At 40.8% G+C, this 72,089-nt stretch overlaps 1 protein-coding gene across 1 annotated transcript; it reads right to left on the minus strand.

Moving 5' to 3' along the window:
• Window positions 1-4,895: 4,895 nt before the first annotated feature.
• RAD23B (RAD23 homolog B, nucleotide excision repair protein) lies at window positions 4,896-48,293 on the minus strand. The gene is made up of 10 exons (XM_032675279.1): window positions 48,153-48,293; window positions 35,670-35,751; window positions 33,016-33,095; window positions 29,436-29,683; window positions 26,444-26,499; window positions 22,632-22,759; window positions 11,510-11,633; window positions 10,292-10,419; window positions 9,705-9,881; window positions 4,896-7,854 (listed from the first exon to the last, which is right to left on the minus strand). The coding sequence occupies exons 1-10, from the start codon at window positions 48,216-48,218 to the stop codon at window positions 7,741-7,743; spliced, it is 1,203 nt and encodes a 400-aa protein (XP_032531170.1). The 5' UTR covers window positions 48,219-48,293; the 3' UTR covers window positions 4,896-7,740.
• Window positions 48,294-72,089: the final 23,796 nt, after the last annotated feature.

A 72,089-nucleotide genomic window follows, 5' to 3' on the forward strand; every position in this document is an offset into this window, starting at 1 on the left:
AACATGGCAAACATTTCACCTTCTCTTGCCACAAACACTGAATGAATCACTTTGTCCCTTTCCCCCCTTTCCCAGTTACCCTATAAGCCAACCATACAAGATACCTAGTCAGCTTTGTGTGATCTCTTATCTACACTTCTGTAGGTGCTAATTTAATTTGACAGCTGAACTGTTTATTCTTCATCTCCCAAGTGTAGTCCAATTCATAATTACAAAATCTGAGTGTTAACACATGAGGACAACCAACACAGTGGCTGGGGTCAGTTTTAATCAGCAGGATTAAAACTAAGCAACCTATACTTCCACCTGATTAAAGCCATTGCATAATTATGACCCTGCTACTGTTTCTACCAAAGAAAAAATTGCAGCCCTTTTCAGAGCACAGGAGTGTCTAGAAACACACAGGGCTGGATAATAGCAGAATCTAGTAAAAGAGAAGCCTATAGAAAACTTAATTTGTCTCAGTATTCTAAATTACATGTTTTTTCTCACTTCCACGGTTTACTCCCAGCCAGCAACTAAGCCCTACGAAGCTGCTCACTCACTCCTTCAGCAGTGGGATGGGGAAGAAAATCAGACTGGCAAATTGTAGAAACTAGAAAATTTGTGGGTTGAGAGAAAGACAGTTTAATAGGAACAGCAAAAGCCCTGCACACAAACAAAACAAAACAAGGAATTCATTCCCACATCCCATGGGCAGGCAGGTGTTTGGCCATCCCCAGGAAAGCTGGGCTCCATCACATGTAGTGGTGGACTTGGGAAGACAAAATTACATTATTGCAAATGTCTCCCCCTCTCCCTTCATCTTCCCCCAACTTTATATGCTGAGCCTGATGCCATATGGTCTGGAACATCCCTTTGGTCAGTTGGGATCAGCTGTCCTGGCTGTGACATTTCCCATCTCCTTTTGCACCCTCAGCCCCCTTGTAGTAAGGAGCAGAAAAGGCCTTTGTGCTGTGCAAGCCCTGCTCAGCAATAACTAAAACTTCACTATGTTATTATCAGCACTGCTTTCAGCACAAATCCAAATTATAGCCCCACACTGTAATTTTCTCACTGTGAGGAAAATTAACTCTATCCCAGCCAAAACCAGCACACTTACCATAAAGCAAAACTCCCGAGCAGAAGAAGAGGGACAAAAATCCAGTCACTTGCAAAATAACACTAATTGTTTCATGCAAGCCATGAAGATGATGTAGAATTTTTGGAACGAGTAATCTGATGACAGGCTTGCAGCTTTTCCACCCACAAACCATAATCATGCAAATGTAGGCACAGGCCTGATCACTGAGCTATAAGGCACACAAAAGGTAGTATTATGGCATGATAGCAACTATTAAGGCATAACACAGCATTCTAAAGACACCACAACCTCCAGCAGTGCAGTCATGAAACAAAACTGCAGCATCTGTGTCCTCAATTTCAAAATCTAAATACAGAGAAGATGCACTAGAAGCAGCCCCATTAGTAAACCTATTTTTCTTGCCACCCTGCCACCCTTGCCACCCTGGCAACAGGGTATTTCTCCCTCTAAAAACACCACTTTGTGTCTGCTGCCTGACAGCATCAACAACAGATACGCTGTATCAAATGCATGACTTCGAATCCAGCCTCACTTTGCATAAGAATGCTTAAGTAATGTGACTGTTCCCAAAACCAGGCCAAGGTCTTACCGCCTCATCAGTGACTTCCTCCTGCTCCTCACTTGCATTCTTAGCTTTCAATGAGCCTTCCCTTTAAGCAGTCACAAGTGACAAAGTTGGCAGTTTAACAACCTTGCAGAGCAACAGATCCTTTCCAACACCTCTGAAGCAAAGGGAATTCTGTATTTGATCACCAGGCTCCCCCTGCCAACAGCAATGTACCAATTTAAATACCTCTCCCACAGATGGTCACAGCAAACAGTTGATTTCAGCAATATCAAGCTCTCCATCCTGCTGTCCTGCATGTGAGTAAAATCAACTCTTGTTCATGGCAAACTGAGGTTCAGTGCTTTAGGAACGGCAATTTGCCACAGATTTCAAAGGCAACATAGGCACTGAATGGACACTTAACCAGATGTAGAAAACGGCCTTTTGTGTAATCTGTTTCCTTTATATTTGTGTACCAGTGAGGCAGTTACTGCAAATTCCATGAAATGTGAAAGACAATATAGCTATGTACTCATTTAGTAACAATTTAATTTCTTACTGCAGCTGAACAAAAAATAGCTGCTGATTTGTTATTTATAGTTATACTATGTTATACATGTTATTTATGCAGATTTGTTATTTACGCTCATATTTAATATATTCTAATAGCTTCTCATCTTAACCCTGCTGCTCTTCTGAGATTGAGTATTCCCAATTTTTGTGGAAGCTTTCCACAGGACACAGTTTACAGTCCAAGATACACACGCATGGATCACAAATTACATTCACGCTCAAAGAGGTATAATCTCATCAGAAACAGTTGTCCAAATGAACTCTGCAGCAGTATTCCAGTAATGTACTGCATAATCCTGCCCTTTGCCAGAGGGAAATTTGATATTTTACATGGAGGCAGAGGAAGCCTCCATGTAAAGTGCTACTATGAAATGCACACTTTAGGAGGATCAGCCATTCCTCTCACTTTAAGCAACAAAGGTTCCTCAAGAGACTCAAAGAGCATATCAGGTCTTAACAATGTAAATGTAACTAGAAATAAAAATCAAATTAATTTTTTTTCTCTACCTTTAAGCAGGAGCACCTCAGTGCAGATGGACTGCCCCAGACTACATACTGTCTGTCAGGTATCTGCAAAGCTACAAAGTAGTTTGTTTCCTTTCACTGCCCTCGTTGTTTTATAATCTCTTTGTCACCTCTCTCAGAGCTGGTTTTAGAAGCAAAGCACTACACAAAAGCTGGCTGAAGAAAACCCTGATAATTTCTCTGAAGTCTCCTTAAATGTTAGTTCTCCCAAATTTTCTATCAACCTAACCCATATTTGTACATACAAAGTCCCACCAACTAATGAACATTAGTGACTGTCCATTTGGTCCTGTCACGCCATCCATTCCTTTAACACACTTCTAACTCTTCCAGGCATGCCCTCTGCCTCTTCCAGGTGTGGACTCCTCAGTTCAGCCTCCCTACAGAAGAGATCTCTATTCCAGGTGTTCAGCACTTCATTGTCCTCTTTCACATCTCACCCCGAAGACAAACCATTTCCTATTCCTTCTTCTATTCTGAAATCTTTTTCTCCCATTCTCTAACAGAGGCTGATATCACTCCCTTTGCAACTTGCATACTTTCTCCAATAATGAAAAGAAAAAACCCAAAGATTTAGGGTAATGACAAAGGTGTGGGAAGAAGAATGCTTAATTCAAAGATATAATTAAAAATGTGTCTGATTGTTCAAGACCTTGACCAATTCTACATATACAGACGCTTGGGAGACGTTGCCTTATTTTCTCATCTTTGGCTGCTGCATATTTGAAGTCAAATGCTTCACATTACAAGGACAGCAACCAACCTTTCCCCTGGGATGGCAAACGGCTGCTTGCTGGAATATCTGATTACTCCTAGACTGTCACATCTAAAATCTCTTATCTCAGGCAACAAGAATTTCAAGGATGTTGCTCCTTGCCCTCAGCACCATGGAGTATTCGCATTAGTGTCCTGAGCCATATAAAAACAGACAATTGTTTTGAAAGAAACTTTGCACTCTAGGTTTCTAGGCACAAACTGCATAGGCACACACAAGACAAAGCACATTAAATCCTATTTTTAGTACTAGAATTTCAGGAAGTGAAAGTATAAGGCAGATACTGCTTTGTAAGAGCTCACAAAGGAAAAGGCCAAAGCAAAGGGATGAAGTGGAGGTAAGTATCTTTAGAGTCTACTATTCCTTTTCTAGACTATTACCATTACTGAAGAACATGTGTGTGTGTCTTCCTTAATTCTATTGTAGTAGGAAACACCACAGATGCCAGTGTCTTCATAAAATGTGCTTTGATTAGAACTGGAGTTAAATTGGGTGTGTTCTTAATATTTATTTCTCTTGCCTAGCCAGTAAGTATTTGTCACTATGAGGATGATGGAAAGAAGTTAAGTGCTGACCAGAACCAAGAAGTTTCACATCCTGTTCTCCCTCTCACAGGTCGCATCTTCTATAAATAAATATATAAATACAGCACTGGCACTCGACCATTAGAAGTCAGCAACATCAGCTACAGCCTGCAGCAATGCTGATCCATCATGTATTTTGTGGTAATTGAGTAATTAAATTATTCCCATACACCATTTAATCACAAATGAAATAAGCCTACTTTTCTGGATAGATCAGTGAAGTCACAAAATTTTGTAACTTGTGGCTTCATAATCACATAGCTGTAGGTTCAAAATTATGTTTTCAGAAGAGAGTGTGTAGAACACTGTTGGCAACCCAAACCAGGCAAGGAAAAACTAAAAATATAACTGACAAAGATGTTCTCTCAACTCACGCCATATTGTTTCCATTGACCCACAGACTATTTTCAAGCGCAGAAATTCTGGGTTAGTTTTGTACAATGAGCTGGACTTAAGAGACATCAGAAAATAAAAATTTAAACATTAATGTGGATGCCTCCAAATATCTGTAAAACCAAATGAAATATCCAGGTGTGAGGTCTGTGTATATTATTTGAGGACTGTGTGTCTCAGTTTCATTCATTCATGCATTCTTGAATGAATGCATGCTCAATCTGATGTTTCAAAATGAGAGTCACAGTTTGCCTTCAAAAAAGTTCTGTTAGTGTGGGGTAAGAACAAAGCATATAATCAATCAAACTGCTTGGGCTGTAGCTGGATTCATCAGATGACCCTCGACAAGGTCAATGAACCACAGCATTAAAATGTGCACAGAGGACTTAAGAATAGACAACTACAGAATTAGTATGACTTCAGAGTAATTTTTTAATCCCAATTAAAAGTGCATCATAAATAGCTTTTGACTAAGCAGATATTCAGAAGTTTTACAACAAAGGTAAGGACTCCAATACCAAAACTTAGGAAGAAATACTTTATTTTCTTAGCTACTGTTCAGAAAGCCCTGAGGAAACTGATCCCCAAATCCCTAAGAGGGTCTGCAGCAAAGAAGCAGGAAAAGCACTCTGTGCAGACAGCTCCCGGTAGTACTTGGTAAGAAAGCGAGGCACAACATACTCAGAAAGCTTGCTCAGGTCACACCTTCTCAACACCACGTGAATTCCATGTATTCTTCCCTTTTGGCAGCAACTAAAAAGAGAGACACACGGTTCTCCCTGGCAAGTATCCTGCTATTGGACAGGTAACAGGTTTTGCTAGCAAGTTAAGGTCAGACACCTGTTGTTCATCAGAAGTCACAAAAACACTGTTTCACTGCTGGAAAAATGGGAACAGCATTACTCATAAGGCTTCAAACAGAGCAGCCATAAACCCTCTCAGTCACTCAGCATACAAAGTTACAAATGAATAAAGCTTTTTTTTTTTTTTTTTAAACAAAGAACAAGCTCAACAGACTTTAATTCAAATACACTTATAATAAGTAAACATTTCAGAAATCAAAATTGGAGGGAGCGGACTGAAACACCCAGACATTCTTGCTTTACTCTCCACCCTCCTAAAGAAGGAATGGTTACTTCTGATAGCAGTTTGATCAATACAGAAGACTCCCACAGACTAAAAGCTTTTGTCTCAGTTAGGTATTAGCTATATAGTAAAGTACATTCAAGAAGTCCTTGTATCAATTTGGCATTTTTTCAAGTACCTGACAGCTAGTCCTTTTACAGATAACAAACAGCCCCTTCTGGCCTGCAGTGTTAAATCAAAATTCATCTCAGTCCATATACAAACTGAGACTCTTATTTAGATGAAGTCTACTGGCTGTCTCAGGCATTGACATTAACTTCTCTAAAATGAACACATTATGAAAGACTTATTCTCTATTTAGCAGTATCACATATCCTACTGATAGATTTGAGTTGTGTTACTGATAATTTAGATGACATACACCTATGAAATTTTAGAAGAATAAAATCTGAATAATTACAATACACACTATCTGGAAAAATATCACAGATGAAAACAGAAATAAGGAATAGGAAAAAAAGCAAAAGACTTAAATGCATTTAATTGTTTTGTGCAGGTAATATTTTTACAGACTACAGCCAATCATCGAAGAAACAAAATAAAAGTGTTTCAGTCTTTTTCACTCCTTTTTTTCCAAGACACTTCATTTGTACTTTGAGTTTAAGTAGTAGTTAGGTAGTTAATCCACTAATAGACAACCTAAGCAGAAAATAAATTTTTAGTTGTACCACTAAATCATTAATATCATTAGTGGTACAGGAATTCAGTGCTGTACCAGTAATAAGATTTTCCTGGTTATTTGTAGAGGTAAATTTGTAATCCAGCTAACTAGACTACAACAGTAGAAAAATCAAACTATCCCCAAGCTGTGTTCAGGAAATGTTGCACGTAACATCTTTAGATTACATTAGCATTTCATTTCATTCCTAGTATTGCAATGATGGGCAAAATTATCTCAAAAAGAAAATGTGCATTAAAAAAGAAGATTGTTAACACTTTATGACTAAACAAAATAAATGACAAGTAGGTGCCTAGAAGTAAGATTCAAAACTCTATAATCAGAGCTTATTTTCAATAGAAAGGTTTCAGTGCCGATTGTTTCGGGTTGGAATAAACTGATAGTTCACTTGGTATCTCAAGTTATGGACTTCTCTTCCTTATAAAGTGAATAAATCCCCAAAAGTCCTTACTTAACAGAAATAGCTGGAACATTACAACCTACTCAAGAGCAACAGAACACTTATAGCTGTACTGTAAAAGCTGGTTCAACAAAGTTGTGACAGTGAAATTTGATTTGATAAAGTCTCATTGCAGCAGACAAAAATGAAGCTTGCAATTGGTTTGCTGGCAGAAAAAGAATATTCAATTCACTAGAGTGCATATAACAAAACCAAACATGCAACCTATTGGTTTTAAAACTTTTACTGCAACATAGAGAGAACAGTAATTAGATATTTATATTTTTTTCCCAAAAAGAAAGTATGTAAACAGGATAATAATTTTATCTGTATGTATACAGCTTCTCAGATAATTTGAGGGGAAAAAAAGGGGGTGGAGTTTCTCAATAATCAAGACACTTTTAACCAAAATGGGTTTTCATTTGGGAAAAAAGCCAACACTGTTTTAACTCAGCATTAGACAAAAATACTGTGCTTCTTGCACTACTTTCAAAGAGATGAAAAGAGAACCCCAAATATCCTTATTTTGGCATTCAGGATTATATATGCTCAGATCTTCTAACATTTCACAAAGCTGCTCCCCAGTGTTGCCACGAAATACAGACTGTAGGATCTATGTAGCACAACCTACTTCCAATACCAGTGCTAAGTGGAAAGGAATATGAAGCAGTGCATTACACTACATGTCTGGAACTAGTACAATAAGAGTGAAAAATCTAGAAAAAGTTAAGCTACAGTTTACAGAAGGAACTAATTATCTGCAGAAGCTGATTTTTGGTTGTTTTTTTTTACACTGTGCGATTTTCTGCATCTGCTAATTTAAAGCAGACATAGTTGTTGCTTCCTTTGCTTTGTTTCCTATGTTCTCCCTTCCACCCACCCCCTATATACCATTACACCAAGCATTTTGAATATAAGCCCAAATATCCCAGACAATCCAGTGAACAAAGTTAGTGTAATGCACTGGTGTGAGGTGTGAAATAGAAAAAGTTCTCTCAATCCTCGTCGAAGTTCTGTTGTAGAAGAAAGTTGGCAGCCAAGTTTTCGTTCTTCTCACAAGCAAAATACGCCTGTATCACAAGTCCTTCAGGGAACCCTAATGCCTTTAACTGAAGAAAAGAAACACATTTAGAAAGTACATTTTTTTATATTAAGCTTCTTTGTATGTTTAGTTGTCTTGAGGTGTCACTTAAGCAATTACTGCCTTCTTGAAAACTACATTGCTGCCTAGGCCAATGCAGCCTCTAGTGAGCAAAAAATAAGGTGTTGCCTCTGCCTTGAATAAACAGAATTCTCACTTGAAAAAATGATGAGTGAGTCTAATGAAGCACCAAAAAACTATGTCACTTCTTTAATGACATAGTAAGTCACTAAAACAGACCTGGGTCACAGTAATGTCAGGAAGTAAAAGCACATGGCACTGATGCAGAAAAAAACCCCTTCAAACAATGCCCATTTCAAACAATTATACAAAGCTCCAAAGAACTTTTAACAAAAGCTATCTGGAACAAGAGCTTCCAGACTGGGATCTCTAGTAGACAGTTCAAGACATCACATTAAGCCATACTTTCAATTGTTTATACTGGATTTTCACATTTTAAAAAAAATATTGACTGCACACTGCAGCCAATAGAAGTAAGTTGAGAGGAATCTGTTTTTCAGAAGCCAAGAAACTAATTAATGTCTGGGACACAGTGACAGCAGGGCATGAGAACACCAGGGTAGAAGTTATTACTGTGCCAAGGGGAATGAGTTTAGCCCGCACTTAAAGGCAGTCAGCAAATGAAACCTTATTTTAGCCAAAGGCAAGTACATACAACTACCTGGAGATTTTTCTCAAAATCCTGCATTTCACATATAGGGCAGACCAAATAACTGTGAGAAACTGTATCCTATTATCCCTCGCCAACCATTCTTAGATTTTATTTTCTGCCACAAACAGCATGACTGCATTAGCTGCAATACTAGGTTCCTAAAATTCTGAGGTGTGTTTCACAGTAAGAGGAAGAAGTGTACAGGTCTCTGCTGGGTTTTAGAACAGACTGTAGAGGTAATAATGCTCTACTGAATAAAATGGCTTTAAAAGGACATGCAGCAGATTAGAGAGCATGATCTGTGAAGTACATGGACAAACAATTTTATCAGACTAATCCTATTAATTGTTAACTTCCTTGAGATCTAGAGAATTGATACCTATATTTAAACAGTTATTTTCTGATGATCCTTACATAACCTTTGGCTTTGCCAGCTGGAAAAAAACCATTGTCTTTGAGACACAAAACCACTACCACAGTATGACAGAAGTCTTGCAATTTTTTCTAAGAAAAAGATCTCAGTGGTATTGCCATCTATATAAAGCCATATTTAGTCAATGTTACACACAGTAGTTATGATGCAATATACCACCCCCAAGAGCATTTTTATAGACATGTTTACCTGTTGTTTTTAGAAAGCTATAATTAAATAATTCCCATGGATAGAAAAATATGTGGGTGAAGTTTTGACTTGAACTAATCTACTTAACTATGAGCCTTCTTACTATCCAAGCACTTTGCAAACAGTGCTCATGCAGACAGATCTTTGCACCTGGACACCTATCACGGAATGATCTAGAACACCACTGGCTGAGGCTTTTGCAAGAGGAATTTCTGCCTGAGTTCCCATTCCTGAGGGAACACAATTCAGTCATTAATTACCACAAACAGTCTCTGATCACTTAAAAGGCTCTGCATCTTCCTAGTAAGGCAGATTTAAGACATTTTAGACTTAATTGCTATAAAGCAAGAAGAGATGTAGTTTGAAACAGAACTACAACAGCTATGAAATACCAAGTTTAAAAATATCAAATATGAAGCAGAACTGCTCAGCATAAGAAAAGTTTAAGTTATGTCTTAAGCATGCACTAGAGTCAACAACCTACACCAACAGCCAAGAAACACTTCAAAGAAGAAAGGCTCACCCTTTCTATAGCTTCTTTTTCCTGTGGTGTTACTTGAATGTAGTTCATATGACCATTTCCAGCATCTGCTACTTCTCCAGTGCTGGCACCATCATCACTCCCACTTAAGCCTTGGCGAGACTCTAGAACTGGCTCGTTCAGCATATGAATGAAGTGTTCCTGGTGCTGGCTTATTTGCTGTGATGCGTGGAACAATAAAAGAAAACACACATATTTCAATAACTCATGTTTAAGCCTGCCAACAGACAAGTAAAAATGTTTTCAGGGAAGCAAGTAGTCAAAGGAATGTGTAAAAAGTGCATCGAGAAAAATCATTACATCTAACCATAAGAAACACAATTTCATGTTTCAGTTCAACTGCAGCAATCATTTCCTCCTCCTGACCCCAGTGCACCCTCTTAGTAAGAGTCTCAGACTCATTTCTAATGTAATAGAAAATATGTTCTGTACAGCAACAACTGCTGAAAAGCCAACAACAGGATATTGTAACTGCCAGTAACACATTATTCCAGGTAACATCAACATATGCCTCTCTTGTAAAGCTAAATCAGAATTAGCAAGCATTATTTTCTTCTTTTTAGCTTCACCTGCAGTAGTTGAGGGTTTTCCCGTCCAATCTGCTGTAGCAATGCCGGTAACAGAGAAGGATTTTGCTGGATAATTTGTCTCATCTGCTGGAACTGAGGCTGATTTCGTAAAAACTCAAGGGGATGTCCTGAAAAATCAAAAGAGGTAACATGGTTTTTAAAGAAGTTACTAAGAATCTTAATAAAATACATACCGACACTGCAATTTTGGACAGAAATAGGACTATACACTCCTCACTGAAGGACAGAAAAGCTTGCTTCCTCACACTGACTTACTCTAGTTTAAGCAACGCTAAACAGTGCATTTTCTTTCCACCCAATTTTAAGATCCAACAGCCTTGTGTCTTTTATTTCCAGCATTTTTCTTTGTCTCATCTCTCAGTAACCTCATTCAGAGACATCTACCCAGTCTACTGCCTTGTCTCTGCATCTACAACAGAGCTCCCTATCTCCTGCAATGGGTCAGTTCTGACTCAAGGGAGTCTTTCCTTCCCATACAATCTATATTATTTACTGCCTTGAACTGTGTCTGAACCACTTTGAAACGCCCCATCCCCCACTACCTCTTTATGGATTATGTCATGTGTGCCTGTAGCTACAATCTGTATGTTTAATGCTCTGGTTTCTTATCAAAGCTTGTATCTTGAACTCCATCTCTGCCACAGCCTAAAACAGACCTTCCCTTCCCCTTCATAATGCTCCTTTCATGTATTTATCTCCCTTTAAGACAGGGTTCTCTTCAGCAGGCACCACCCACTGTCCATGTGCTCTGTGAGGAGTCCCAGGTCATTTACAAGTCTCTTAGGTGCTACACTTCATGACTAATTGCAGGTTTCTCCCTTGATATTCCAGATTCCAAGAGGCAGATACATAAGTACAGCCATGGACAGTGCCCAGTTACCCACAGAGCAGAAAGCCAGAGTTTATGTGAGAGAAAACACAACCCCACCCACATTCGTGGTCTTACACTTAAATTCAGAATACTGAATCAAAGGAGTTGTGTGAGTACACTGCATTTTTTGAAACCTCACTGCAGATGTATCAACATATATCAAGCTGCATGTTCCAAGGAAGTACCACATTTGGAATTTCCATGATGCAGCTCTTACCCAGCTCCATTGATCAGTTCACAAGCACCAGGAACTTAAAATTGACTGAAGAAGAGACTGATTAAGCGCAATGTTTTTATCGCATCCTCTCAAACATAACCTTTCTTACCTCCTAATGAGCTAGTAGTCGTTGGTATAGTTGCTACTGCTGCTGCCACTGCTGAAGACTGAGAGGCACCACTGCTTGGTGTTTGAGGAGGTTCAGCCACAGCCTGATTATCTCCAGGTATACCCTAAAGCCACAGTTCACACAATTACCTACAGAATGCTACAAAATATTTGTTTCAACTGCATGTAATATTTGCTTTCCAGAATGAAGGGGACAAAAAACCCTTTAATGCTTTCACTGCAAATACAAAGCAAGATGCTGTGATAGGTATGCACTTACAATGAACAAAGAACACTGTGAAAAGAACAATTTTATTTTTTGATGAGAAAAATGTGTGGTTTGTACAGCAAGGTAGTAAAGCATTCACTGCATCAGTTTAAAAACATGTTTTACTCCATAAAAAGTACTTGCTTTGAATTCTGCTCCAAGATATTTCATATGAGTGAAAAAGTTAACCCAAATATAGTTACAATATGTTATAGTGTTATGCAAAAGAAGCTACATTACAACAGCAACAGAATTGTAGTACACAATGCTAACTGCGATTATCAATGCCATACAATCTGGGAGGAAACTGTGAAGAGATTTAAGAACAATGCTCCTGGGACCTCCTTCCTCAATGCAAAACTGTCCTTTACTGTATCTTAAGTGTGAAAAAGTCTTTATGTCATCAAGTGTTAGCAGTTAAAAAAAAAAACCAACAAAACTTAACCTGCTTTTTGTTTATATTTCATGTGCAAAAAACTTTATAAAGGAACTGATTGCTCAGGGGGGTGAAATAGACAAAGCTAAAAAGAACAATCATAGTGAATTTAGAATATGGGTTATACAACCAAGACGCACCTTACCCTACTACCTTACTCCTGCATGGGAATCCTTCAGACTTCCTATTCTAACCTTCCCCACTGTCACTGAACTCCTGCACCAAATTTGTCCTTTCAGCCTTTCTCCCTGAATCCTGGAAACTCAGACAGCTTGGCAGGGGAGAGACACCAAGAAAGAATCCTGTATGACAACAAGTCCAGAGAAGTTACCCAAAAGAAGGCCATCCTTCAGTTTGGGAAGCACAAAACATAAGGAATGGGGCGGATGGAAATATTATAAAATTTCAGTTTAGTCAGACAAAAAAGAGGTTTGTCAAGTGATGCCTCAGAGCTTTTTTTTGATTTTTAAACTTTTACAGATTTTAGAAGAAGATGTGTAGTGAATGTAGATTTTAATGTAGCTGTACTATATCTCTTATCCTGTAGCATTATGCTTACACATACCCAACCCTACTACCCCATTTCATATCAATCCCTCTAAAATTCCATTAGTGTGTTTAGTCTTCTTTTCAAAGTAGAATTGTAGAAAAACACCCTAAGGCCTGAACCAGAAGATATCACACAGACACAGTGACCTTCAAGTCCAGAACTTTGGAAGAACTCCAAGGACTGTGTGTGCTGTGAAGAAGACAAGGATGAGGAAGAAGGGGTCCCAAACACCCCCAGACCCAGTTCCCGAAGGGGTGTGTCAGGGCGTAGAACTGGGCAAAACTGAGGCTGGACAGATCTGGGATTGGATGGACCTTATTATAAAATCATAGAACCACTGTCTGGGTGAGCTCACATGGTATGTATTCCCCGGGCTTTAGGCCTGAGATTACAGACCTGCTCTCTTTGTCTTATACACCAAATTGGCCTGGAGTATTTCTTCCCTGCAGTCTTTTAGGTAACAGTTTTGGCACTCTGAAAAGTGGAAAAGTGGGACCTGTAACTCCTCTGGATCAGGAAACATAATCCTGCAGGAAATTATTCTTCTGCCAGCATATTTTGGAGAATTCCCGCACCAATCTTGGGAAGCCCAGCTCCTCAGAACCACACACACAGAGGTGAGATAAAAGAGCAGCTCCTTTGGGTAATTTTACTATAAGTTGCAAAGGGGTTTTTACTGGAAACAGGGGAATATGGTAGGCTAGGAAGTGAGACTTTGGGCCCGTGTTGTTGCACAAATTGCTGTTTTTCCAGTCTGTGGGTGGAAGCCCAGGACAATCAAAGGGAAGCGGGTGGAGGAACCTCCCCTTGCAGCTTCAATAAAGGCAGGGCAGGGACAGTGGAGCCTACCACTGTGGTTACTCAGGGGCTTTGCATTGGCTTGGTACAGCCAGAAGGAAAGGGATGCCTTTCTCTGCATTAAAATACCGTGCCTGCCCTGGCTTGAAGTTGGTGGTGGTGTTCAGAGAGGGAGCTTGCGGGGTAATCCTGAGGTCGCGAGTTCAAATCTGGTGCTGGGAAGCTTTTTCCTGCCTGGTAGTTCTCATCATGGGTTGTGTCGAGTCCCAAGAGGAGGAGATCCCAAAAGGATCTCCTTTAGCCTTGGTTTTGCAGCACTGGAGGCATTTGACTGGCCCTGAAACATCTTTAAAGAGGCAGGAGTTATGCAGGCTCTCTATAAATACGTGGCCTTTGCACAGGCTGCTCAAATGAAAGACTTGGCCGAAGTTTGGCTCTTTTCAAATGAATACAGTGTTACAGCTTACGTCAACCCTTCATAAGGAGGAACGATGGAATGAAGTAGTGTATGCTGAATTGTTTTTGGCCTTTTTAAACCATCCAGAATGGAAGAGAGAGTATAAGTTAGATAGAGCCCTTGCAGAGGCAGAGCTCTCAGAAACGGTTTTAGAGAGAGGAGAGAGGAAAGATCGTGGTAAAGGTGATCCCACCAGTCAAATTTACGTTAAAAGCCCGACAGACGAGGATTTAGATCTTTTAATGGCCCCCAATTTGCAAGGGGGAAACCCAGGAGCCACTCCTGCTGGAGCGGGTGCGGCCGGCTCCGCGGGACCAGCGGCGCCGAGAGCTGCCACAGGCGCAGGGGGCGCAGGTCCCACCGGAGCCCCGGGCGCCTCAGGACAGGCGGGGGTGGTTGCCAGCGCTGGTCAGACGGCCAGAGGAGTTGCAGGCGTGACTGTAGGTGCTGCCGCCGGCGTTGCCGCCAGCGTAGCGAGAGCAGGTCTAGCCACGGGACTGCCAGCGGCTGGGACTGGCGCGGGAGTCACCGCGGCGATTCCGGCAGCAGCGACGGGATCACGGGAGCTATGGGACTGGCGGGGACAGCGCCTGCCACAGCAGCTAGCGGAGCCATCGCCACGGGGGCGGCGGTGGGACCCACCGCTACGGGACAAACGGCCGCTTGCGCGACGGGAGCTGCCACAAGTCTGGCAGACGGGACGGCGGCAGCGGCGACCGCGGTCACGGCCGTGGGAGCTGCCACGGGTCTGACGGACGGAGCGGGGAGCGCGGCAAGCGCAAACACAGACCGCCCCTCGGCTGCGACCGGCCCAGACATGGCTGCCCACGATACCTCAGCAGCTACAGGCAAAATTCCCGCCGGAGCTGTGGGAGGAGGAGGAGTGGAGGCGGTGCCTGCAGCCGGGGTCAATGCCCCAATCGACACCGGAGCCTCTGGCTCCACCATTGTGGGCGGAGCTGGAGCCGTCTCTTGCCGTTTAGCCCTCCCAGTCCCTTATGGTCCTTACCCTCCCACGGGGTACAGGGGGGGGGGGCGCGGTCATTCCCGACTGCCCCCCTTGGTATTCAGGGTTTCCCATTCTAGAAGAGAGAGGGCAGCCCCAGGGGCGTTTCCAGCTTTTACCCCATATCATCAGCGAACGGCTACACCAAAGAACAGATCATTCTTGGCCCCCGACAGGAGGAAAAGGCAAGGTTTTCCCCCTCTTTGACCCCTCGAGCATGAAATTCAAAACTAGAGATAATGATCTCACTGACACAGGTACAGAAGCCTCTGATGACGAATCGGTCAGTACCTCGGAGGAGGAAAAAGCTCCCGTAGTAAAACCAAAAACAAAGGGGAAGGTTTCCTCGGCAACTGCGAAGGGAAGTGGGAGAAGGGTATGTGAGGCTGTGTCGGATCCAAGCCCGACGGCTAGGAGAACAAGAACAAGAAAGGAGAGAACTGTCATAGAGGCTCCCCTGAGACAGGCCATGGGTAACCAAGGACCAGTTTTGATAAAAATTCCTTTTTCTCGGTTGAGTTACAACAATGGAAGGGCTCAGTGGAGGTATATAGAGAAAACCAGAAAAAATGGCTAATTATGTAGAAAGAGCAGTAAGAACACAAAATCCAGACTAGTATGACCTGAAAGTCATGATGGATACATTGCCTGATAGTATGGAGAAGAAAATGGTTAAGCAAGCTGCCTGGTCTGGGATTGAGCTACTACTAGCATTTGGAAAACTCACAGGGGAACTTAAGGATATATTCCCCCCAGGGGACTCAAAATGGGATCCCAATTCACCAGAAAAGAGGGAAGCACTGAAACACTATCAGGATTGGCTGGGGTATGGTTTAAGACATGGTATTGGACAAAAATGTATGAGGTGAAGCAAGACAAGAATGAATCCCCAACAGACTTCTTGAATAGGCTGAAAGATGTCCTACTAAAGTATACAGATGTGGACATCAATTCAAATCTTGGGAAAAAACATTTGATCTATTTGTTCATAGGTCAGTCTGTGGATGATATAAGGAAAAAGTTGCAAAAGGCAGGTAAGAAGAAAGAGATCAGTGAGATATTGGGATATAGGTATCAGAAAGGCAAGGCAAAAGTGCTGGAGGTGGAGGCAGATGACTGCCACACACCCCACTAATGCAGTAACTGCCAGGAACGTCACAAGCACAATACCCACTGCAAGTGTTGTAAATGCAACTGCCAGCATAATAAGGGGAATGATCGGTGTTCTTTCTGCAAAAAGAAAGGGCACTGTAGAAGGGATTGTCCAGATTTGAAGAGAAGTGGAAACCCAGTCCCTCAACTGGCTGTGGACCAGACTAGTTCAGACACAGGGTGTCTGAACGGGACTGGAGGATTCTTCCTCAGCAGAACCTCCTGTTGTAGCTAAGCTGGGAGGGGAAGAAGTGGAATTCTTGGTTGATACAGGCGCAGCATATTCTGTGTAAACACTCTGGAAGGGAAACTGAGTCATCATACTGTGATGGTGGTTGGTGCTACAGGGGTAAGCGAAACAAGGCCTTTCTTTAAACCTTTGAGATTTAAATTGGGAAAGCGCTGGGTAACTCATCAATTCCTCTATATGCCAAACTCTCCCAAGCCTTTACTGGGTAGCGATCTTTTGGAGAAATTTGAAGCCAAAATTAAATTCTGTAAGGGGCAGGGAATAAAAGTCATAATTTCTGACACTAAATATATCAAGGCAGCTCCCTTTTGCATACAGGAGAATCACAGAGAGATCCCCACAGAGGTTGAGAATGCTGTCATCCCTATAGCGTGGGCTAGCAATTGTCCTGGGAGGTCCAAGCAAGCAGAACCTGTAAGCATCACATTCAAACCAGGAGCAACACTGGTAAGACAAAACCAATACCCTTTGAAGCTAGAAAGTTGTAAAGGATTAAATCTGGGTTATTGGTAGAATATGAATCCAAATACAATACCCCCAGTCCTACCAGTAAAAAAGGTTGATGGTAAGAGCTATTGATTGGTGCAGGATCTAAGGGCAATCAACAAAATAACAGAGGATATACATCCAGTAGTGGCCAACCCCTATACCTTATTGACCACATTAACATCAAAAGGGGAAAACAACTCCTGAACTGGGAAATCATTTTGCCAACCAGGCAGCAAAAGGGGCTGCAGAAAAAGGTATCCTAACAGTAATACCACAGAAGGAAATCGATCTGACAGGGTTCACCCCAAAATATGATGAGAAAGACCACCAGTTATTTAAGTCCCTTAACACTGAAAGCAAAAAGTGGATGGGCTGTTACACCTACAGGACAGGTTGTGGTCACACCCCCACTCCTTAGGGAGACAGCTCTGCGGGAACATTAGGCTACCCACTGGGGAACAGAAAACCTTCTAAAACATTTGAAGAAGGTAGTAATAGAGACAGGTATGACCAGAGCTGAGCAATCCATTGTAAGTAAATGTGAAATCTGCAGGCAAAACAATCCTGATACAAGCAAGAGAGCAGTCCTAGGGGTAACAAAGGCCGGGGACCTTCCCAGAGATTACTGGCAAATAGGTTTTGCTGAGTTACCACCCAGGGAGGGATACAAGTAATACTGGTATTGGTTGACACCTTCAGTGGATGGCCTGAAGCTTACCTCTGTTGCACTAACACAGCAAGGGAAGTGGTAAAAGCTTTGCTCAACCATGTAATTCCAAGGTTCGAGGTTCCTCTAAGAACATCATCAGATAGAGGGACACTTTTCATTGCAACAATAGCGAAGGAGGTTTGTCACATCCTGGGAATTGTCTGGGACCTGCATACTCCCTACAGACCTCAGGCAGGGAGGAAAGTAGAAGGTATGAATGGTACTCTTAAAATGCAAATTGGTAAAATTTGTCAGGAAACGTCCATGTCAAGGGTTCAGGCTTTGCCTCTAGCTCTGCTCAGAATTCACATACAACCAAGGTGGAGAGATAATGTAAGTCCTTACGAAATATTATATGGGAGATCATATCAAGCTCCACACATTCCAGGGGACATTCACACGAGGGGGAAAGTTGATCTACAGAAGTCTTTAGTGGCTCTAGGCTCTACTTTACAGAAACTCCAAAGATTCATCGAATTATCCAGACCCATAGGATTGGACACCTCTGCTCATCAATTCCAGCCTGGAGACTAGGTCTATGTTAAATGGTGGGACAGTAACCCATTGCAAGCCAAGTGGAGAGGACCATTTCAAGTCCTGCTGACTTCCCTCACTGCAGTTGAAATTGCTGGCAAAGGACCCTGGTTTCATTACTCCAGAGTTAAGAAAGCTTCAGTTCCTGGAACTACTAGCAAATCAGAGCCTGACACTGATGAAGAGGATGTAGCCTAGACTGTTTCTTCTCTATATGTTATCTGTAAAGTTGGTAACTATGATTCGGGTTTAGAACCAAAATTTACATTTGGTTTTAGTAAAATGCACCCAATATTCTTCATGAAAGTGAGTGCTGGATTTGCACTATGGATTCCACTAAAATTTGGCATCAAGTTTAAATTGGACAATTCCTGAAGATGTCTCATTAGGTTCACAGAGATATCTCCACAGACTTACTTCATGGTTACCAAACTGGAACTGGCTAAAAGAACTGTTTATATTAGTGATGTACACAGAGTTTGTATAATAGCTCATTGCATGACCTGATGCTATAGATGTTGGTCATCCCTTTGGTATAATGCTAGGTGGAAGTGGTAGAGTTTGGACAAGATTGAGTTTTGTCCATCTCTAAAGGGGAGACTGATGCCTCAGAGTTTTTTTGATTTTTAAACTTTTATAGATTTTAGAAGTAGATGTGTAGTGAATGTAGCTGTATTATATCCCTTACCCTGTAGCATAATGTTTACACATACCCAACCGTATTATCCCATATCATATCAATCCCTCTAAAATTCTGTTAGCTTGTTTGGTCTTCTTTTCAAGGTAGAATTGTAGAAAAACACCCTAAGGCCTGGACCAGAAGATATCACGCAGACACAGCAAGCCTGAAGCCCAGAACTTTGGAAGAACTCCAAGGACTGTGCATGCTACGAAGAAGATGAGGATGAGGAAGAAGGGGTCCCAAGCACCCCTAGACCCAATTCCTGAAGGGGCATGTCAGGGAGCAGAACCTGGGCATTATAAAATCATAGAACCACTGTCTGAGGGGGTGTGTGTGGTATGTATTCCCTGGGCCTTAGGCCTGAGATTAAAGGACCTGGTCTCTATCTTATCTTATACACTGAATTGGCTGGAGTCTTTTTTCTCTGCGGTCTTTTAGGCAACATGAGCCTGGTGGGTAAGGTAGATTAAAAATCCTGCTGCAACGTGGTACGTTCATCACTACAGCTGAACAAAAAGGACAAATATACAGCTAATATGGAAGGCGCATCTAGAAAGGGAGAAATGGACGGTGCTCCAGGCAAAACTTTGCCTTAGCTGTATGATAAGAAGCATAGCAAGGTATAAATCACCTAATCATCACATACATGTTTAAGCCACTCAGAGGAATAAATGCAAGTTTTCTCTGTCACACACTTCATTCATTACCTTTATATGGTTCAGTAACCTTGCTATACATTCCTCCCTCCACAGAGGGGAAGGAAAATTCCATTCACAGTGTAATTCTGAGGTAATTCTTTCTTATCAGTGGCTTACAGAGCACTGCTTAAATAACTTCCCATCAAATCAGTCATTTCTGGGAAACTAAGTATAATGTAACAACTTGGGTTAATCTTATGAAACTATGAGCTGATTTCACCTATTCACAGGCCTAAGTCATCACTGTAATCTGCGCTCAAATCAAACAATGTGCTTGTTCAAACCTTAAGTTTGCTCTTGAGTGGAAGCACTATGTAAACTAGTTCAAACAAATTCACTTAGAAATTATTTGCCATCTTGAACATCACCTTAACTGTTAAATACAAGCCTGAGGTGTCACTCTCCAGATAACAGAGACTGTGTACAGCTGTAATCAGACAAGACTAATGAGGCATGTGGACCTTGTTCATGCAGCTACCCAAAGAATAAAACGTGGTATCAATTCACACCCAAGTCATATTGAATATACACATTTCTTGGGCAGCAAAAAAGTCCACTGGTGCCTTACAGTGGATGAAATAATTGTTTACTGTTTAACTGAGCACTATAGCAGTTTTTAGCTGACATTGCTCTCCAAAGGGTAACAATCACAGCAGGTCCGGCCCCTGAGCAGAACGGAGAACAGAATAGTTCCAGTTGGAAGGTACCCACAGTGATCATTAGTCAAACTGCCTGACCAATTCACGGCTGACCAAAAGTTAAAGCCTGTAAAAGGCATTGTTCAAACCCCTTTGAGACACTGACAAACACAGGATACTGACAATCTCTCCAGCGAACATGCTCAGTGTGTGACTATCCTCACAGAAAAATGGTTCCTAAAAATTTCCAAACTAAGAGGCTGCAAGCAGTGGTCTGGTTGTTGATGAGACAGGACTCCTTCCCAATTAGGGGTTAGAAAATCCTGGGGTCAAAGAAATCTGAATGTAAATGCCTCCAGAGATGAGTCTGGAGTATAGAAAGAGTGTCTTTTGGAATTGAGACCTCCTTCCATGACCACACTCAGACACAGGATTACAGCTAGATCCTCAATGATGAAGCCATGAAAACAGAACAGCTTGTCACCTGAACTGTGGACAATAAGCAGAATCTTCAGGGCTCACCTGAGGAACAGCTATGCTTTAAGCACAGGGAGTCTCTTGATGTTTTCTTTCCAACACTCTAAGGTACCTTCGGTGTACCTTGTTCTTTAAACCTGGACAACTGTATACACTTAGAGACCTCAACACCCTAAATCCTACTCTGCAGATTATAACAAATATAACACTGATGATAGTTTGGAGGCAGGTAACAGAGTGTCAAAGAACAGTGTCATTAATGGACCTGTATTAACCAAAAATAAGCTTTTTTTTTTAACGCAGCAGGACAGTAAGGAACATGTTTAGAACATAGCAGATCAAGAACAGTTAGAAAGACCATTTATAGCAACATGATTCTCCTAGAAGGGGAACAGAAGTAGGTCAGCTAATATGGTCTCCAAGACCAACATTGTTCCTCCCCACTTCCTTTTCCAGCAGGAAGAAGAAGAAGAACAGAGAAAAGGTATTCTCAGTGGAGGACAACATGAAACATAAAGGGACTACCTTATGTAAGAGAACTCATTGTATACACAGAACCTACTGAAGGAGCAGAAATTAACTGCTCAGGCCAGTCAGAAAATCTATTTGGCATATGTGACATGTTGGACTCCATCATAGCGATGTTTTGTTTCTATTCTTGACTTCCTGAACAGAAATAAGACAGAGGAGGGAAATATCAGACTGAGTGTACAAGAATTGCACACACACAGCAAACCCAACACTTAGGGGAGACACCAAATTTATAGTGTATATACAAACTAGATGAACACTAAAATCAACATTTTTATGACATGAAAAACAAAAATTTGAGGTTGCAGACTTACGGCAGATAGTTGGGAGCTACTCCATTCACCCTTGTGGCCTAATGCTAGATGAGAATTGTACATTCTTGTACTCAAAACATTTGCTGTCAGTTTAAAATCTGAAGGTTACAAAGTCTTGAGTACCCTCATGTAAGTAGCAAGCATGTCAGTGACTTGTAGTTGTAACTACTGAAGAAAAACTTCATTAACAAAAGCAAAGTTTTATAACTGGAGATGAAGATGCTGGTTTTCTCATCAATCAATTAGAAATTCAATCCACAGATATTTTGCAAGGACTTGTCCAAGATATCTGATTTCCAATTCTAATAAAGTTCAGATTGTCCAGAAAAAAGGAAAAACCACATCAGGGAAAAAAATTATATGCTAGAGTGAAAACTAAATGCACTGGAAATACTGATTAAGCAACAAGATCACAGACAGATTCTATGGTGGTTACAATTCACCTGTCAGATTGAAGTATACAATGAGAAATAATCCAAAAAAACCCTAAAACAACTCACATGGTTTCCATTAAAGTGAAGTTACTCTCTATTTCCTCTCACATCAGTGAAGTTCATTTCACCCTTCAAACTGTATTTATCAAACAAAAATCGTTTCTTCTCTAGAACACTGCTTAAATTAAAACCAGTTAAATTAAGCACACTTCAAAAAACTCTCAAAATTTGCTGTTTGGAAAGTATATTAAGAACACTGTGCATTATTAGCAAAAACAGTGAACTGGAACTTAAAAAATGCCTAGGTGATGCTATAGATACTAATCTAAAAGTACAACCAATCAACTAACACATGTCACTAAGATGTGATGCAAAATCATTGAATCAGCCATTGACATTTAGAACTATCACTGCAACAGAACACAATTTACATACATATCCATATAAATCAACAAATAGTAAAAGCAAAGAAGCGATAGCGGTGGTTAGGGATGACTTCGGTGTTTTCTATAACACATCATGACCCCCAAAGTCTGAATCTCATCCTTCCAGATGCTCTGCCTGAAGAAGTTGTTCCTCTGTGAAAACATATTACTCTCACTGATTGGTTAATATTCAAAATAACATGTAAATCAAAGTGAAAGCTATGTGGAAAACATAAAATCAGAAAGAACAAGGTGTTGGTAAAGCAGCTGCTCACCATCAAGAGGTATTCCACCGCTCTGTCAGGGTTGTTGAAACTGGCCCTCAGTGCTGCAATCACTTGCTCTCGTTCGTAGCCCATTGACATGATCTCAGTCACCATATTCTCATAGGACTGACCTGTCACTAGAAGTCACATGACCACCATTTTAGGGGAATAAGACAAAAAAAAAATCACAAAAAAGTTTCAATTGATAAACCTCATTTCTACCCAAATTTGAGTCATTCACTGAAAAGTAAAGAGAAGCTCACATTAAATATGCCACGTGGCTTTAATTCCAAATATATTCTGGTGGTTTTGTTATGAATTTGATTGGAAATAGGAGAGGGTAATGAACACAGTGTAAACCTCTACTGACAAAAGCAGCACTTGTGATACTTCTGCACTTGTAATTGAAATAATGTTCTCTCTCCAAGTTTTCACCTAAGGTCAAGGGCATCCTCACAGCTAATAATTCCTGATGTAATCAAGAAAAGCCTCCTGCAGCATAAAATTGGAAATCAAAACTTTTGAGGCAGAAACCTGCCTGTTAAACTGTTAGCCATTGAGGTTTTCTCAAATAAAGACTTTCTGCTGTGCTATTGTTAGATTGATGACAAATAGTGATGACCAAGTTACAACTATACATTGCTACATGCTGGTGATAATGACCAAAGTAATCTAATCAACTTAACATGGACTAACTCAAGTCAGCCAGAAGACTTTAAAGTTGTATCTAGGAAAGCCACTCAAGACGTCAGTGAAACTAAGTTACCTAATTTAATTCATATCTCATTCAATTTATTATTTGACTAGACATCCATCACATCAAATCCCCCATCTCTCACACGGACAAAAACTGTCCTATACCTTTAGCCATTAAGACAAATGGGTACACACACTATACATGAGCAATTTAAGGGCAACTGATCACTACACTAATCTCACTGTAGGGAAGATTATTATCTCTTTTCATAAACCATTTAATTTTCCTTCCTTAAAAGAAAAAAAACAAATCCAGACATTAAAATACTATCTCCTTCCCTGGATAAAGGTATTCCTGATCTCAGTGGAATACTACTACTGACTGACTCCAATTAGCAAGTTAGTGGTAAGACAGTAAAATAATTACAGTCATAAAAAACAACTTATTAATTAAAAAACACAGAGAAAACAAATACTGCTAGAGCTACTCTGTTAATACAGGTAAGTCACCATTAAAAGAACCAACAAAACCATCAAGTTTTATTCCCTTAGGGAGAGGGTGTTTAACTCAAGGCAACATTAACACAATGCCACTGCCTGGTTTTTAACAAATGCTTCTAAATAATCAGTGGATGTATGGCTTAGGGCACTATGCTCAAGAACAAACAATAAAAAAAGCCGTAGCCCATGGACACTTGTGCATTATCCATAAATAAAGGATTTACAACCCTTGACTAATCTGAGTATTTGTTATTTGGGTTTCAAAAGTAATAGTGTCAACCTGAGTTTAAGGAATGGTTAAGTTCATGTCTTCATACAGAACTACTTTACACCTACCTTCATTTTTTCAGATATTAAAAAAACTGATACCAAACCCCCAAAAAACCCTATCATCTAAACTTTGACCTAGAGATGCAAAAAAAGCTCAGCCAACAATTGTTCCAACACAATGATTCTGCTAAACTTCTGCTCACGTTCTTTCTTATGCAGGACTAGTTTGTTTACCCTTACTCTTGCTAACAAACTAATCAAGCAGACAGAAAACCAACAGCAGGCAGAACACCTGTTGACATAGTTAGTTACTACTTAAGACACTTCTGTAGGGCTTTTTCAATATAAGCTAGGTAGAGACTAGAACCAGTATAAGAGATTTGATACAGGAAAAAAAGATGCAAAAAGGTTGACTTGCTCTGCACAGACTGCTACATAAGCTACAATTAAAAGCCAAAGGAGGAAACAGAATCACTGCAAATTTAGACATGCGTACTCCACATACACGCTACTTACACAAGCTGGGCAAAAGTAAGATCAAGAATAATAATTCAGAAGTTGCACACCAGCAATGTCATGATAGAGTCAGGTCTATCTCTACACAGTGCTAGTGGAAATGTTTGAGGTCAGTGCTGAACTGATTCTGCTCCTTGCTTTTGTCTTTCAAATAACATTTTAAAGCTGGATTAACTCTCAAATCCAGTTCATCACACTCCACACAACAATTCTTGTCCCATGCCCTAAAGAAAGCTCAGGCTGCTCCAGTGAAAGATATAGTTGCACAGGAACTGCAAAACGTGTAGATCTTCATGTAGCATAGAAAGCCACATCAGTTTTCAGAATCTAAAAAGCAAATCAGTAGAAAGCAATCCCTGTTTTCAAAGTGAAGTCAATTAACTTCAGACAATGTAATTGAGAAGCCACAGTTAGAATATGTCTAGGATCCAACTGTGGATGTGAAAACATACTACATGAATTTATGCATATTCCTTTTAGGACAGTTTCTGAAGAAAAAGGATGACACAGTTCATGCCTATTGCCTTTGAAAATTTTTTGGCCTATAACACTACCAGCTTGCTTACCCAGAAAATTACACTCAATGCCTGTTATTTCCAAACTGTCAGGGACACGTGGCTTTACAAGCAGACAACAATCATAGAACTTCCACATAAAATAGACAGTGAAGCAACATTCTTGATATGGGATTTTTTTTTTTAATTTCTGATGAGAATCAAATCAAGACCACCACCTTAATTTAACTTGTTGATCAACACTGTTAATATGAGTATTTGTGATGACCACACTTTGGCCACCAAGGTACAACAAATGGTTAATGAGGCACCTTTGATAGCAGCAGTCACTTCAAAAATGTAACAGAACTCAACGAGTTGTCTCCTACAGTATTTATCAGCTATTTCAGCTCTAAAACAACATGTCACACCTAAGACCTAAGCTGCAGTTAGACAGACTAAACCTAGTGACTATCACTAATAGACGTAAAACATTACTACTGACCTAGATCACTCTGGGCTGCTTAATCACAACACCTGCATCCAATATACCCACATAACCCCTACACAAAAATGTAAGTGAAACTCTTTTCTTAGTTTAACTTTTTGTACCAAATTGCAGCTTCATATTTACAGACATAAGATAAACAAAAAAAAGACACCTCCTCCTTATTTCTGTGCCTTAATTTGCTACACTCTAAAACAACCCAAAAATTTAAGTAGGAGTAAGGAGTTGTGGGTTTGCCTAAATTTCCTAGCAACCAGAATCAGCATGAATGAGGAGCAGACCTTCCTATTGTTTTTATTCTGTCTGTTCTACTGAGAAACAAGGACATTTAAACTCTCAAAATAAAAGTGAATTAACTGTAGGTACAGGGAGGCATTCATTCCTTAGCCCAGATAGCAGCAGATCTGGTGAATTTATCTAATCTAAATGTGTCAAAAGATAAAGTACTTTCAAAGTTGGAACAAGTGAATTATAAAGGCAGCCATTTTATCCAACCTGCACTCTGGGGAGCAAAAGTGAAAAGCATATATCTATTTACATGTAGTCCTCTATTCAAGCCACTTCAAAGTGAATAGTTAGAAATCAAGGCAAATGGGGGAAAAACAGGGATGATAAGGATCTTCCTTTTACACAATAAAAATATATGGAGGGAAGTATTCTTCAGTAAAGAAGCTCTTGAAGCTAGTTCCAAGATATCAGCTTCAGGTCTTAGGGAAGGGTTCTTTAATTATAATTTTAACAATGACAGATATAGAAGAAAATGTCAACATCTGCTAATCTGTCATGTCTCTGCTGCACCAAAATAATGTCTACATTAAAAAAAAAATTCCACTTACCAAGTGCACTTATAGCATCCTCAAAAAGATTTGATCGAGATGTATCACCTGTTGTACTGTAAGATGAAGACAAGTGCAATGGTAATTACAAAACTTTGGAAAATTTCCTGTTTAAAAAAAAAAAAAAAAGGCAGCAGCAGCTGTAACTCTAATAGCCCCTTTTGTTTCTAAAAAACCAACAAAGCTTTCCAAAGAGTTCTCTTTTGGTCCTATAGTGAGACCAGATTTTACTAACTTACAATGCTACCACTTTTAACACAAGGCCAACCTCCCCCCTGCTACCCCTAGTAGTTTGGCTCTTGCCCATCTGCTCAGGGATTAGCCATCTGCTTTCTTGAATGCTTTAAAGGGTGGGAGAACAAGGTGGATTTTCAGTAGTCTCACTAACTGCTTCCCCACAGTCACCAGTCTGACCTCCAAGTGGGTCAGTGCCAAGCACTTATTAAAATCTCAGTATCCTGCTTTCCCAGCAATATAAACTGCTAACATTTGCAATTACTCCATCTCAAGTTATCAAGCTGTTAAATTACAAGGCTCACCTCCATCAACAGCGAGGAACACAGAGGCAACACCACCAGGCAGAAGAATCCCAGTTAACTCAGTCAGAGCCAAGGGTGCCCTTTTCCTGACTTGTCCCAGGGCCGCAAACTTAAAGCATCAGCCCCTTGGTATCAGGGTGACACCCCTGATGGGTCAACAGGACTCCTTCTGGAAGTACTGCCTACAGGGCAGTGCAACTCACCATGGGGTGCCGGGAAAAAAGAGACTGTGTGAGGTTTACTAAGGGAAATCTAGGGGAAAAACCAAAGGTAGGGAAAGGAAAGCATCAAGGCACCCTGCAGATGAAATGCATGGGCCAAGAGAGTTTAAAAAAAAAAAAAAAAAAGGGGCCAATTCATATATAAACACACTTGCCTGAACCTCATCCCCAGTCCATCCTCCTTCCTTATTAAATTCCATTTCTAACAATTTTTCCCAATGGGGGGCTGTCTACATGCAGGTCAAAGGGAATCTGAGAGTCAGGGCCTGCAACAGCCTTGCAGGGCTCAAGGCAATCACATGCTCAGGTGCCAAAAACATAGCAAACTCCAGGGGCCTGCTACCAAAACAGTCTCTCTAAGGCCAGCTGCTGGAGAAATTAATATTGTTCACTTGCATGTTAGTACATATGTATCTTGCAGGAGTGGGCTTTGTCCTAAAATAGTCAGAGGGGAACAGGATGAAGCTGCTGGTGTTGTATATTACTTGAGTGATGGTCTTTTTCCTGCCTGAGCTGACCTAAGCAGCCAGTCATATATACAGGAATATACATATTGTGTGTGTATTTTGGAAATTCATATTCAGTCTTGATATGTGATAGAGTTGGGGACATGAAGCACCAGCCTCACTTTAGTTGCAGCTACCAGAGCTGGCAACTCCTATCAGCAAGTGAAAGATCATCAGATTAATCTGAATCAGTTTTCAGAAGATGCCACTAAAAAAAAAATAAAAAATAATAATTAAAAAAAAAATCTAACAAGGCATTTAAGAGATCCGTGTTTGTATGCAAGAAAAAATTTGTTCCAACAAGAATGCTTCACTAGCACCTGTCAGTAGTGAAATTAACAACCAAAAAAGACCAAAGGCAAAACAGGACACCAGCTTGCCTGGCCATGGCTCAATAAATCTTCACCAGCCTCAGTTATCTGACTTCTAAAGCAAATCAGAAACTAGCAGTACTCACTGAAATCAAGGAAGGTGATAATCTTAATACATGTATTAAATTATTTTTTTGATTCCTGTTAAGTACACTGAGGCTCCCTTATTGCAGTTTAAAACACTGCAATCCGTACAGGGAAAACAGTATTTTGGTATCAAAGATTAATCTTTGAACCCACTGGACTAACTGAGCAGAAAAAAATGAGAAGAAACTCACCTATTAAAATTTTTTAAAAAATTAAGTTGACTGATAAAGGCAGCTTCATTTGTGTTCTATCTCTAAGAGATATCCATTTATCATAATTGCAAAATTAAATAACCAATTGGCGTATTTAGTGCAAAAAACTTATGATGACATTTTCAAGATATAAGCAATTGCAAGTTTTGCTTCCTTGTCAAATCAAGGTTTAAACACCAACTGATGGTGTTTAAATATAACCATTTCAAAAATTAATGTCTTATGCACCAGTATTCACATAAATAACACACTAATAACTAAAAACCAGTGTATGAAAAATGAAGATTTGATACTATGCAGCACTTCAAGGGCCGCAAAATTCCAGTTAGCATTTTTATCCCATGCAATACTTAAGCAACTTAAAGTGAGCAAAAAAAAAGGCCACAGTATACAACATGAATGAAACCTATAACTTAACTTCCATTTGATTTTCTTGAATGTAGTGAATTGTGGTTAAAAGTTATTCCAATTCCCCCAACTATCTGCAGATGGGCCAAAAATAAACTTGTAGCTTTAAGGCATTACATGATTAAAGAGCAATACCATATCCTACATTTTGGAAGAAAAAGCTCTTTCCAGAAATTAAGAAACTCATAGAGCAATAAGGAAGTTACGGTTCAAATCTAGCCAACATGTTTCAAAACAAAGAGGTTTATGAACAGGACAGGACACATTCCTCTTATGCCTTTAAGAGCTTCGTGAAAATTATAATCCCACACAGGTGAATATCCTCAGTCTGAAAAGAAACTTGTGTGATAGTAACTCTGAAATGCCTAACGGGAGGAGCACAAGTCCTGTGTCATTTAGCTCTCCACTCCACGAGTTTATTCTCAAGACCACAATTCCCATGGGAGAAGGTGTAAGCAGGGAGGGGTGCTTCTTAGGATCAATCAGTAATGTTATACTTGAGTCAGAGACTGAAATTGCAGTCAAGAAAGGAGAAAAATTATGTAGATTTGAGAAAATGACTAGACTAACACTGTAATGGAAACTTCAAATCAAAACTAGAAGCAGCAGAAATGGATAGGCAACTCACTTTTGGAGGCTCATTCATACCTGTCAGTTGATGATGGACTGACAGCAGCTGCTGCCTCAGGTGGTTTTTCTTCCGACTTCTCTTCTCGAGGGGCACTCACAGGTGCAGATTCACAGGCAGCCTCATCTGGTGCTGGTGGTGGAGAGACAGGAGCTGGCACAGGGGCAGGAGCAGGGGCTGGTGCAGCAACTGGTGTAGGAGCTGCAGTTGTTGAGCCAACAGTGGAGGTGGCATTTGATTGCTGAGTGACTCCAGTTGCTGCTTTAGGCTACAGGAGGAAAACAGAGTTCAGACACAGCACAAACTCCCAAACCCCCGTCCTCTGCAAGCAACACACTGATTAGGTTCTGTTAAGACCATTTGTGTTTGATATTGCTGCCTCGACATCAAGCATAACATTAAAACATTGCAGGACATTAAATCTGTAATGCAATTTAAACAGAATTTCATTAGTAAGCATCTAGGAGCACCACTGAAGTACATTTAGACACCTAAGGATTCACACTCTGAGTATAAAGCGAAATACAAAGATAAGATCTAAATATTTATAGACCACAATACTCTAAATGTGAAAACAATCTTGTGTTTTACAAAAGCCCATTTTTCGAGAAGAAACCAAGAGCATTGTTGTGGTGGGGGGAAACAGTTTTCCCCCCTGCAGTTATAAAATGGTAAAACCCCAGGGGGTGGTGACCCTTGAAGTTTTGAAGTTTTACCCAATGAGCGCTTCTGCAAAATATAAACATACCACAACCAGAACGGAAGAGAAGGTAGTTGTAGTTTGGTAGTAGAAGAGGTAGTCATGTTGTGAAAGCCACGAGCTGAGCGGCCCGGAGCCCCTGGGGGCCTCTGGCCCCCCCCTCCAGCCCCAGTTGGGGGCTACAGGGACTTGGAACAGTGTTAAGCTGGACTATGTATCTGTAACTATGAGCTGGGGGATGTTTCTTCACTGTGAGCAGCAGCAGTGGCAGAACTGCACTGACCGGAGCAGCAGCAGCGGCAGAACTGCACTGACCACAGGAGCTCTGGTAGAACTCTTGAGGCAAAGGCTTTCAACTGAAAGCTGCCCAAGATGTTCTGACTCGGGGTGAATCCCCTGAGGGAGGGACTTTCACGAAGATGCCCTTGCACTTCGTGATATGCCCGTGGTGAAGCGAGTTTTGTCCCTGCTGGCAGTCCACGGGTGAGACCTTCGCTTGGAGTTGAAGGAGAGCTGAGAGGGGTGAAAAGAGATCCCCTTGTGTGTATTGAAAAGAGATCCAGCTACAACAATTCAGATACAGCTGCTGCATGAGAAGAAGATAAGCTGCTGCCCTAGAGAGAATGCTGCTCTGAAGAAGGATCTTTTCTTCTTCCTTTCTGGACTTTTATTGGGAGGAGAGAAGAGATTTGATCCATTGTAAATACTTATGTCATGGTAGAGATAATTAAGACTGTATATAATGTATTGTAGTATTTATTTGTACAGTCTTTGTAATATATTCCCTTTCCCCCATTCTGAGTCTCGTGTGGCTGTCTGGAAAAAAACATCTCACATTAGGTTGAGATGTGGGAGGGGGTTTAGACTAGGGAATTGGATTTTGAGGCTCTCAAACCATGACAATTGTCAAAAAACATCTGACAGGTGTAACAAGCATAAGGTTTTCTCACCACTCAGGTTTGGAAAAAAGTGATAAAGAAAGAGACATCATATTTCATTATGAATGCTGTTTGATGGAAAATGAGATTAAAAAACCCCAAAACTTCACCTGCAACAAGTTTTAGTTATGCAATCTTTACATTCAAAGCACTACAATAAATAACATTTCACATATTTCAGAAATTTACTTCAGAAAAGTTCTGTAGTGAGCAGCAAGGATACAGCAGAGTCACAGCCTACCAAATCTACAGCAAGAAATTTAGAGCAGTTAATACTTGTATGCAATTGTGATTCAATCTTCACATCTCTAATGGAAACATGAATTTTGCTTGGATGCAGTATTAATCCTATTATTCAGAAATTCAGCTCTTGACAATGTATGTAACTTCCAGATAAGATATGGAAATACATTTTCAAAAGCCATATCACTGTAGTTCCTTACCCGTGAATATCCCTAAGAGCTGACTAAACTGACCTCAGTCCCTGCCTTTCCAAGACAAAATAGCTGAACTTGAACAAAGACAACTAGTTATTCGAGGTGCAACACTTTCAGACAATGCTTTCTTGGAGTAGGAAACATTTATTTCCTCCTTTTGTCTGAAAGGAGAGGTGAGGTTGAGAACAAACAGCTTCCAAAATGACAAGCACAACAAGTAACATTTTAATAAGCATTCACAGAAAAACACGGACAGTTGGAATGCAAGTAGCTTTATTTTCTGCTAGATTCTGATACCCTTAATACAAAAATGTTTTGAGCAGACATAGTTAGTTGGTTGTACCTACATGACTAGTTATGTCTTATCCACAATAGAGTCAGGAAAGGGAAACTGAGCTTAAAGACTTGCAAAAAGACTGCAAGGCTGAAGAAACGCCCAAAACATAGGTCCTTTAGATCAGAACGTATTGCATTTAGCAGTTTCTCACAGAGGTCTGTGCTTAGAATCATGGAATTGTTTAGGTTGAAAAAGACCTCTAAGATGGTTGAATCTAACTCTTAACCCAGCACTGCTGAGCCCACCACTAGACCACGTCCCCGAGTGCCACAGCCACACATGTTTTTGAACACTTCCAGGAATAGCAATTGCACAACTTCCCCGGAGTCTTCTGCTATCAACAAAATAAAAACTGGACTCTGAAATCCATCTGCACCTATTTTCCCGTATTGATAAATGCCTCTGAGGCAAACCACAGCCTATAAAGCTGTTCATTCAAGAAGACAGCAACAACAATTACATTCAATAAGCCAATATCAGACAGAAGTAAAGGGCAGGCAAAACTCACATAAAGGTTTTTCTTTGTCAGAAGGAGAACCTCTTAACTCCAAAATTAACTTCGTATCTCAAGACAGAGATGAAGCAAATTTTATACAGATCACAAGGCTCTGGAATGCCTAAAAAAAAATCAACGGCTTGATTCCTGGAAGCAATCTGGCAACTGGTTCAGAGTAGAAATACTTCAAATACATGTCCCAGCCTTTCCCTATAAATTGCCACTGCAGTCTTTCACAACTCACAGGTTTGTTGATTGGCATATGTATCCTGCCTCTACTGGTTTATGCTGTTGAGTTTGACAAAAGAAACCACCATGAGTTATGAAAAGCACCATGGAAGAGCTCCATTCAGTGCATTTAACAATAAGCTACCTAGGTTCCCCTCTTCCTGTTAATAATGTAAGTGTAAAAATAACAGAGAGAAAGAATGAACAGTAAGACCAGCCATTAGGATTTTTTTCTTTGACATAAACATTCAGCACAGAACAGCAACAACAATCAGCCTAAGCAAACTAGGGCTGTGAAGCAATATTTTTTATCTATTTGCAAAAACAGGTAAAGTTTTGTTGACCAAAACTTGCACATGATCCAATTTCACTGGTTTTAAGGATGAGCGTAGACAATCACTTAGCACAAAGAAAAATAAAATGAAATTAATGAAGTTTCCTATTAAAAAATAATGACTACTCACTTTTGTCACCATAACCACCACAAAGTTCTTCTCATCTATTTTGTATTCTTTAAGAGCAGTCTCATCATTAAGGATTTTACCTGGCAAATTAAACAGACAGAAATTAAGAAGTTACTTAGCAGATCAACAGATAATCTTGGGATTTCCTCATAAAAACAATTCCAAAGCCCCCATGAAAACATGTTTTATGCAGATTTATAAATATTAAATAATCCTACAAAAAGTGTTTTGGCTATTAACCTTTGGCAGTGGAGCTACAGTTTTCCTCCTGTGATGTCCACACTACTAATCAGCTTGAAGGCTGTTGCCCTAAGTGTTGAAGATGCTTCAGAACATTTAAATTAGAAGTGTTAAATCTTGTAAGATTTATTGGACCCTTAACACAGATAAAAGTAGCGTAGAAGTAAGGCCATAGCATATAAAAAGCTTGATTGAATAACTTATGCCTGCTTACACACTCAAGTCACAGTAAGAAAATTCCTTTCTGCTTATCTTCTGTTTGGCCTTCAGATAAGAACATTACCTACCTGAAATAAACAAATTTGTGACCTTGCAACTTTAACAATTTCCTCTTAAAAGAAGGCTAAAACATTAGAAAAAGCTGGAACCATTCCATAACTTGCTACCTTGCCAGAAGGATAAAAAAGCCATCAGACAAACCCAGAAACATTTGTTATCCTACCACTTTTGATGTTTCACAAGCAGAGGTGGTACTGTGACAAAGCAGATTTGCATCATGTCTGCAACAACCCAGAAACACGCTAAGCCATGTGCTTTTTTGCCTTTTTTTGTTAGGATAAGCTGGTTTAGAGGCAGTACCATAAATCAGAAAAGTGTTTCTGCAAGATACATATCATCTACTTCTACTACAGAATTTTCAGGAAATATTTTACAATTTAAATTGATTCATTTTCTGAAGATGTGCCACAGACCACTTCTCTACTTCAGGAGGAAAATACACATTTTCATAACCTTTCTCAATGATGGTGGAACACACCCTTTGGCTATAACTAGCAGGATAGTTATATCCTGATGATTGCAAGGAAATCAAGCAATACATACAAATTATGGTACCCGGAACACAAAAGAGGTGGTGGCACTGTCCTACTCCCTACTGGTTCCACCAGTCCTGCATAGTCAAAGGTGCAAGGAAGTATTACATGTACTGCAGTTACAGCAACACCTGTAGCATCTGACTCACAACTAGACAGGTTTACTTACAGATTTCTGGTTTATAGGCATTTTGGGGAAGGCTTCCATAAATGTAGGTGTGTGTATCTATCTGTGTCTGTGCATATAATATATTTTTATATATATGTTAAATATATATGGGCATCTTCAGGGTTTCTAGACTTTACCCTAATACAGAGGACAACACAACAGATCTGCCTCTCTAATCAGGCCCACTTGGGGTATCACTTTGCTTTACCAAACTGTGAAAGTTCTATAGCTCATTTTAACAAAAGGAAAAACGTCATCAATATACCCTTGTAACTCTTCTCCAGGGGAAAAAAAAAAAAATTACAATCAATCTTTGGGTAGGCTTCTATTGTACATCTTACTTCCTGTACGTCCTACTTGTGAGGATTATATAATACTGCAAATACATTCTGGCTTTAGAAAACACTCGTGTCATACAATCTTATGCAGCCCTTGATTTTTGCAATTATAGAAACAAAATATTAAGAGTGTTATACATATCTCTAAAGCCTTCTGCCTTGTTCACATTTCTTGATTATACATGCAACTTCTACCTTCATGTTCTTGGCATGCATTCCCTTCACTGAAGTATAAGGGACATAAAACTTGCCCAGAAACATAGTCCTGAGGAGCTGTACAAACAAAGAGAGACAACTTCTCCGCCATTACCCTCTCTCTCTCTACTGAAATTAGTGACTTTAGCTTATTAGAAGTGGAAAAACAACACTGGTTACAAAGCAGTACATTAGGGAGGTGAAAAGAACAGCAAAGCTTCTTTCAAGCTTGGTTTTAGAAGAAAAAAACACTAGAGGGAGTACTGGAATAGAACTTAAGTTCTGATATGAAATGAGGAAAAAAAATGGATTTCTGTATAACTGGTAGAATGAATAAACCAAGTCAATTAAAGCTCAAATAAAGTTAATTTCATGGTTGGTTTTTTTTTTTGACATCCTGCTTTTTCCTAGTAAATAATACTCATTTCTAGTGACAGAGCTTAAGAGTACTGAAGTACCTTTGTACAGCAATGATTTTGTGATGAGTTTCTTCTGTTAATCCAAAAGAAATAATCTGATTTTTAATTCTCTGAGGTATATACAGAAATGCTTCAGCTATACACATAATAAATTGAACAAAATGAAAGAATTAACCCAGAACAGGTGATTTGATCTGCTTAAATCCTGATTTCCTGTAACAAAAGTTACTTCTTCTTCACCAAGCTTACCCCCAAGACATCATGCAAAGATAACAGACGTGCATATAATAAAATCTGAAAAATTCTTATTCAAAATTAAGAGTGCCCTTTGACAATGAGTTTGCTTTTGTGTTTGTGGGGTTTTTAACCTGTCTACATTTCAATTCTTATAACCTTTAGCAGACTTAACATTCACATCAAAGTCAAAGAACAACATAAAATAAGGCAGATCCATATAAGGTATTTTCAGAATATCCATTACCTGCATAAATTAGTTTTTGGCCAGCTATTGGAAAGGCATCCTTTCCTCTTTCTGATTCAATCTTCTCTTTCAGTGCCTTTACCTAAAGCACAAAAACAGTCTTAACGAAAAAGAAAAAAGTTCACAATACAAACCTAATTCAGTATACTTTAAGTTTTAAATACTAAAGAGTAATTTCAGTCATATCTTGATTAAGTTAAATATCAGCCTTCAAAGGATGTCACTGTAACCACTTGTAGAGCAATATGTTCCCTTGTCAAATAATCTCCTGCACTTAATCAAATTAGATAAATAATTTCTCCATGAGAAGTTTCTAGTACAAGTGTACAACAAAATGAAAAAATAAATTGAAAAATTTGGGGGATAAAAATATTTTCATCTGCTGACCCATTTGCCCTGTTCTTTCTCTGCATTCAGGCTATACACAGCTGAAGGTTTTCATCATCTTAATATTCTCTTCCAGGAATGCTTTTCTTTTTGGTAAAATCACCATGACATTCAACCTTGAAGTCTCAATATGCAAAGACTTGTGCAAATTGCTCAGCCGCTCATCTTAAATAAGTAGTTTCCAGTAGTTTCCAGCTCTTCCCCCTCCACTGTAATTTCTGGAACTTTTGCACAGCAATTTTAAGCCTACACATTTACTTGCTTACAGGGGCCACTGATGTATCAGCCACACTTTCACAGCATCACATTCAGAGCTCAGATGACACTGTTGTCACATGTCAGAACACTCTTATTCTCCTGGAAGACTCCACAGTGCTGTCCTGAGGAGATAAACAATGTTCCTGCAGAAGCATTCCTGCACTAACACATCTGAAGTCATGTTTTAAGACAAACTGCCTGTATGTACAGCCATTCTTCTTGCTTTCTTATGGACTTTCCAATACACATAAAACAAAGACAACTAATCTGTTATGAACTTATTGCTACAAGCTAACACCATCTTCTAAAGGGTTTTTTTCCCTGAATATTCAAAAAACCTTATTCATAAAACTCTGCAAAGATACAGACCAAAACATATTGCTTCCCTCTGTGCGACTACACCAAAACAGGAAGCCAACTCTTCTTCCTCAGCAGTTGAAGGAAGGATGCTTTTGGTATTTGTATCATACATGCCATCCCAGCACTTGCCAAGTGCTTAGGAATCAGTCTCCAACCAGGCAGTTGGTTTTCCATAGGAAAACTAAAAACAGCTCACTGCCATCCCTAAGTCCTGAGGAGAGTCAAACCATAACTTGTTTTAATAATGATTTGCTGAAAGCATCATCATTCTCATGCACTTACTTTACAGAAGTCTGTCCTATCCCTGGATTTAAGTTTATTTTTAAAGTGTATTTCCTTGAAAACTAAAAATATAATTTGTTAATTCCTCTCCAATTACTAAGGATGGAAGTCACCTTGTAACTGAACAGTTTCCTTAGGCCATGGATAAGCCATCAAGGAGTTTTTCCTGAGCTTTCAACTATTACATACTTCAGGCAATTCCAGTTAAATGTCCTGCATGCCCTAGGGCAAATTAATCCCCTAAATCATGTTAAAAGCCAGTTGTGTTTTCAAATGCCTAGTTTTCAACACTCTGCTTACCTCTTCTTATATTTATGCACTTGTATTAATCACTCAAAGATAACATCTCAAAGCTTCTTCTTTTATACCCCATTACCATATTTGTCATAGATCTGTAACAAATATAATGTGACAAACAGGTATAATCTATTTTCAGGAAGAAAATTAAGGCTTGTTTCATGTCCACTGCATCAATCAAGCTACTGGTTTCAAATTTCTACTTTGAATTCTATTCCACACTATAGCCTTTTACCTATGGGGAACAAAACCAAGATCTGTACTCTCAAACAATGTCTGAACAGCTAACTGTGATAGTCTAGGTCAGGATACGCTAAATACACATGTTAATTACTATACAATAACTGGATCCACAAGAAGGAGTTCAGATATTTACTGTAGTAAAATACTGATAGTAATTTTCCAACAGTTCCATTTGCCTTTGCTGTCCACCTCATGTGCAGTGCTTCCCCTTACTATGATGTGGTTGACATACTCCAAGTGACCTGAGGCACTGTTCTCTTCCAAAACTTTCTGTGTAAGTCTGTGACAAATGACAGGGCTACGCTTTCATCCCTTTTGGCAGGTGGCACTCCTCTCCAGACATAGGCAAACTTCCATTTACACTATGGAGCCAAGGGAATTGAGAAAATAAATGTGTTCATTATGACGGTGGCTGAACAAGAAGTAGTATTCACAGAATCACAGGATAGTTTGGGTTGGAAGGACCAGTAAAGATCCCCCAGTCCAACCCACATGCAGCGAGCAGGGATATCTTGAAGTAGATCAGGCTGATCCAAGCCCCATCCAACCTGGCCTTGAATACTTCCAGGGATGGGGCGTCCACAGCTACTCCAGTGTTTCACCACCCTCACTGTACAAAATTTCTTCCTCACATCTAGTCTAAATCTACCCTCTTTTAGTTTAAAACTATTATCCCCTGCCCTATCATAACAAGCCTGCTCCACAGTCTGTTTCCATCTTTCTTATATCACAGAACACAGAATATTCTGAGTTGGAAGGGACCCAGAGGGATCATGGAGTCCAACTCTTAAGTCAACGGCCCGTAAGCCCCCTTTAGGTACTGGAAGGTGTTTTGGGATCTTCACAGTCTTTTTTTCTCCAGGTTGAACAACACCAGCTCTCTCAGCCTGCCTCCATAGGACAGCTGCTCCAGCACTCTGACCTTTGTGGCCTCCTCGGGACCAGCTCTAACATATCCTTCATGTGCTGAGGACCATCAAGAGCATGAACCCTCAGCTTCCACAGAATTACACCTGGGAAAACTAACTCGGCATCCACAAGCAGACTCAGCCTCATGGACAACCTGTGTGTCTGACACAGTAGTCTGAACCACCTTCATTAGGATTTAAATAGATGCTCCATTTTAAATGGGAAATTTAAAAAAAAGAATTAAAGCCCTCTCAGTGCTCTTCAGAAAGACCGCTGCATCTTCCAGCTGCTGGTACAGTGAGCTGTTGAAAAAAGACACATCCTAAACCTTGTCACTAGCAAATTGGGTTGCTGAGAATCTAGACCTCAGCATAGCCACTGGTTCACAGTTATTAAGTGAAAATTAATTTTGGGAAAGCACACCCAGCACACTGATCTGTCAAACTGAGAAAGCAGGTTTAAAATATACAGTCAACTTCTGAATCCACAGTTATGATGTATTTTTCTCATAAATACAGATCCATAAAAAAATCCTTCAGGCTACCTAACCTTATTCAATCTGATCAGAGTTCAAAATGTATTTCAGTCCTCAGTGAATCCCATTTTTCTTCTGCCCCAATAAATTTCACAGTATCTCAAAGGGAGCCTGTACTTTATGATAGTACTTTTAAGAATGAGCATCAATTCATCTACAAACCCTTACTCTAAAGACTCAGGAACATCACACTTACAAGACAAGGTGATCTTCCTCTGTCCTCTATGAATTTAGATGCAAAACTTTCCCTGCTATTGAGAGACCGAACTCCATGTCCTCAAGAATATATGCCATGTAATTAAAAGTTAGAGCTGATCAACTCCTACCTGAAAAACTGGGGTCCTCTGAAGAAATAACAGTTCCTAACTGCATCCCAGCTAGGCATCCTAAAAATGTGCTTCACAAAATCACCAGTGCTAAGTTGCCCAGTTGTTCCCTGCAGTTAATTTTCTTCAGATAACCTTGGGTTCCATCTAGACAAGCAGTTCCCTTTGAGCAAACATCCTCCCTTCCCTCTCACACCAGTTTTCATTTCTCCTGCTTCATACATATGCTTACACAAAAGAGGTAAAAATAATCAGTTTATTCAAAGACACATTTCAAAAATCCTAATGAAAAAGTGAACAGTATACTTTCATCAATTTTAATTTATATTTTACACAGACTGTACTACACAGGCAAGATAAACTGCTGTATTCCTCAAGATCTGCAGAGAAACTGAATACAAAACTGAAAAGGATCTCTTCTGACATCAAGCCACAAACCAACCTTCCACACCACAAGCTTCATCAGGAATTTGATCCACCTGAAGACCAATAAGGTTGTTTGCTACTTCTATCACAAGGCTGCTACAAAGTTTATTCTGATGTTGGAAGCCCTTTCCTAATTTCTAGCCCAAATCAATTCATATATTATTAATACCCATTTGTTCTTGGGCTGATGTTACAATTCAAGAAGGTATAGCCTTCCCACCTCCCATGGTGCTTACCAGTGTAAAACATTTATGCAACACTACCAAAACTTGTGAGCTAAGCTAGGCAAGAACCCTTTAGCCTCCTTTCATGTGAGAGTCCCAGTTTTCCACAGGCTCCAGGCATCCCTTTTTTTTCCACCTGATCTGGGGAAATTCATTCCCCTTGGGAACAGGCGGCTAGCACACACGTAGCAGAGAAGTATCACTACAGGATCTGTGATCTTCAGGGCTTAACCTTTTAGTAAACCTGACTCAGTTAGTCTATGCTACTCATTTGAAAGCCATTTCCAAAAGTCTGACCCTCAATCAGGAAGCCAGGTACTAAAATCAAACTTTGTTTCTTTCAGTTCCATCACGCTTCTATTGATTTGTACTCAAATTCTTCATGGCTAGGCTTCAAGAACAAAGATTTGGGAAGGGCTCTACCCACGTTTGTTGCAAGCACGTTGACTCAAATTCTTACCAAGTGAATAAAAGGACTATGAAGAGATGGATTACAAGACCAACTCTGGAGGACTTCCACTACCAACTGAACTGTTTCTCTTTACAAAGAAACAGGTTTTTTTTAATCTACCTGCCATTCTTCATCTTTTTCTGTGACAGACTAACAGGTTTCTCCCAGACTGTGGGGAAAGACATGGTTAGATACAAACAAAATGCTTTCAGTCCAAAAGGCTTTGCTCTCCCCCTCTTCCCTGAGGGAAGATACAATAGTCTGAACGCTTCTGTTTAGAATTTAGGCTTAATATTCCTGAGTCTTCCCCTCCCACTGCCCTTGCAAACACATTTACCACACATTATACTATCATATAGACACTGCTCTAAGACAGGTGAGGACAATGAAGTTGTGTCAGACAATAAACCAGCTAATGAAGCAACAAACTGACCAGTGCAACAGGTTTTATTACCCTTAATCGAACTACATGATCAGCAACTAATTAACAACAAATGTTGTGCCTACTACTGAAATCTCCAGAGGAAAACAAATTACTCAGCTCACAAGTCAATGCTTTGCAGTACTTTTACTGGTAAGAACACATTTGGTTCCAGCTACTTCCTTTTACAAATTATAAAAGCAGATTTTTCTGACACAAACCTACATTTACTGTTCCCTGGTATTGCCTTTCTAAACAGGACACTCATATTTAGTCAGGAGACCATACTGGTGGTTGCATGAACAGATTATTGCCCTACTTCACGCCCCAAAGCTGTAACAGATAATTGGGAAGAGTCTTGTGAAGCCAGTCAGATTTATGAGCTTATTAAGTGCCTGAAAAAAAACCTCAATTGTATTCAACTAAACAAGGCATTTAAAGTTATTCTAACATTTAAAAACAGCCTCATAGGCAGGATAAAGCATTCATAAACTTCCAGATTTACTAGTTGTATTTACTGTGCTGGAGTTTGTAAACAAAGCAGCAGCATGGTCTGGAAGAAAAAGAGTCTGGAACTGGTAAGGTAAGAATCCAAATTTAGCCCTGACATTTTACTTTCTGGGCAATTACCTCTGTCTGTCTAATTTCCAAAAATCAACCTCATCTAAATCCAGGTGAAATTCATAAATCTAGCAGTTGTTGTTATACACTGCACAGAGATCAACAGCATTAATTTCTGATCTCAGAACTGGCCTCTACACACTTCCATCCTGCATTTCCAAACTGATCTGCCTAAAAGAGGAGACACTAGCAGCCAGTTCTCTGATGCAAGATGGTGACTAAAAGAGCTGTGCACATGCAGCTTTGTACTAACACAGGAACACAATGATTTCAACATAAAGCAGAGCTTTCAGCTATCTGAATCTCCAAGAAAAGCAGAAAGATGTGGCTATAGACAGCTCTGCCTAGGAACCCACAAAGGCTTGTTTTAAGGAGAAATCTGACATTCTCTAAGTGGGGGAGTCTTGCCTGGCCACACTGATCGGCATGAACAACCCTCCTGTACCTTTAGGCAGCCAATTTCTACAACATAAACTGATTTACGAATGTAAGAGCAACACAGTGGTTTGATTATGAAGATAACTGACAAGACATTTCAAGTAACTACGAAAAGACACTTCTTAAAAAAGCCTTTTTCGTTATTGCATACTGGCAAACCAGTTGGAGAGGTGCCTCTGACACAAAAACACGAGGAATGTCTGTAAGTCAGCCTACAGACAACACTCTGGCTGGGTGTGCTCATGGCAGTGGCAAGTCCTTTCCTCTCCTTTTCCTGTTCTTTTGGCACTCCATGCAGGGCAGCATGCAAAGAACAGCAATCTGGGTCCCTTACAGGGACTAAGTAAGACATGCTGCACACCCCATGTGCTGTAAACTAAAGAGTGATTTGTTTCAGTGCATACACTCCATCCAAGGGAGCTGTGACCAAAGACACAAACCTCCGTGGGAGAAGACATTGTCAGCCACATCCTTCAGCTCTCTAAGTTTACACCACCTTATTTTACACCTGTAGATACTCATTCAGGAAAGTATTTTCCTGTGTTTTAGGAATTCAACAAAAATATTTTCGAAGGGTTTGTTGGTAAACATGCCCCTGTATGTACAAGGGCAGCACTGAGGCTAGCCAGTAGCAGAATCATCTGCTCCTATAATTCTTTTTAATCAACAGTACTCTCCAAATTCCAGGTTTCAAAGGGAACACCTTCCAGCCTGTTGCTATCCATATGAAGGATTCATATCCTTGCTTTCCAATCATACCTGCAAAATAGATTTTAAATATAAGACACAAGTATGTACAGAACTATCCTTAAGTGTGTACAACCTGTATATTTAAATTCTCAGTCTTTTGGCCACGTTGGGAATGGTGTTCCAAGAAAGTCTGGATTGCTGAGCACATAATACTGAAAAATTATTGTAAGCACAAAGCTAAGCTTTCATTCCTGACAGCTAAACTGGATAAGAACATTATAAATGAAACAGCTGTAAAATTATGGTCAGAGTCAATGCAACGAAAAATGGGTAACATGTAAAAACATATTCTAATATGTATAAAATAATTTAGTTGTATTAAGTAATTTATCCTATCTTATCCTTTCCTTTACTAAATTTTAAAGAAATAAGTGTCATCCTGCCCAAAGTTCTTTGGAAATTATATTATAACGCTCAATAGAACCCAAGGAAAATATTCCTGAACATGTGAAAGCCTAGTCTTCCTCAGCTAAGAATGAGAATAACTTCCCTTGCTTGAAAATTCTAACTCTAGCCAGGAAGCAGGAAAAGGAATATCTACCAAAGCAAAGCAGTAGCAAAAAATAACCCCAGAGAGTTTATTAAATAAACATGAATTATCAGAGAACACAACTCTCATAAATGCTACAGTCTGCAAAGTATGAAAATAATAGGAAAAAAGGAAATGCTCTGTGATACTCTTACTCTGGTAATCTCTGAAGTTATGATTTTGCAGAGTCATGTACAGAGCCTCAAGCAGCAAGTACAAACCCTCCAAATTCACACCTCCTCTGACTGCGCAAGTACTAACACTCACCAATAAAATCCTGAAGAGATGCAAGAGCATCTCAACAATCCTCTAGAAGACCAAAAAAATACTCACTCTAAAAATCAAAGAATACTTAGAGAAAAATACCAGGACTTGAAACAGAAAGGCATCTTTAACCCAAAAGGGTATTTCTGGATTTTGAACAGGAACCATGAGAGCACTTTTCCTCTAACCACTAAAAATGATAAACTCTCAGGGAAATACACATACAATTCTCTTATCCACAACTGTTGCTGGAATAACCTGCCTTGAGACATGTAGGAAGGAAATAGTAGGAGTAGGTTCATACTTCTTCATACGTTACAAGCCTTAAAGTCAACTCTGATTATGTCACCCAGCAACAATCTCTGATTCTTGCAGAACTGCTTTGTAAATTTAATTTTTCTGACAAATACAATAAACCACATATTCAGCAAAACTGAAATGATCAAAATTAAATCTATTATGTCTATATCTTCTTCTATTATATAAAAGAAAAATGAGATAAATAAATGTACTACTACTTCTACTACTTACAGTTTGTTCACTTACATACTGAATAGTGTTAACCCTTGTTATTCTGCTGGACCAGGAGGGATTTTTTCAACAGAAGCCTACAGTTATGATTGATATATTTTACAAGAACCCATTATTTGTATCCATGCATCTTTTCTAGTCCTAACAGAACAAGAACTGATGCAAAGTATGCCTTAAAATTACACAGACTTTTAATACCTGTCTCCTTTTTTTACTATATGCTTTAGTATAGCTCTCAATATAAAGAATAGATACAAACAGATGTAACTTAATAAAATTGTGTGGGTTCATGAACAGCATTCTCTTTTGTGTCCTACCCCTTCAGACTATAGTTTGCACTAATTCATAAATTTATGACTGCACTCTCTAAAGAGAATAGACACCCCCCATACACTTATTAAGTACCTTCCTCCCTCATATGTACCACCTCATTGCTGTTACAAAGCCAAAATGTTTTTTATATTCCCTACAAACCAGAAAATAGAGATTCTTTGTTATTGCATTGCCTTTTGAAAAATGAAAGTAGTTTATCTTTTTCCTTGCAGTATACCTATTTTATCTGGGAAAAAATGAAATATTTGCCAAACCTCACTTCTTCCTTATTACATACCCTTTGGATCATGCTCCATTTTTGCTGGAACACACTCCCCACACATTTAAGAGAACTTCAGGTAGTGTCCAGCCTAAATTTCTAAACTTAAAGACCAGGACCTTCTAGCACTGAAGATCCAAAAATCCCCATAAACAGGTTTAACAATAGAGCATAAACATATTAGGGATGCACCAGAACACAGAGAAGCTCAAATTCCCACAGCTCAGTGTTCTGCTGACATAATATTAAACAAGCTAGATTCCCCTGGGTGTTCAAACACTGTGGTGGAACAGTGAAATGTGAAAGCCTATATTACGTGACACAGAGACTTGGCCAAAAGACTCCTGGCATCCCGAATGTTCCTTGCACCCCTCTGCATTTTGACAAGCAGGTTTTTAGGTTAATGGCACAGGGGAGCTGAAAATCAAACAGGACAGACTTACTTTTGCCTGGCATTTCACTTCCAAAGGAAGTTAATAGTGTTTGCTGAGATTTTTTTAAAGCCTGCTTCATGTCTACATAGTGATAACTACAACAGAGTTGCTACATTTAGAAGCCTACAGGGTCAGCACTGTCACCTCAGACAAGGGATGTGGGTACACAGGCCTGCATCTGCGTCAGACAGGGCTTATTACCTGCTGCTAACATAATGCTCAATGTATTACAGACATCCAACAAACAGAAGCAGCAGCTTGTGCAGATAGATACACACTTTCATTTTTCCTGGTTGAGCCAGAATGCCCAGAACCCTGAATGGAACACCAGAATGATCACCATGGATAGATCTACCCTTCTACAGAGCCCAAGTAAAACACTGGCACCCTCAAAACTCAACAAAAACAGCCATGCCTGCAAAAATCTCTCCATTTGATGACAAGTCTTCCCCAGTAACAGGGCCTGAGGTTAAACCTTTTCAACTTCTTTAGCCCGTCCTAATATTTGACAGTCTTCACCCAGCACTTTGGCAAGCAGGATGTCTTCAAGTCTAGTTTTTGTTCAGTCAAACTACTCAGCTGGCCAATACTTTAAAACACAACTAAACCAAAATTTAAGTCACATAATGGAAGGCAAGTTTAAAATTCAACTGTCTGATTTCACAGGGGAAAAAGATCAATTTCTTGTGAAAAAGTCACAACAAGGCTAACTAATTATTAGAAAACGTGATGCTTCTAATTCTCACTGGAAGGTTTGTTTAAATATTCCTTACTGTTAATGACAACTCTTAGTTACAAGCATAAACTCTTGTCAGAATGCTACCTTGCACGGTAACATCAAGTCTCTTCAGATTAATGTGGTATTGAGAATAAGGGGAGAAATAGCAAGAAAACAGAAATCAGTTTTAGAGAACCAGAATCCAACTTTGGAGCAACAGGTTTCCTCTGTCTATCACAACTACATGATTTTGGCCTTGTCACAGTAAAGGGCACAGCTCCAAGTAAACAAGCCTACCTCTGTGTGAGAAATACACACGTGGTCCAATGACTAAAAGTAATAATGTCTCTTAAACTGCACGAAACACATTTGTTTCAAGATGTTAGAAAATTAATCTAAGAAGCCAGAGTCATGTACGGAGCCTCAAGCAGCAAATACAAACCCTCCAAATTCAGCACTTAGCAAAACTAGCACTTAGCTAAAATTGGTATTTTCCAAAAATGAGACTGAGAACTTCCAAGCACATACTTTTGAAACACTTACTTAACACATTTCAAAGCATTTTCCAATTTTAAGATTCAGTTTCTAGATGAAGGCTCAAAAGTTTTCTTTTCTTTACTAAGTTCTATGTTTTGTAACAAAACACTTTCAACAATAATTTCTTCATAATGTTCTAAAAAAGTATGCCAAGGAAACTTTATATATTTTTTTACCCATACAGGTCAAGTCTTCGTCCTGCCCTCTGTAAAACAAAGTTCTCCTCAAATCCTACCCATATTTCCCTCTATCTTACCATCCATTCCTGGCCAAAACCTGAAGTATTATGCTCATGAGAAGCATTCTTATTCTGAGCTCTCATAACATCTACATTTGTAAACAGAGGGTGCAGTCTCATTTCCCACAATCCAACCTGTAGCCATTGCATTCTACTGCCTCATAAACTGGTGAGGGCTTTGACTGGCAACATTCCTCTCTTTGAATTCACCTCCCAGGACCTCACTGAATACAGGGAGCAGGAGAAAAGATGAAGAGTCCTTACTCCGTAACAGGAAGGACAGATGTTTTAAATATTTGAAGGTTTCTAACACATGCTTCTCCAAGACATTTGCCACATCCCTCGGCCACACTGCTCGCACAAATGAGCTCTTAGTCCAACTTTAACAGTCATCCTTCATTTTCTTCTGAAGATGGGAGGGGAAGAGGGTAAATAGACTTTATAAAAGCAGATACAATGTTCCATAGTTTCCAGAGCTTCGCTGCCCACCTGTCACATGAAAGGCTGCTGCAGGCAAGCCTTCACCTGCCAGCCTCCTCAAATTTTTCAAACCAAGGCCACAACTGTGCCTGGGCTTGGCTCTTAGAGCAAACATCCCTGCTGATGACAAGGCAACTTCCAACCCTGCCAACTCACTTATAGGCCCTTCCTCTTATCATGGAACGCTGCATTTCCCTGAGGATTTTTCAGCAGACTCCTGTGGGCCAGCAGAAAACATTCACCTGACCGCACAATACGTCTCCTCCCCGCTCGCAGCATCGTGAGAGACACACAGTCGCTGTAAACACACCAAGGAGAGATTCACACTGCTGTGAATCCCACCATACAGCCCAACACCTCTGCAGGAGGCTCCACAGAGGTCAGCAGTCTCGCGCGCTCTCCCTCACCTCCTAATTAACCTGCAGGTTAATTAACCACTGCAGCTCACCCTGCGAGACAAAACAACAAACCCTTCCCGCACTCACCTACCTGCACCAAGCACAGCATACACACCTGCGATGCACCTGGGAGCAAACACGAGCTCCTCTCCTGCACACACATTCCTGTCCCACAAGAAAAGCCCCACAGCTTTCCCAGCAACTCCTTTCCTGGTGGGAATCCATGGGAAGGACCACCACGTTTGCCTTCTGCTGCACTGCCCTCCCCCACCCGAGTACTCCCAGTATAAACCATCTGTGCCCATTACCCGCTAATCCATGGGTGTGGGCACCTCGATTCCCGAAAGAAAAAACTTTCGCTATCTATAGTGCTCCCCTCCTCCCCAGCTCTACGTGAGTTTATTTATTTCTTCTCCCACCTCCCGGGCTATTCCCCCTTTCCCACCTCCTGGCCTATCTCACCTCCCACCTCCGGGGCGTTCTCCTTCAAAACAAGGCATAAAGTCCTTCCGCCAGGGGCTTTGGCCGCGGTAGCCCCTTTCCTTGAGGGATGGGAAGTCACCCTCACCCAGCTGCATCCCGAGGTAAAGGGGATTCCGCATCACCCCCTGCTGCGCTCACACCTCCCTCCCTCCCCCCTCCCGCCTCTTCGAACCCCCAGAAATCCTCCACTGCACCACCCCTACGGTCCCATCCTTTCACCGACGCCCCACCATCCCCACCGGAGGGCTCCATCCCCCTCTTTTCCCCCGGGGGGCGAAGGAACTGATCCCCGCATCCCTCCCCACCGCCGCGTCCCGGGGCGGGGTGGAGGGAACCCAGGAATATCCGCACCGTCTCCTCGGGGTCAATGTCGATACGGAAGGTTTGCTGTTGGAGGGTCTTGAGTGTGATCTGCATGGCGGCGGGTGATGTCCGCTCTCCGGGCCCCGCGTCCCTTCCCCTGGAAGAGGCCGGGAAGGGGAGGAGAAAAAGAGGAGGAGGAGGAGGAGGCGGTGCCGGCGGGAGAGCGAGACGCGCACGCGCCTGTTGGGGCGCCAGTAATGGCGCAGGTGGCGGTGGCGTGTGAGGGCGGGATGCGCCGGGGGCGGTGCACAAATATACACGCACAGACACACGGGAATGGAAACATAGAGAGTCACGAACCTGGAGATCTCTGAGGGAATCGAGTCCAAACGATGACCAGTGACCGAACGCCGCCATGTCACCCAGACCTTGGCGCTGAGCGCCGCGTTCAGTGTTTCTCTGAATACCTCCAGGGACGGTGACTCCACCACCTCCCTGGGCAGCCCCTTCCAGTGTCTAATAACCTGTTCTGTGAAGAAATTCCTCGTAATGTCCAACCTAAGCCTCCCCTGGTGCAGTTTGAGGCCGTTTTCTGTCATCCTGTCCCTTGTTCCCTGGGAGCAGAGCCCGACCGCCCCGACTCCACTCTCCCGTTAGGGAATTGCAGGGAGCGAGAAGGTCACCCCTGAGCTTTCTTTTCTCCAGGCTGAGCCTCCGCTGCTCTCCCCCAGCTCCCTCAGCCGCTTCTTGTGCTCCAGACCCTTCCCCAGTCCCATTCCTTTCTCTGGACCTGCTCCAGCACCAAAATGTCCTTCTTAAAATGAGGGGCCCAGACATACAGTGCTGATAAGTTGATTATCACTTGTAACACAAGTGTATTAATACACATTCATGTTTATAGCACCTTAAGCTCTGGCAGTGCTGGTTTCATAGAATCATAGAATGTTAAGAGGTTGGAAGGGACCTTAAAGATCATCTGTTCCCAACCTTCCCCTGCCATGGGCAGGGACGCTTTCCACTAGACCAGGTTGCTCAAGGTCTTATCCAACCTGGCATTGAACACTGCCAGGGTTGAGGCATCCACAGCATCCCTGAGCGACCTGTTCCAATGTTTCACTACCCTCACAGTGAAGAATTTATTCCTTATGTCTAACTTTCAATTTCTACCCATTACTCACTATCCTATCACTACAGTTCTGGACAAAAAGTTCCTCTCTGCTTTCCTTGTGGCTCCTTCAGGTACTGGGAGGCTGCTATGAGGTCTCCATGGAACCTTCTCTTTTCTAGGCTGAACAGCTCCAACTTTCCCAGCCTGTCTTCACAGCGAAGGTGGTCCAGTCCTCTTAACCAACTCTGTGGCCCTTCTCTGGACTTGCTCCAACAGTTCCACGTCCTTCCTGTGTTGGGGACAGCAGAACTGGATGCAGCACTCAAGGTGAAGTCTCACAAGAGCAGAGTAGATGGGGAGAATCACCTACCTTGTCATGCTGGCCACACTCTTTTGGATGCAGCCCAGGATTCATTTGGCTTTCTGGGCTGCGAGCACATGCTGCCCACTCATGATGAGCTTAGTAGTTTAGTCTTTCGGTAGTTAGTGTGTACTTTTGATGTGTTATTAAACTCTATTTGCCCTGGTGCTCCTTAGGCAGTAGGGGGAGAGCACTGCTACAAATAAACTTTAAAGTTGAGCAGGCTATGCTGGTAAAAAAGACCCCTGCCCCCACTCCTTATAGCCTCTCTCATCAGCAGGGTGGTATCTCCCTCCTTGTAGCTTCTTCCATTGGCAGGTCTGTGGTCTTTTTATAACCTGTTCCATCAGCAGGTTTGGGATCAAGGCATTTTCTTTGTAAACAAGGCTGTCTTTCTGCAAAAGGGGATACTGATGTCAAGCTCGCCTAATACTGTAATGTAATTAAACTCCAAATTTCCTAGTATTGTGTAATGGCTGGAGAAGCTCTGCTCTGCCACATTGTCAGCCTAATGTTTGTAATAAAAAACATATTCTAACATAGTAAGCTTGGCTTGCTAACCATTTCCTCCCAGCAGCGTGGTAAAGCAGGGGCCAGCAGGCAAAGGGAAAGTGGGAGACCCCTCTTCCTGCAGGACTGTGGGAATGGGTACATGTTACACGTACACACAGAGCTGGAGGTGCTGCTGCTGTCAGCGTCCGCCTCGGGCTCTGACACAGCTGCCAGACAGCCAGAGCCTCTTATGGCTTTCACAACCAAAAAGAAACTGCTGACTATTGCTAGTAGGAATCCAGCATTCTTGGCATTGCAGAATAACTTGCTTGCATTGCATGGTGAGCCATTAAAAAAAAAAAAAAAGAGAGAGAGGTATGAAATACTGCTGGCTGTCTTTTGCATGAATAGTTACAACTTAGAATATGCTGTTTGTTCACTTTCAGTGTTGCCGGATACCAGATCTAATTCTGTTCGTGGCAGATAAAAGGCATGTTTTCAAACTTTTCATTCAGAAGTCCAGATATGTAAGAGCTGATCTTCACATACAAATAAAAGTACCTCCTGCTGAGTGTTAGTTTCACTACCCTTTTCAGCTCAGAATATGTTAAATGTAAACTATGCATTCTGCTTTTTGTGGTTGCTGTGTAGAGTGTGAAGCAGTTCTGCCCGTGGTGCGGTGAGGGTTCATTTACTCCATGGCTGTTTAGCTCTGCCGTGAGGGCTTGTAAAAGTCTCAGAAAAACTGAGACTCAACTCCAAAGGCCATGACTGCTAACGATGAAGTTTTCCTGATGATTTATTTGAACTTTGAAATAGAATGAGGGAGAAGAAAAAAAAAAAGAGAAAGAAAAAAAAGCTGTGATTTTTTTCCCCCTCTGAGTGTTCCAGGAACAACTCATTGTATGGGGAATATAATAAATAAACAAATTCTTGGTATTTCCTCTCCCTGAGCCCATTCAGCTCCATAAAATCTGGCAGTTCTTGACTCTCCAGGTCTTGCAGTTGCAGAATTAAAGGTTAGTTTTTTTCCCCCCAGATTATTCTCAACATCTAGTTTCATAGTGCTTCTCCTTCACAGCCATTGCTTGTTTTTTTTTCATTCTGGATCTGAAGTACTTTGGATAATTGTCCTGTGTTCAGACTAGAGTATCACAGTTATTAACTTCATTTACAATGGTTTCTATGCTGTCTCAGTGAGCACAGAAACCTCTTCTATGCAAATAAAAAAACTTGGGTTGATTTGAGAGAGATGTGAAATGAGGCCCAAGAGTTGGAAAGACATTATGGTGGCAAATGCATATGATTACTTTTGATTTTTCAGAACTGCTGTTTTGAAGTAACTTGATCTCTCTGCTGCAGTTTTTCCAGCTTCATGCTTGCCATGGCTTTGTCCTCCTCAGCTCTTTCTGGTTGTCCGTGATTCCTAGAAACTTTTTTCTGCACATTTCTGTTCAAAGCTGTAAGCGCACTCCTGACTTCGAAAACCCTGGCTATTACAGAACTCATTGTGTATAACAGTATCAGTGAGTACATATCTGTGTGTTGTCACCTCAGATTATGTATGTTTCACCTCTTCAGCCACAAAAGAGGGCCCTATTGCATGTTATTACAGTTTACCTACTTTTGGTAAAAGTTTCCATGGTTTCTCTGGCAAACACTAGGGCAAATAGGAAGAGTTGTTACACAGGTAGATGCGTAGAAGGGGTCTAGATGGGCAGCACAGTCTAGAGGGGCTTTGGATCAAATGAAGCACGCGCTGGTAATGTGTGTCTTTTTCTTCTCCTAACTTCTTCATCTCGAAATTTGGGTAACTTAAAGTTCTATGGGCTAGAGTTTGCTAGTTTGTGAAGTGCCTTACTTTGACATGTTGCTGTAAAATTTGCCTGGTGCCTAATTCTACCTCAGTGTTATAAAGTTTGCAAGTAAAAGTTTGGCATTCAACCTGAGAATTTTGTTGTTTTCTCCTGTGCACTACCAGGTTGAATCAAAGTACCTAAGCCCCTTTAAAAACTCACTGAGAGAGGTGAGGGCGTAACCAAGTGAAACCAGTACTTAGATTCCAGTTTGCAGTAATTGGTACAGTGTAAATTAATTCACCCTTAATGTAATTCTGTGTGCTCTCAGGAGGTTTATCTGTCTGCAGTTGGCAGCATTATTTCTTTCGCTACAGAAATAATTTGGGGGTTTACTTGAGGTATGAAACTGCTACCACCCTTTCACAGTCGTCCTCATTTATTGTGCAGCTTCACACCATTTGTCACAATAGTAAAGAGCAGCTGCCCAGGGTAATCAGCTAATTAGACAGTGAGATATTAGGCAGTGACCCTGGGGGCAGTGGTAACATGCAGCAAGGTAGTTGTAACCACTTCAGCCGCTACCAGCTGCAGGTAGAAGAGGGACTGGATCTTACTTTTCATTGGATTTAAGTGCTCTCTCATATCTGCACACCTCATGATCTGAAAGAAAAGAGTCATCAAAAGCAACTGGAGCCTTCAGAATTGGAGAAATCTCACTCTAAAGCAATGCTACTCCCTTGGATAAGGAAGTCATTGTGTGCATTTTCAGCAGCACACTCAAAAGCATGGAAATTCTTGTTAGAGTTTCCATCAGTACTTGGACACCATGCATGTTAGCACTGGAGTCTACACAGAAGCACCTGTAGTTCACACACACTGACAGAAAGCTAATGTGAGATCAAAATGAAACCCAGCCTTTAGTGATAAAAAGGCGCTGAGATTTCTTTTATGCAGGAGTTCAACTTGAGGTCTTTTATTTTGAGAGCAATTGCTTTTTTGTTGTTAACCTTTTAGCCTGACTGGCACTCAAACAGCTGCCAAGAACACTGGGAATTCGCTATGAAATAACAGCATGGCAAGTGCATTAGATTATCATCTTGACACGCTTATATATTTATTATGCTGATTATGTGGGTGTAGTAATTGTATTAGGAATATTTAGGTGATGTTTCTTATCAGTAAAATCAGTACCAGGCATGGAGAAACCCACAAAAAAATTTACTTACAGCTTACTCTATTCTGTAAATTTTCCTTGAACATAGAATAAATGTTTTCATTCGGTTGCAAAACCTTCTATTTTAATTTATTTTCTCTATACAAAGATTTAGGTGCAGTAACTACAGTGAGTACTTGAACTTACTTATTTGAAATCACTGTTAATTCATTTTACACCATTTATTTAGGAAGCAAGGGATGAGGGGTGAGGAGAGGAATCTCAGTTCAGGGAGTGGCTGCAAGACACGCTGCCTCTGAAAGCTATTCCTGGAGCATTGCTGCTGACAGTCCAGCTTCATGCTAGCGCTGTCTGCAATTGGAATCTAACCTCTTCATATATCATTTTATTTGTTTATAGGCTCTCTTACAGTCATATCAGTGTCATTTTGCTGCTGAAGGATATGAAGTTTGCCCAGAAAGGCCAAACGGGACTTGAACTTGAATACAAGGCTGCATACTGCTTCTTGTCCCAAGCACTTAAAAGCTGAGGTCATCTTCCAGGCTTTTAACAGCCATGGCTCAGCCATGACTCTGGAAGCTTATCCCATCAGTGTCAATGCCCTGAACATAACTATAGATCAGCACTGGAATTAAACTCTGTAAATCCCTGTGTGCAGAAACTACTTGTCAATTAGGTACTGGATGCTGTATTCTTCAAGAGACTGCATATGGAAATGCAAAAGTCTTTTTATCCACGAAAAGTTCCATTACTTAATCACTAGTTTCTTTGGAGTGCTGGACAGCTGAAAGGGGAGGGAATAAAAATTATTGGAGTTTGACACTTGCCAATGTGTGCCTCTGAAGACAGTTATCTGATGTCTGTGTCTGTTTGCAGGAATGGCTCTTGTGGCTGTAGGGGGGTTTTACAATGTTTCAGAGTGCAGACTCTTTGCCAACTGTTCTAATATTGAGGCTTTGTTTGAGTTTCTGTCCTGTCTTTGTCCTCTCCTGTCCTGTGATAACAAGGACAAATGGAAGCCAGTAGCTGTCTACTGTCCTTCGTAGTTCTACAGAGCTGCTGTGGAAAGGCCAGACACCTGAATATTTCCAAAACAAGATGAATTATTGCATGAGACATCAGAATGGCAAATAAGGCAGGCAGTCAGGGAAGCCCATTTCTATTCCAGTGATTTGACACTTTTCAGAGAGTGGGTCTTCCCACCTTCACGGCTGGACTGAGCAGTTGCAGAATGGATTGGTGAGTGCACCATAAAAAGTTCCCATGGAAATGACATCAGAAATCATCAGCAATTACTTTGGAACATCAATTCCAAGAATAATATTTATCTAAAAAGTAATTAATCAAATCCTACAGGTCTAACTGGGCCTACTATGAATAAATTAAATCAGTTTATTTTTATATGAGTCATTAAACATGTTATAGTCATCACTGTGGTTATCTGAAAGTGTTTTAATTTAATCAAAATGCAGTTAAAACTCATGTAAACAAATTTGCCTTGAGTGGTACAGTTACACACACAGACTAATCTTTTCCACCAAAATAGATTTCTCTATTAAGACCTGACCATTACTTGATTTTGAACATGCACTTTCCAACACTTTTCTCTTTATACTGACTGGCAGATAGAAGAGGACAATACTCTGTGCTCTGAGATTTTTGTCACAGTGTTCATAGCTTGTACAGGCCATCTGCTGTGGAGTAATGTAGCTTCTACAGTGCATTGCTTTCCTAGCATATGTGTAACCTGACAGCTGGGGAGTAAGCCCTCTGGATTCAGCAGGAATTCACTTGTATGTGTAGCTACTCTGTCCTCATAAACCCTTATGTAAAACAATATGAACTCCTAGGTCACAAAGACCACAAAAGTACTGTAGTTTGCTTGAACATTGATGGCTTCTACCCCAAACTTCTGCTTGGAGTAAAAGAATGAATTCAAGAATGAATTCGGACTCTGATGCTCAGACATTTGTCCAGCCAGAGTTTGAAAACCTCCAAAGATCCACAGCCTCTCCTGCTGTAGTTGTTGTTCTGTTGTCCTGTAATCGTTCTCATTTTTTCCCCTTCTAATCCTGTGGTGTCTCTACTCTCTGCTGATGTCAGTGTTTCTTGCCCTCCTGCCAAGGAGTTGTACTTCACTGGGAGGAGCATGGCTGCATCCCTTTGATCTCTTCCCCATAGGCACAAGACAGTGCTGTGAAGTGCCCCAAACCCATCTCTGTTTGTCCTAGTTAGAACAGCTGGGACCGATTCATCGCTGGATGGGTGTAGCCCAAAACTGTGTATTCTATAGCCTTCCATGCCATTTCCCAGAAACTGTTGTCAGTAGAGGCCTGCGAGGTGCCCCCCCCCCTCCATGCTCCTGTCCTCATGCCCTTTTGTGGAATTCCCTACTCTGAGGGAAGGACTGAGCATCCTTTTATGGAATTCCCCTCTCTGAGGGAGGGACTTAGCATTCCTGCCTGAGCTGGAGAATATATAAACCTGGAGTTTCAGAACCTTTCCACCACTCGTGGGATCCAGAGGAAGACTGCAGCTCACCGCTCTCAGCCGGACTGAGACCACCACCCTCGGCCGGACTACAATCACCACTTTTGGCCAGACTGCAGCAGCTCTCCCACCAGCAGGTTTTTCCCCTCTCCCTTTACTTCGGACTCGGGGGGGGGGCAGGGAGCACCGCTTTGTTTGTGCCCCGGGGTGCTGGGTTGTACATTTGGACTTTGTGGGTTAGGGCCGGTTGCTTGTCCATGTGGTCGTACTTATTGTATTATTTTATTAAATTGTTATTCTGACTTGTAATCTCTCTTTTGAGTTGGGTTGGTTTCCCCTGCTGGTTAACTTTTAAACCAGCACACTGTTCAGTGTTGAACCAGCCCCAGCCCCACAGACCCTCCTCTCAGGGTGATTATTTCAATCCCACTGTCCCCTGAGCTCTTCTGGTCTGTCAGTGTCTCCTGCCTGGGACCCCAAACAGGACACAGTGCCCAAATGAGGCCTGATGGATGCTGAGCAGTGGGGATCACCTTTGCCCACCTCCCTGTACGCTGGATATGAGAAAAAATAAAAGAAAACAGGCACAGGTCTGTGGGACCTGATGAGATGCATCCCAGGTCCTGAGGGAACTGGCTGATGTTGTTGACAAGCCTCTCTCCATCATATTTGAAAAGCTGTGGCAGTCAGGGGAAGTCCATGGTGTCTGGAAGGAAAGAAACATCACTCCTGTTTTTAAAGAGGGAAGAAAGGAAGATCCAGGGAGCTATAGGCAAGTGAGCCTCACCTCTGTGCCTGGGGAGATCATGGAGCAGACCCTTACGGAAACAATGTTAAGGCACGTGGAAGACAAGGAGGTGATACAAGACAGCCTGCACGGCAGATCATGCCTTCCAATCTAGTGGCCTTGAAAGGAACTTGTCTTCTGGTGGACATAAAGCTTGACATGAGCCAGCAGTGTGTGCTGGCAGCCCACAAGGCCAACTACACCCTAGGCTGCATCCAAAGCAGCACAGGGAGCAGGTTAAGGGAGGGGATTCTCCCCCTCTGCCCTGCCCTCATGAGATCCCACTGGAGTGCTGCATCCAGCTCTGGACCCCCCAGCACAGGAAAGATGTGGATCTGTTAGAGCTGGTCCACAAAGATGCTCAGAAGGCTGGAGCACCTCTGCTATGGAGGCTGGCTGAGAAAGTTGGAGTTATTCAGCCTGGAGAAGTGAAGGCTCTGGGGAGACCTTTGAGCACCTTCCAGTACCTGAAAGGGCTACAACAGAGCTGGAGAAGGACTTTTTACAAGGGCATGTGGTGACAAAACAAGGGGAATGGCTTTAAACTGAAAGAGGACTGGTTTAAATTAGATCTTAGGAAGCAGTTCTTAACTTAAATGGTAGTGAGGCACTAGAACAGGCTGACTAGAGAAGCTATGGATGCCCCATCCCTGAAAGTGTTCAAAGCCAGGCTGTCTGGGACCCTGAGCAACCCAAGCTGGTCCATCCAACATCTGTTTAACCCCTGGCACCATGCAGAAATTGCCCTACTGGCCTTTCCCTTGCAGCTGGTGCCAGAGAGGATGAAGTCCCGCAGGAGAACCAGAACTACAGATCAGAAACTTGACCATGGCAGGAACGCTCTAGTTCTGTGTCCATACATGGTGCTCTAGCTCAAATGTCAAATGCAGGCGTATGAGACAGGGCCAGAAGATCAAACAGGAGTCCCTGTTTCCTAGAAACATCTTTAAACAAATTGAAGTGGGGAGTTTTGTTGTTGTTGTTTGGTTAAGGGTATTTTAGTCCTTTATGTCCTTATGAGCAATGAATTATAATGAGTCAGAAATTCCCTCTTCTGATACTGAATGTCATCCTGTCCCCAGAATGTGTTTGGGATCAGTTTAAAACTCTTTGGTCTTGGGCCAGCATGACCACTCAGGTTTTCAGCATTCATTTGTATTCATGCACAGTAATTGTGCTACTCTTGGCTATCACTTTGTGAGACTAAATATGCCAAACTTATGTAATTTTGCCTTCTTTCTTATGATTATTTTAGTTTCATTCTCTCCATCCATTCTAAATTGATTTAATCTTTCTTGGACTTGGGATGGAGCCTACGTAGCATGATTCTGGATCTTGCTTTGCACCTTGCCTATGAAATCACTTGACTTTTTCCATCTCACAGCAGTCTCTTATTAGTGGCACATAGATACATTAGGACCAGTTACACACACTTGCCTGTATCTTTTGGCAGTTTTCAACCACTGATCTCCAGATTAGAGCATAAATTCTGGCTCTTGCTGCTGAAGGGATAAGTTTGGAGTCTATACTGCTTACATTTATACACCTTCCAGTTTCTCAGAGGGCCATCTTTTTCCATATGGACACTAAACTTTGAGCTAATACACTAAGTTTCTGCAAGGTATTTCCACATTTTGCAACACTGTCATTAAAGGAAATTTCCAGTGAGTCCCCTAAGAGTTTCACAAATAACTTATTCCCAAACTAATGATCCTCTGTTGTCACTGCAGATCTCCCTGTGCCTCCTCTTCCTACTCTTCTTACAGTCAGCTTCTTACTTGCTATACCTCAATGTTACTGATCCCCATTTATTCTAGTGCTGGTAATTATTTCTAAGATGACATTGAGTTAAATGGATACTGCTTCTGCTTGCAAAGGATATGAGCAGAACATCCAAAATTTTGTAATGGCTCTTTGCATTCAAGATTATTTTTATATTACTGTAATGGAAGGTGGTGCAACCTAAACTGTGCTGGCAAGCATAGGTTTTGTATTGCTTCAGGTGACTTGGGCTATGTGGTGCTATTGTGTTCAGACACTCCCTAAACTACAGGTGGATACACATACACACACACACACACACACATACGCTCTTCTTCTACCTTCCCTTGTACATTGTCAATGTCATTTTTTAGCAAGGCATTCACAGGCATTTGCGCACAACTGCCACAGCAAGTGTTTGAATGCTTATGGGACAGCAGACTGGCTGGGAAGCACTGCCTTGCTTCATTAGGTGGCTGAGAAGCATGCAGGGTGCTATGTTTGAGTGATCTGCACAGATCCTTAGCTGACTGCAGTACGCAGTCCAGTTGAGCACTACTTACTAGCCCAATTTCAAGGTTCAGCAAACAATTCAACTATGGCAGATGGAATAATTAGAGAGTTGCGAAAGGTTGGAATGCATAACAGATGAACAGATTGTTCCCTCCACCTGCCAGACTTGGTGGGGAAAGTTCAGCTTCTAGGTAAGTCTGTTAGCTCAAAGGGGCCTTCCCTCTCTCCCAAAGCCATAAATGTCACTCCAGTGTTAGAGATTGCATTGCACGCTTCAGTGCCACATCTTTTGTGAGCATGGTGTGTATTCCTATGTCCAGCTTATCACCAGGATTACTGTGCACATGGTAGCTAGTGCTAATACCAGGTGCCTGCAAAATACCATGTTCCGAGGATGCTGTTACCAAACTGAATACTGCAAAATCCACCAAGCCCACGGATGGATTTACCTGTCCAACTCCCTATTTCACATTTAGGGCTTGATCACTACTGAACTCCTCAGGTGATGCCTTTTCTAGTGCTAACTGAGGCAAGGGTATGTCACCTTTAATTCATATACCCTTTCCCATTACACCTCTTCCATCTCTGCACTGCAGGGAGGGATTGCAGTACTCATGAGGATACCAAGTTTGGTTCTGATTTCGCATGGCTACCCATAAAATTAAATATGAATAAAACAGAGGGCTGATTTCCTTAGGATTTAGTAGCATGCTTTTGCTTCTTTGCTCCCAGCTGATTGAAATTTTTTCTTCTACCTCAGTGTTCCTGGGTTTCCAACTGCAAGCTTAAGAAATGGTTCAGAGGAGTGGGTAGGGTGTCTGACTGGGAGTAAAAAGGCCTGCTTACTACTCCTGCCCAAAGTAAATGATCAGCTAATGGTTTTGATTTTAGCTATCTGTGGTTCTGTCCTCTCTGTGAAGTGCAGTGACTTAAAAATTAGCTTCATTACACTTTTTTTTAAATCAAAATGAAAGAGGAAATTAAGTTACCATCAGTGAGAACGAGAAATAAGTAATCCACTAATTGTTTGTCGGAGGACAGGTTCAGTGAAAGAGGAAATCAATTTTGATTGGTTTGCTGGGTTTGCCTTCATACTTTCTTGGCTAAATGGTGTTTTCTGAGATCAAGTAGAGGACCAAACAAGCAGCAATTCTGTTTCAGAATTTATGCAGCGTTCACTTGTATGTCACATTACTTGCATGTCTTGCATACTGGTGGTTTCAGTGAGACTTCACTTTTGCTACAATTGTCACGCACAAATAAGATTATTAGGCATGCAAAAGGCCTGAAAGGGATAATTTGCTTGAGATAAGAACTTTAAAAGCTGAGCATAAACTCATTCAAGTTGAGCATAAAGGGCAAACGTCAAAGATCAGGCAAAGCAGACTTTAACCAAGCTTCGGTGAGATGCAATGGAGAGGTCGTGCTCTCCAAGTTAATTGGCACTGAAGAGAGAAAGTAAAGGATTTTCAGGAGTTGAAAGTTATTCTTTCTCCTGATCGCTGTTGGTGCATGGCTGCTGTAAGAGGAGAAACTGAAAGGATTCTGCTTCCCTGGATGTGTACACTTAGAATGAAGCTGATAAGAGAGCAAAACTAGTACATGTTCAACAGTACCTCATGGTGAGAGATAGAAAAGCTAAACTGGCCATAAACTTTGGCAGTGTGCTGCTTCTTAAAAGACACAGGGCTTTTATATTTCCAGGTGAAGCACCAGAGACAGACTGTTCATGTGAATTACATCCTTTTCTGTGTAAACGTGCCACCCAGTGCACTCATATGGAGCAAATCACTCACACCTGCTGAGAACAGGACAGAGCACATGGTCCCATGTATGGAAACACAAGAGTTTTTTGCTTCAGCTAGTCAGCACATCAGCCAGGCACAATTGCTGCAGCTGGTTGCCATGGCTCAAGCAGTGCTGAGATCTCATCAGAGATTTCCAGCATTGCAGAAGACACACTAAATGTCCAGCAGGAGAAAAAGGAGAGAACTACCTTTAGAACCCAGACTGAGAGGTTACTGTCTTGAAAGGAGTCTTGCTGGAGAAACTTCTTCAAAAGCTGTGAATTTAGTGTCCACTTTCGTTTTTCTTGAAATGGTTATTCCCTCTTTGCATGGAAGGTGTTGTTTTACTGTTTTACATCTTTTATTCCTCTTTCTTTCACTCCCTAGAGGGCTGTCCAGTCCTAAGAAGGATTTGTTTTCTAATTCTGCAGTTACTTTGTTAGTTGCCAGCAGTTGTAGGGGCACGCTATCCTCATATTTCCCCATGGAAATGGAGAAATGCTTCTTGGATGTGTCAGGATCACTGCACTCTTTTTACCCATCCAGGAGATGGCATCGAAGCTCCAGGAACGTCTACCTGTCATAGTCACTGTCAGGCCCTGCTCAGCTTCTTTTTGGCTTCAACATCCTCGGTTTAAACAATCCTGGTGCCAACAGGATTATTTTAGGAGACTTCAATTTAGTTTGCTATTAACTTAAAAAAAACTTATGATGGTAGTATATGTATATATTTTTAAAAGCTGGTGATCTTTTTCCTGAAGCTTAACATTCTGGAAATTTTACTTTTCTCCTTCAGGGTGCTTATAGAAAATTTAATAATTTAACTTATAATGCTCTTAAGCGAGGTTATGGTTTATTTCTTAGTTTAAGTCTGATTTTTCTAGTTCATATATTATACTAATGTCTGTATTCCAAATATGTACAAAGTCTGGCTATTATGAATATTGACATAGGTAAAATAGCCTATGTTAATCAAATGTATTGAAATAATATCATTTCTAAATTGTACCACTTCCTGATGTTCTGTTTCACAGTACTGGCTCAGTTTAATAACTTATGCAAACTTATACTCAGTACAAAACTTAAATGCTTTAATAGAAAGGCCAGTACGAAACCCCATTGGGACTATATAAGATCTAATAAATTCAGTTGCACAGTGATACATTTATTTAGTTGACTCTACTTTCCATACTTTGTTAGGAGAAAGAATTTGTGATTACCACTTCACTTCTTATGTAAAATATAAAATATAAAATATAAAAGTAAAATATAACCCCTTTGCTCTTTTGTTTCCACGATGACAAAAGGCAGCTGACTGTCTGTGTCTAATCCCACACAGGCCAATCTTCATAGAAAGTCTCTTGAGCCAGTTTCTTTCCTAACAAAAACTTCTAATGGATGCAAAGAGAACAAGAAAAAGTATTAAATTAGTGGTTGTTTTCCTGTTGTTCTTTTTTTTTTTTACCAAAACCATTTTAACACTGCTGTATTAAATTACACAGGAGTGTAATTGAATTACACAGGAATATTAAATTACACGAGTGTGATCCAAATAATACTTTTAGTTCAATGGAAGTCATATTTTGTAGAAGACTTTTCTTTCTGAACCCCAGAATATGCAGTTCAAATAGTCTCTTAGCAAAAAAAGTATCAAGGCATTTATCTTTCTGTAGGGATAAAATCATTGATAGGCAGTTATAGCTCATCTTTCATCTGTGCTGTTTAAACAAGTCTACATGTGGTACTCAAATATCTTTTTCTGTCTCCCTGACAAGTAAGTAGATAAGAGTTTAATAAGTGAAGTCCACTTGGTCATAAATAAGACCTTTTCTGGCCATTGGATTTTTCCTGACTTTCATAGTCATAGAGTGCTTGACCTGTACCCAGACATTGGATAAGCAATTTTTGCCTATTTCCTGTTTATCCATTTTAAATTCAGTTACTGATATTGGTAAAACATCAACAACTTTTTACATCCCTCAGTGGGATGCATTGTGATCAATGTATTCCTTATGTGTTTCTTGAAGTGCTACTGAGGTTTTTGGCAGAGGTTATATAGCACATTCAACTGTCTTCTTCTGCAATTATTTTCCTTATCATTAAGAATTACATCTGATACTAATTCTAATTCTATTATTATTAGCTCTACTCTCAATAATTATTCTAATTCTCTACAATTAGTTCTGTTTACTGATATTATCCGTGCTGGTTAACAATAGTTTTTTCAGATCTGTAGTATGACAGAATTTATCACATTCTTAGTAAATAAAAAATATATTGGGTATTAATGCTATTAATTTAATGTATACATGATTGCATGCTTGATAACATTGCCAAAAAGGCAAATAATACTTTCTTCTTAAAAGACTCTTTAAAATATTTTTTTTTAATTGTTCATTTAACAGACATTAATTTAGTTAATACTCCACCACCGAGGTAAACAAAAGTAACAACTCTAGGAAACATAATGTGAAATACTGGTATTAAATATTGAATAAGTACTGAGAATTGGCAGTTTAAAGGATCAAGTGACTGACTCAGTAGTTTGCTACTGAAAGCCAAGTTTGTTCTCAGAACAACATGCAGGTGTGAAAAAGAAGAAAAGGCAGGTTGGGAAAATCCATCAAAACCAGGTTTTGATTCAGGCTGCTGGATAAGGTCTCATTGCTTGCATTCACTGATTTCCCAAACCTCAGAGCTCCATGTGCACGTGCCCCTGTGACAGAACAGGTCCTCCACAACACCACTCTCACAGTCTGCTTTTCTGCGACACGGGGTTTACCAGCTGAGAATGGGTAGAGAGCTCCATCTGAGCCCTTAGCTGCTGCTGCAATACAAATAACAGAGGGCTTTCTGTTGTTCCAGCAGAATTCCTGCTTAGTTCAATCTCCTAACGGTGTTTTTTAGGAAATAGAGGGTGGTAACACCCGAATTGCCAGTTCTGCTGCAGGAGAACAAGTTGAGTTTGTGAGCACATTTTAGCTGCAGGCTCTTTCTCTGCCATCATCAAAGTTGGTGAAATGGTAGGAAGGGTCAAACAGAGGTGAGGTTCACTGGCAGTCAAATTGTACTGATGTCCTCAGCTCCTTTTTTGTCATGGGGGCAGTGTGGCTAGGCTGTAACTATGCTTAGAAGGCAAGGTTCAGTCAGCTTCCATTGTCTCCTTCTGCGCCTGCTGCGGAGTAAATGACAATTAAAAGGCCTTCTGTGTTCCTTCAGCAGGTGACTTTGGTTCATAGTTCTATCCCTACTTGTCAGTGAAAAGGATCTTTTCCTCCTGTATGTTTTGGAGTCTCAAGTGTTCACCTGCAGCCATACATTTGCATCAGGCCTGTCTTAAGTATGAATGATCATCTTTTGGAAACACCTCTAGTTCTTTTTTTCTCTACCTTAACTTACTAGAGAAATAGCATCCACAGCAAACCCTGCACAGGCATCCAGGACAGGCTCTCTGCTTGTGCCTTTTGCAAGAAAACCACCCCTTTGTCAGAAGAGGCTTCATCTAATTATCAGCAGTTCACTGAAGTGGCAAATGGAAGCTGCTATCCATCCTTCAGCTACCCCAATATTTGCTGGGGAAACAACACAGAGGTGCACAAGACATCTATATTTCTGTGCTTAGGACAGAGGGTGTCCTGAGTGCTTTTCTGGATATCATCTTTTCCAATAATGAAGACTTTTGGGCAGCTTTGCCTATAGTGACTGTAAGATTGTGAAGTATAAGGTGCAAAGGAAGCTTGAGGAAGACCAGTAGCAGAACAAAGACCCTGAAGGCAGATGCTAGCTTCCTCATGGAAGTGTTAGGAGAGATCCCATAGGAGGTTGCCTTGGAGGGCAAAGTAACTCGGGAGCACTGGAAGATTTTCAGAGACACTTTCAAAGCATAAAAATTATCTACACCTTTCATCAGAAAAAGGACCAGTTCTAACAAGAAGACAGCCTGGTTAAACAGTGAGCCACTGGAGGAGCTCCAACACAAAAGAGAGATATGAGACAGAAAAGGTGAGAATTCCACAAAGAAATACAGAAATATTGCTCCTGCAAGAAGAAATGTGGTTAGGAAAGCGAAAATTTATCCAGAGCTTCCGTTAGCAAACAATGTCAAGCAGCAAAAAAAGCAGTTATTGGTATGTTACAAAGTGGAAGTTGTAGGTGTGCTGCTGAAGGGGAAGGACCGCTATTTAGAAAGACAAAAGGACTCAGTGCCGCCTTCACATCAGTCTCCATGGGTGAGATTAGCCCCCAAGTCTCTACACTGAGAAGCAATGACAAACAAATGTGAAACTACAAAAGTGGAGAAAAGTTTATTTAAGGACCATTTCCACAAATTGGACATCTATAGATATCTTCCCCAATTTCAACGGGAAAAAAAATCACCCTGAGAGTAATTAGCTATGGGAGCCAGAAAAGTGGTGTACTGTCCTTGATGAAAGTATTGACTCAGTTCAACAGGAGTTGGAGAGCCTGTTTTCCCTGGAAGTTTTCACTGCTTTCCCTGGAAGTTTGAAGTCCCCTTCCGACCTGGACCTTTATGTCATTTTTATGATCCTCTTTGGTTTCTGCATAAGAATTGCAATGAATGAGAAACAAAGTCTGATTACAAAGCTGTCCCACATTTCTCATGATGACTTTAATAAACACTTGTACATAGTTCATCCCTTCAGCTTACACTTTATTTCTCTTTTTCTTCTATCTCTGCCAGCCCTGTCCCCCCTAGTAAAGATCACAGTAGTTGCTGGAGAGAGAGAGGGTTTTTTCCCCAAAACACTGAATTTTTTATTCTGAGTTATTTGTTCATAATGTTTGAGCTTTGGCTTCTGGCATTAGCTATTGCCTTCTGTTTCAGGGTCATTGGAAAAACACTTTTTCTTAATGATAAAATTTTGTTGTAATTTCTGGTATTTGCAGCTATTCACCAGGTTGTGCCTTACAGAGCAAGATGTGATAACTTCTTCACAGCTCCCACTTGAATAATTTCTACTTTATTGCTCTGTTGTTTTGGTACATTCCTCTCTGCATTTTGGCGAGCTTTTGTGCTACCACATGGAAAGAGTAGGCAAGATTTGTACATCCATCCCAGGAAATTCTGCCCTCAAAACTTTCCCTCAAACATTTTGGCATGTCTCCTGACTTCTGAGGTCTTAGTGAGGAACATCTGAATTTCCACCCTGTACCAGAACAATACCTAACTAACTTGTATGTTTTCCCAGTAGTGAATTATATTTACTGCCCTACAGTGCAGTGGAGCTGATTAGGGTCTCACCAGACAGCACTGCTGGTCTTACCTGCAAAAGAGGAAAAGGCTGTGCTGTCTCTAACCTACAGATGATGACCCAAATACTATTTTTTGAGTCCCAGTGTCAACATTGCTGCCATTCCAGGCTCTACCTCTGTCTCTTGGACATGCCACAATCTTTGTGGCAGAACTTTCACTGGCCACCCTCCAGGACCAGTGCTGACACCCAGCGTGTTCCAGATAATTCCTTCCCTCAGTTGCAAGTCCAGGAGTTCTCTGAGCCTACCACATGGTTTTCCCAGGACATACATGATTTCCAGAAAACCTAATTACTTTTCGGCTGATGCAAGAAATGCAGAGGGGAGAAAAACACCAATGAAAAAGGGGGCAAACTGTACATATTAGCCCATATCTGTGGCTTTGTGGCCAAGTAATCTTAAAGTTTAGATTAGAGGCTTTTAAAGGGTCCACCTTCCTTCCTCTCCTCTTTTCCTCCTGAAAGTGCTCTTTTCGTCTCCTTCCAGCAGATGTTTTTCTGCTCCCATTTCTTTCCTCATTTTTTGACATGGCTGAAAAGAGAATCCTTCCTGGGTTTTCATTAGTCTTCTTGTCAGGAGCCTTCCAGATCAGACCTGTCAGATGTTCAAAATCTATCACCACCTCATCCACAGATTACTTGTTACCCTGCTGAGTTTCAGATTGGAATAATTAGTTTGCCTTGAGCCATTGCCAATTATTTTGCTGCTGTATGATTAAAAGGACTGTAATTGAATAGCTGATCACCAGGATTTAATGACCCTCCACCGGTATATCTGGCCAAGTTAATTTTTTTTTTTTCCTTTTCTGTCGCCTCTCAGGGGACTTCAGCTGAATGTGGAGGCAAAAGGTCACAGGCATGCACAACAATGAGAACAGAATTTGCAATGTGATATAGAATAAGGTAGAGAGTCCTTAATATTAAACAGATTTTATAAGCAGACCGGTTAACAGGTTGTTTTGCACACAGACACAAATAGGAAAAGTGCAAAATGGACTTATACGAACTATGTCTTATTCCCTAATTAAGAAAACTGTCTTACTTAATATACAGCCAAGTGGACAGAAGCATACTCTTAAATATAAAGTCATGTGCTCAAGAAAATGGAGTCTTCATCTGTGACTGAGATTCTTATAAGAAATTAGTGTTTGTTTCCCCAAATCCATCTCCCAGAACATAGACATTTGCTATCTAATTGTAAGTTACCACCTCACTAGAAGAAAGGCATGGTCTGTTTTTAATGTGTCTATGCCAGGTTTTGTTTAATGTTATGTAACTCAGATGTTGAAACTGTAGTGAAATGAGAGAAATTTGTTTGAGCCTTGGACTGAAACACTGAAGGCAGTTAATCTACAATCTGGACCAGCACATTTGAGCACATCAGTTAAAGGATATCAATGGTTCAGTGTCTTGTTCAGAAAAGAAGTCATGATGTCCCTATAGCACAGTCTGTTATGTAAAGCTTTCAGGAAATGTTTGTTTGCAGGTGATTAGCAACAGCACTGATGTGATTTTTGCAGTTGGATGTAGATGTGTAGGTCTGATGTATTAAACTGATCACATACACACAAAGCAGTACCTCCTACATCTCTTGACATTGCAAACAGCCAAGCAATGATTTATCAAACCAATTTCCTCTTTCTGAGAAAACTGAATCACTGAAAGCCTTCTATGTTCAGATTAATGAAGAAAAATATTCTACCATTCATTCACATTCCTCTGGCATCTGCAATATGTAGGTACTGCCCACACATGACCTGCATGTTCCTTGTCCTGAAACGCTCCTGCTGCCCAGCACCACCAGCATCCAGCATCCAGGCAGCAAGCTGTCAGAGCTGTTTATCCCCAAGAGACATTTGGCTACCTCCCACCACTTGTGTCTGGCTGTTTGGAGACTTGGGACAGGTTGAAAAAGGAGGCAGGAACAGGCAGGACATGCAGGAGGAGCAGCCTGTCCCAGCACCCATCCGAGTTGGCCTTGCCAAAAGCTGGGGTGCCAGCAAAACCCAGCCCTAGGGACCTGCCATGACAGTTCAAAGGACAGATTTTTCAGGGTGTATTCATGATAATTACACTATGAAACTGCTGGACCAGTGAGATTAGCCTAAGACATACATTTTCAGATCATTACTGATTTTGTTTGTTCATAAGTGACTTTGCCAGCATTGACAGGACTGTTTCTGCACTTTAGGTTTTTCTCAAAGCTTCAGGATAACATGCTAAGAAGAAAACCAATGTCTATTAAAAAAAAAAACCAACCCTTACAGTTAAAGCAGACATATAAAAAACCCAGATCTGATTTAATGAATGTTCAATCCTATGCTGTTGAAGAGAATCAAGGTAGGTAAGGGAGTGTTGAACTGAGGTACAATGGGTGCATTTACAGACAAGTCATGCAATGAACAAAACAAACAGCAATTCCTATTGTGTTGCCTGCATGGAGGCTCCAATATCCAGTGGGATAAAGTTGTGGAGCTGGAGACATTCTGTCACTGTTTCTGTCTTTTCTATCAACCACATACTTTCACAGATATTATAGGAAAACTATTGCCAAGTTTGAATGAAATTTGCAAGCAATTTTGGGGGTCATATTTACTGTTTTCACAGAAGCTAAATCCTAACAAGACCTAGCTAAAGCAAGTCCACTACACCTGCAGGTGCTCTGTATGTGCACTAATTAGTTTTTGCTATTTATAATTATTCAGATGCAGCTACAATCATCTCTGGACTTAATGTAATCACTAGGTAAACCTGAGTGGAAATCAGAAACTCTTATTTTGCATCTTCAGAAGTTAATTTTGTGCACATTCATCTATGCAAAAGAAACGCGATTCCCTCCTGCAGACAGCAGATAAATATCATGTCAGGTCTCCTCTGCTGCAGAGTCCCTGGCTGATCCTGTTATCTTCCTTTCACTGTTATTCTCACTGGTAGCAGGAGCCCCTCAGCAGTCCTTACTTTGGGACCTAAGTGGGAGGTGGTGTGTGAGGCACTCAGCCACAGTACCCCCAGGCACATCCTCATCTCTGTTTTGTCAGGAGCCAGCACTGGGAACCTGAACACAACACTTCATTTGTGGTCTGCTGGCTTCTTCTCCACATTTTTTTGTTTCTCTTGTCTATTCAGCCTGTAATCTTTTCAAAGGCTGGGACTGTCTCTGACTGTCTAGACACACAGGACCTATTACAATGGGACATTGATTTCTGATGGGGTCTCCATCTGCTTACTGTATTGCAAATGATTACTGCTAACTTTAAAAGAGCTACATTTCAGCATCAGGGTTCAGCAATAATAAGAACATTTGCACTTAATTGCAAAGATAAATAATGTCTTGTACTAATGAACAGAGAAACAATCTATTTCAAAATCACAGAAGTTTGTAGGTTAAAGGTGGATTATGTAGCTTTCATGCTTGGATAATGATGTATGCTCTTGCATTCTTTCTCTGCTATCTGCTGAAATGCCAACTGAAATGTCTGACAAGTTGCTTAGTTTTTCTGTGCAATATCTGTAATATATATAGTTATTTCTTAGCACTTTTTGTTGTTGTTCTTACCACTACAGCCCCTGAATGTCTCAGAACAGCTCAAGAATTTACTTGTGGTACATAAATGTTATTGTACCAATTTTACAGAGTGAAGTATAAAGGCATGAAGTGATACATAGACATGTAAAAAATTATCTTCTAGGAAGAGGAATGCAGATGCCCCGTATAATGCTTTAATCATGGGTCTAGCCTTTCTACAGTACAGGATTTTATTGCAAAGTCTCAAGGAAATCTCTCCTTGACACATGAAGAATACGAAGCGTGATTACTGCCAAGATTATCTTGTTTTTGAGCTGATAAAATCATGGCCATGTCAAAACAGTTCTCAGAATTGCACCTTTTTGTCTGATTTTCACATCCTTTGCCTCTGCTTATGTAGATGGCAAGGAGATCCTGGGAAGTTGCAGCTTCCTTTAGAAATATTCCTTTCTTCTCCCACTGATGTGACCACCTAATAGAGCAAAGAGGCACAAGGCAGTGAAAATATTTGGCACAGGGTGAATTAGCAGCAAGAGATAGCCCTCTGTCTCATTACAGGGCAACAGCTGCAATACCGTCACAGGCTCCAAGAAGACAGAAATAATGTGTTTGTGGCCGATTGTTCAGCCTTGGCAAGTGACCCTGGAGATTCAGTGTTAGCAGCTATTGATACCAGGAGCCATGGTCTTTCTTCCTGCTTTTGTGAGAGCACACTTTGGATTACCCAGGCTGCTCTGCAATTTTGCTTTTAAAACATGCCCAACTCACCAGCCATCCCAACCTAGAGTAGGAAAAAAACCAGCAAAGGCTGCTATGCAGAGCAGGATTTGAATAGCCAGCAGCCAATTTGCCAGTACCAAAATTCTGCATTCCTAGATGTGAATATCCCTTTCAGGGAGAGCTTCCCAAATGAGGGAAATCCAGAAGCTGGCTTTTGAGGGCAAAATTCCCTGGGAATTCAGCATACGGTTTTTGCCTGGCAGTGTTCCCACCGAAGAACCAACAAAAAGCAACTGGCTCTAATCCTTCTCCTTATGTATTTTGGCAGCTTTCTTCCATTTAAAAAGAAAATAAAAATAAAAATCTGCCTTGCTCCCACATTGGAAGAAGTCCAAGATACACACATTGGGAGTACAGGAACTGGCATTTAAGGTCCTCCTGACACTTCTTATGCTGGGTCTTTGATCACACAGAAAAAGGCAGTTTATTTTTGCCTTTTATGGTCTTAAAATAAAAGATTTGTCTTGAAAGCTTTCTGCAGTACAATTTGGTGTTCAGCTTTCCTGATAAAACTGTTCTAAATAGTGCCATAAAGCAACAAACACCCCAATAATCCTGATTAGGTATCCCCTATGTCTCTTCAGAACTATTAATTTTGTGAAGATTAAAATAAATGTGAGATCAAAACTTGACCTTTCTTTTTGTTTTGTCATTTGTGTGACCATCCAATGGTCTTTCTAAGATGATTTGCTTTTTTTAAAAAAAAGCTTCAACTTTTTTTTAACAAAGCATCATTGTTTTTGAAAAAATCATCAAGACCAAACTAAGATACAAAGGCATGTGCTTTTACTGTCATAAATGCTGTTGGTTTTCAGATAAAATGAGATCTGAAATAAAGTTGTAGGGAAGATACAGTGTGAGATGATAGCAGAAAGCCACTTATGCCACTTCTGCTGCCCTTCAGGCATGCTGTCTGCAGACAGGCATATCAGAAAGCTTGATCCAAGATTTTTGTGAACTCTGCTGCTGGGTGCAGATCTGCTCCAAGTGATGTGTTTTCTCTATCAGGTGTTTAGTCATGCAGAGTATTAGCTTCTACTATTTGTAGAGAAATTCTGTTCACTGGAACACTTTGACCTTTATACGGGAGCAAAAACAAGACATTGCAGTTGTCCAAATGATTTATAGTAAAGATGTTAATGAATTGACATTTAAAATAGATATTGTTCTCATGTAGCAAACATCAGGCCTTGCATTTCATCAGAGACTATGTCTTAATCTGGCTGTTAGGGAAAAGTCACATCTTACCAGTATGAAATAATCCTGTTCATCCCAGGGAGTGGTTTTAGAAACAGTTTAGAGAGGGCAGAATTCCTAAACTGGAAAGAAAAAACTATCTTCTCCTACCCAGACAGACCTGGAAGGACAAATCTAAGATGGCCAGCTTAAAAGGTCAGATCATCAGTTGTTGTGATGTCATAGAATCAGTAGGAAATCTGATTCACACCTACAGAGTTCCTAGTTCATGTGGAATTTCAGAACTCTGGAATATAGTAAATTAAAACTAGAAAACACTAGAGAGAGAGGTGTGCACTACCAGGTATACTAGACAAGAATCAGCAGAGAAAAATTCAGTGCTCCTTTTGAATGGAAACTCACAGCATATGAGGTCTGAGACCTTGTCTAGCAGATTTTAATATTCAGACAGGAGAGGCTAAACTGAATAGATAAACCATGCCCTTTTCTGGCAGTATCTCTGACTGGGTTGTGTTTGTTTTCCCTGCTGGTGCATCCTCGCCGATGGAGATGGCTTTGGTTAAGTAAGCTCAGAAGGTGGAGAAGGCACACATTTAAACTTACAGTACATTTTTAACAACAGTATGTTGTTGTTAGGGATGTAATTTTTGTTAGATGAAGGACAGTTTGGGCAGGTTTATGAAAAAAAAAAAAAAGGAGTAACTGATAAAGGTAACAGATCTAAACTTGCATGAGAGTGTTTTCTCAGTATATTGCTGTGAGAATCAATGAGCAAAGGCTTGGAGCAGTCCACGGGCAGGCATGGAAGACACTCTCCTCCTTAACAGCTGCTGATCTGCTGTTGTCCAAACTGGGAGATGGCACAACTCTGCCTTGGGGACACCTGGCCATGAAGGGCCTTTGGGGATGCCTGTGACCAAGCTCACGTGGCCAAAGC

This window comes from Chiroxiphia lanceolata, chromosome Z (genome assembly GCF_009829145.1).
Source record: "Chiroxiphia lanceolata isolate bChiLan1 chromosome Z, bChiLan1.pri, whole genome shotgun sequence".
Taxonomy (NCBI): Eukaryota; Metazoa; Chordata; class Aves; order Passeriformes; family Pipridae; genus Chiroxiphia; species Chiroxiphia lanceolata.

What these genes read in the sequence shown, in the direction of transcription:
- RAD23B (XM_032675279.1), bottom strand. Translation starts at nt 48,218, where the DNA reads ATGCAGATCACACTCAAGACCCTCCAACAGCAAACCTTCCGTATCGAC. An exon ending in CCAAAAACTAATTTATGCAG is followed by an intron (nt 33,096 to 35,669) that starts GTAATGGATATT and finishes TTAATTTGCCAG; the next exon opens with GTAAAATCCTTAATGATGAG. An exon ending in GACTACTAGCTCATTAGGAG is followed by an intron (nt 10,420 to 11,509) that starts GTAAGAAAGGTT and finishes TTGATTTTTCAG; the next exon opens with GACATCCCCTTGAGTTTTTA.